The sequence below is a fragment of the Sander vitreus genome, chromosome 15, assembly GCF_031162955.1.
Source record: "Sander vitreus isolate 19-12246 chromosome 15, sanVit1, whole genome shotgun sequence".
Classification (NCBI taxonomy): Eukaryota; Metazoa; Chordata; class Actinopteri; order Perciformes; family Percidae; genus Sander; species Sander vitreus.
This window is the reverse complement of record NC_135869.1, coordinates 18,107,641-18,158,233: the sequence shown is the minus strand read 5'-3', so window position 1 is coordinate 18,158,233 and position 50,593 is coordinate 18,107,641. Positions and strand designations below refer to the sequence as shown.

The 50,593-nt window shown below is 38.9% G+C and overlaps 1 protein-coding gene and 2 long non-coding RNA genes across 3 annotated transcripts; 1 reads left to right on the top strand and 2 right to left on the bottom strand.

Moving 5' to 3' along the window:
• Positions 1-4,715: 4,715 nt before the first annotated feature.
• On the bottom strand, positions 4,716-5,828 carry LOC144530002 (somatostatin receptor type 2-like). The gene has a single exon (XM_078269402.1). The coding sequence runs from the start codon at positions 5,826-5,828 to the stop codon at positions 4,716-4,718; it is 1,113 nt and encodes a 370-aa protein (XP_078125528.1).
• A 14,524-nt stretch (positions 5,829-20,352) lies between these two features.
• Positions 20,353-27,755, bottom strand: LOC144530771 (uncharacterized). Its single transcript, XR_013503148.1, has 4 exons — positions 27,676-27,755; positions 27,358-27,411; positions 20,653-20,712; positions 20,353-20,567 (listed from the first exon to the last, which is right to left on the bottom strand). It is a non-coding gene; the product is annotated as an uncharacterized LOC144530771 (long non-coding RNA).
• LOC144530211 (uncharacterized) lies at positions 24,001-25,179 on the top strand. The gene is made up of 3 exons (XR_013503087.1): positions 24,001-24,093; positions 24,350-24,399; positions 24,830-25,179. It is a non-coding gene; the product is annotated as an uncharacterized LOC144530211 (long non-coding RNA).
• Positions 27,756-50,593: the final 22,838 nt, after the last annotated feature.

The following is a 50,593-nucleotide window of genomic DNA, read 5'->3' as shown; positions in this document are numbered from 1 at the left end:
CCCAGTGCTCTATTCAATCAGTATGCTGTCAAGTCAGACTTTAGATAATACACATACACATCAGGGTGTTGTGGTCTGTTTTGTTTAAATATCACTGATTGTGTATGTATAAAAAAATAAAAATACAGAATAAAAATATTCACTCATGTATAAGATGAGGGCCCTAACCTATCACAGCCACATACAAACCACAACCCCTGGTTGTTTAGCTGCTCTGTAAATTAAAACAAACATGCATATCCTTTTGGTCTGCTGCAGAACCTCAACTAGAGTGCAACGGCGGAATTCCGAACAGTAAAATCAAAGACCTGTGAAATGATCGCACTTTGGTTTTGATGTATCATGGAGCAGTTAAGGCCACCCAAGGACATTCAGGGACGCAGCTGAAACGAGAAGGAAGAGGAGAGCTTCATTATCCGTTTCAGTGATTAAACTCAGAACAAAACTGGAATGTTTATGTTCCGTCTTTTGTCTCATTCATCCATTCACACTTTTCTTCATTAGGACAATATACAGTATGTCCCAGAATTGAAACGCTGTTTATTTCTGTCTGTGTACTCTTATGGTGGAACACAAAAGTACTGTAAACAGTTTGTTTTTATATTTACCAAGAGCTGATAGGCTGAATACAGTCCAACACACTTGCAAACATGCACTCTCACCTTTAGGCTTTATAAACTTAGTGTTGTTTTTCTGCCCTGAGAGTAGTTCTAGTTATGTTTGATTATGGCACCCCTTTGTGGTCAAACCAAGAAGCTCAGAGGAGGTCTGAAAAAATGAAATCAAACCCGCTGAATATAATGCAGATAAACTGAAAAAGGGAATTTATATATCTTCAATGAGAGAGCCTCACATAACAGTTTTCATACTTCACAATAATGCATCATGATAATCCAAACGTTTGATTTAATGTAAACATACAGTACTGAAATATTTGGCATCTTTTAGCATCTTTTCATAAACATTTCACAATATTTCACCAACAAAAATGACTGTCACTTATTACTTTATTGAGTTTCAACATAGCTATACACAATCCATGTTTGCTCCATTAAACTTGCTGTTTCATTATAATTGAACAAAGCAGAAATAGGAAAAACATCCATAATGCCAACTTTCTAGAGAAACGGCTAAACTTTTGACCAATTGTAGGATTTCCCAAAGCTCATGAGACACAGCATTTGAGCAATTCAAATAAGGCTCATCATAAAAATCTAAATACTAAACACCGATGGAGCAAATACTAAGTAGAAAATCTGCAATATAGTCTTAAGAAATGCAGGTATTTAAAAAAAAAGAAGCTGAAAAATAAACAAGCATTGTAAGAAAAGTCTGCCGGAATCATAATTATAAATACAACACAAGATGTTTGGTTTTACATTTTGTCGTGCACACAAACTATACACTTTCATCAGGTTTTATGTAACTGAGGTGTTTGGTTTTGCAGCCTTCACTTTTTTTCTTCAGTCATCTTAGCAATGTCTACATTGATAATTCATGTCCAGATTCATCTCTCTATTATTATTATTATGCTAATTTGTGTAACCATGGGACCAACACTCTTGGTCACTGTTGCTATGGAAATATAAGACACTAGAGGTGTGTCATGTCTTTCAATGGTAATAAGATGTTACAGACGAGGTAACAAGTTTCGCAATACTGCAGAGAGGGAGATTGGATATGGAATTTTATTAGTCATGGCTGGTGGTTCACAAATTGTGTGTGTGTGTGTGTGTGTGTATGTGTGTGTCATGCAAAACTGAAGAAGAAAACAATGCTCAGTGGTGTGTATGTGTTATTTGTATATATATAGTATAATAGTACACATTTTTGCTATAGAATGGCTGGCTTGTATGTTGAGATCAATGCAACACACATTCTTTGCACATTAATCATAATCTGTCGCTGGGTAGGGTAAAGGTTTAACAATTTATATAGTAGATAGTAATCTGATTACAGCAACAAAAAGGGAGTCACAGGATGGCAGGATGAACTGTGGACTCCTGGAGCAGCACAATGATGATTATTATAAAGGAACACCAAAGCCTCTTGAGGATAAGTGTTCTAGCCCTTCACAAATTCACGTCACTCAGACACATGGAGACAGAAACAGAAGATGGTCCAGTGTCATTATACAAAGTGTTTACAAATAGCTTGCAATGGGAGGCAGCATGGGATAAACTAAGCCCCTCATATCCGCAAAGTAATATAGAGAAACAGAGGAATTACCAATAGCACATCAAACAACATTTTCTGTAATACAAAACTGTGAAACAACAATAAACGGAACGTGTTTTAAATGAAATATGTTTAAATCCATCTTAAATCCCAGTTTACTACTTCCCAGATAGTTACCCAGCCGTTTCTTGGGAGCAAAATAATCCTTTACAAAATACAATCTAAACAGATTTTACGATCTCAGATGACAAAAAGTCAAAGCTGAACCACTACTCAGCATTCATACTGAATCATTTAGAATCATGCAGTCTGGCATTTTTGATAAATGCCATTACTGTAATAGTTGCAACCAATGGCAGCAGCATTATTACATGATATACATAAATAATGGTAAATAAGCCATGACAAAGAACAGTTTCCAACAGAAGGCCAGTAGCAACAGGCATACAGTGACATTGCTTGATATAATACTATACAACATCGTAATAGAGTTTCTATACATCTTAGCAGCACTTTGGTTAGAGGCTGGCTTGGTATATCGAGCCAGTACCATTAATGTCATATCAATTATGCATGTAGCTATATTGACGCAGCGAGCGACACAGGACAAAATATTTGCCTGCCGACTGAACACTGTTATTCACATTAACATTTTATACATTTCTTCACAAGTAAAATTGGTCACACATTAAATCATGTTGTACTACAAAACACAAGAATCAATGGCACTGACATTCATTCGTTATTCACAAGTCAGATTTAGAGTTTCAAAACTAAATGACACTGAATATAAAATCCTCTGACATTTCATATTGTCTCTTTGCCCATTTCCTGTACAGTTATTTACAGTCAAAAAGAGAAAATAACTTGCAGACGAGACAGGAACAAAATAGAGGAATGATCATGTTTTAACAACAGTATTTTGTATTACAGCATAGGAACACACTGGTATGTAGTTATTTTTACACAATGCAGGCACAGGCCCTCTGCTGTAAACTATGTATATAATCCCGGGTCTCCAGGGAAAATTTATGTCACCCAGGGGACCATTTGCAAGTGGGCGTTAGTGTTCTTTCTACCTCAATACACTGAGAACACAGTCAAACAGATTCCATTTTCATTCAAAGCATATAGCAAACAGTTGTAGGAACTTCTGATTATGTTATCTTGGATTTGTTTCCAAGACAATGTGTCAAAGGCAGATGTTTATTATTTAATCATGTTTTCTTCCTCTTTGATGTGATCTTAAAATGTTGATAAGAGCTGTTATTTGTTTCAGACAGAGATGCTCACAAGTCTCTGAGCTAGAGTTCCAAGTCAAGTTTCAAGTCTTTTAACTGGAGTCCAAGTCAAGTCTCAAGTCTCTCGTGGTTATAATGAGTGTTGTATCACCTGCTGCATTCCATCCAGGCTGCTCAGAACACTGCATAGCTAAATAGGCTATAAGGAATTCAAACCATGTGAAATGCTATTATGACTCATTTTATCTATTATCATGCAGTATCAGCTTGATTAGTTGTTTGGTATATAATCAGTGTAAACAGGCTATAGCAATATGATAAAAAAAAAAAAAAACAGGAATGCTTTACTTTCAAGTTAAGTTAATTTAAAGTTAATAAAGTTATTTTTCCTTGTAACATGAACATACAGTACAGACCAAATATTGAGGTACTCAGGTTATCAGGAAAATATTGCTAAAATGAATAACTAACCTATTTTTCACTTACAGAGCACAGCCATGTAATGTGCACTGCGTCTACAACTAATGACAGCATATCTGTCCAGGTCTGAGAGGCTGGACACACCCCCTCACACATCCTGACTCTCAAACCCAGTGTAACGTTAACTAAATACAACTGTAACGTTACATGCTCAACCGTTAATAATTAAAGTGGTGGCAGCCAGCAGGATGTAAATGATTACGTAATGTTAAATCCAAACGCTCATTCATCTTTTCATAACATCTAGTGAACGACAGTCAGCGTTAATCTCCGTAGGTCATAGCTAAAGCAAGAAGCCGTTAGATGGCCAATGCTGAGCTAAACATGTTTGCTAAGCTATCAGGGTGCGTGTTCAAGTGCCTGATGAAATGAGATGTGGTTGAGCCAGAATGATTTATCTTGATAGCACATATTTAGCATTCAGCGATTCTTTTGTTGTCTGAAGATTTAAACCAAAGCTTCTGATGAATGGCACAGCAGCTGCCGGTGCGGTCACCGCGTTTGTTGTTGTCCTCTCATGTGTGGCTGTGCGCAGCAGATACGTTACGTATTACGTAGGTAGGTTACGCAGGGAGGGAAATGACATTCAGCTCATCAGACATTTCCTTAAAATAAAGATTGTTCACGAGGCCCGCATCTCGAGTCCTAGCCGAGTCTGAAGTCTTTTGAAGACGAGTCTCAAGTCAAGTCTGAAGTCACTGTGTGTGCGACTTAAGTGCGCCATTGGTCAGAGTCTCAAACTTGAGTCCCCATCTCTGGTTTCAGATATGTATGAGTCTGTGTGAGTGTGTTTATGCGAGTCCTATCACCTTCCTCTCAGATGCTGGTCTGCAGGTCCCCATTCAGCAGAGTACTTTGGGTCTCTGTGGGGTCATTTATCATGCGAGACTTATCCTGCCGGCTGTCGCTGCGATCAGCCTCATCCAGCCCACCCACCTTCTTAAGACACAGAACATTCTGGAAACTCTTCTTGAAGTTCTCCGACAGGAAGGCGTAGAGGATGGGGTTTGCACAGCTGTTGGCGTATCCCAAAACCACCACAAAAGCAAAGGTGCTCCTCAGGATGGGAGTGGTGCTGATGGTTCCTGTCACCGAGGTGACGTTGAAGACGTAGAAAGGCAGCCAGCAGAAGACGAACACTGCCACCACGATGGACACCATCCGAGTCACCCTTCTCTCTGAACGCTTCCTCTTGGAGGAGCCCACACGGATGCCTGAGGACTTCACCTTAAAGATGATGAACAAGTAGCAAAGGCAGATGACCAAAAGGGGCAGGAAGAAGCCCAGGATGAAGGTGTAGAACATGAACACTGTGTAGTAGGCCTCTTGTGGCTCAGGCCACACGATGGTACAGAAGCAGCCGTCGTGCTTTGTGATGACTCCGCTGTAGATAACGATGGGCAGATTAACCATCAGTGACACCCCCCACACTGCTAAGTTAATAGTCTTCGCCATGCGCGGCTTGCGCCACTTTGTGGATTTAATGGGATGCACCACAGCCAGGTAGCGGTCGATGCTCATGACCATCAGGCAGAAGATAGATGTGAACTGGTTCAGGGAGTCGACGGTCATCACCACCCTGCAGAGCACAGGGCCGAACGGCCAGTGGACCAGCGCCAGCTGGATGGCAATGAACGGCAGGCCCAGCATGAAGAGCACGTCGGCCACTGCCAGGTTGAGGATGTAGATGTTGGTAACTGTCTTCATCTTGGCGTAGCGCAGGATGACGTAGATGACGAGGGAGTTTCCGCAGAGCCCCACAGTGCAAACCAGAAAGTACAAGCAGGTGATGACCACCGTGCTGGTTTTGTTGAAGCTGTGGTCTGTGTAGTTCCCGTGGAGGTCGGACTCATTGCTTTGCATAAAGCTGTCATACATGAGGTGCTCCGACAGGTTCGGAGGGGACGATGGGAAGATCCAGGAGTCCATGATACCTCACTTTCTCACACGGATTATGGCATCTCACCTGCACACATAAAAACTTTTGTCAGTAACAGCGTAACTTACTTTAAAATGACCCTTTTACTATACATTATTTTTACAATCCTGGCAGTCTGGTTGATAGAGAATTTGATAATTATTTCACTTGATATGGATTATGATATATGAGATCCATAGTCATCATCTTCATCTGATATTAAATGTGATCTCTCTTCCTTTCTACTTGCTGTCGTATTGTTTGTCTGTTTAACCAATGTAATGAGTAGCTATTGATATAAGTGATCTCTATGACCTCATAAATCCATGTTATCAGTTAGAACGATAGCTTTTAGATGTTACAGTATGTTTACTTGGGTCCTTTAAAGGCCCCTGGTGTTTTCTGTTAACCGGGCTGATTGTACCTCCTCCCAGGACTGTGTGGGTGTTTGTAGACTGATTGAATGATATCTTCCTGAGTCTCTTCTTAGCTTTTTTGCACCTGTTAGGGCAGGACATGGACAGCTTTATCATTCTTATTGGTAGAAAAGATTTGTGACCTAATAAATTCCCACCTAAGCTCCAGCCCACCTTCAACCTGAGCAAAGGTCTAATCAGCCACAATAACTGAAATCACTTGTGTGGGTGTTCAAAGGCATTAAAAAAAAAAGAAAATGTCCTTTTTCTAATCAGCCTTAAGACTCTCTGGAGAACAGAACTGATTGATAGCATATGTAAAGAAGAGAACCTCAGGATGTTTGACTGTGCTTTCTACGTGAGGCCAGACATTCCTTGTGTGTTTTCTTGGCCAGCCACTGCTATCCACTACTCACGCTGCACACCCTACAGTCATAAGCTCTCCCAGGGGAAATGCTTGCCCTTCAAATGTTGCTTAATTATCATCTGCGACGGGTTACACTGAATTCTTTGCTGACACATTTTTTATGTTTATTAGGGGGTGTGCATGGATGTAAATTATTCCCAGCCTAAGTAATTGAATGAGGGGAATCACAGTACTGCCAACAGCTTTGCCACAGTCAGATTGAAGTGCTTGTCACTGCCAATGCACAGGAGGAAAACATGGTCTGACAACTTAGTATATAACATAAGAGATTTTATAATGCCAGTGTATAATTTTCAGCAGGGCACCAGTATAGGGTGGACACTGCTTGGAGTGTTGTTTTTTCGACTACATTTCAGCAAAGAGGATGTTTGAGCTCAGGGAAAACACATTGGTGTCTATAAGTGTGTGTTGTCTGAGTCAGGTGGATGGAAAGATTATTGTTTAACGTAACATTTGGAACGTCATTGGGAGAAACATCTTTTTGTTTGTGTTGCATAAGATAAACAAGTATGATAGGTCGTTATTACTACAGAAACAGAGCACAACAGACCACCTAAAAAAAAACAATACCCTCTTGAAGCACTTAGCTCTGTTGCTGAGGTGAACAATAAATTGAATTTATCACAAGTTGAATCATGGTTGGTATGAGTAATATTTTGTGAAAATGAAATATTATTTTGTGAACTGTCAAATTGCTGTATTTGAGGCATTGTTGATACTGTGCAACAGGTATTCTTTCATAAAACCAGCCCAGGGACAGCACAGTCAAAAGAGAGACAAATTCAGTTTGCCATCAGAACAACTGGTGAAATACTATTTTAAATAAAGTGGCTACTTCGAAAAAATAGTAATAACAAAATAAAATAGTATTTCAGTATTTGAGATTTTTCATATAGTGTTTTTCTTCTTCGCTGTCATGGCCATGGATTCTGCTCTAACCTTTGCTTTTAGCAGCTCAAAAGGTAGAAGATTAGAAGATGAATATTCAGCTGCCTGAATCAATTATTACATGCTCATAGTTAATTGTGCAAATCCACTTTATGCAAAATAAAACATAAATGAGGTCAAGTTAGGTATTCAATTTACAATGTTAGAAAACCCAGCACAGACCCAGCTGAGGGGTTTGCTTCAACACACATGCCAGAACATCATCACGTTACCAGTTAACAGTAAAACTGCATACTGAAACAATGAGACACGGCAGTAAGTCTTGCAGTGAGTGCTTACAATGTCCTACATGCTCAACTTGACAACTTGTTTCAACTTAATTTGAACGGAATAATCACATTTACTTGCTAATGTAGGATACTATCTTCGCACATCTGAGACAATTCACCAACCACTCTACTGTGAGTCAACAAAGTATCGTCTTACCTGCAACTGGATTTAATCTCACTATCTACAAGATGCGCCACTTCTGTGCGGATGAAAGTATTTCAGTGTCTAGGGCAGACTCATCTTCTTTATCTCCAAATATTCCTAGAGTTTTTCTCACTCGCATCGAAGTAGGAAACCTCTCTGCAATGTGATTTTTCCTTTAAATAATCCCATAATCTAGCCTGCATCACACACGACGAGAAAATGACAGGAAAGGTCGGACAAGTAAATAAAATACAAACGTGCTCTGCACAAAGCTCCGATGCGCTCGTGGTGCGATGCGCGCGGTGACTGCCTCCAGCTGGAGAGCGCGGATATGTTAAAGGACGCACACCGTAAGCGCCAAGGAGGTGCTGAAGAGACTCACCTCTGAACGAAAGAGGCTGTCTCCTGTGTTACTCCGTATGTTACAGATATCCAGCCCTGCATACAGGAGGAGCTTCGTGAAATAGAGCTTACATTTTAATGGATCTTGATCACATGCATTGATGCACGGAGTGAAAGCCGTGCTTGTTGAAAATAACATATTGATAAGATGAAAGTGGGCACCAATAGGCCTACTTAAAATTTGTCCATTTTAATTTACAAACGTTAACAATATGAACACATAGTAGGCCTTCTGGGCTTCAGGATCAATGCTCAATAGGCTATAACTTTTCTATTATAGGCTAGTTATAATCCAGCGTGCAAAATTGTACTTATTGCTGTTTGCAAAAGTCTACGACTTGTTTCTCACAAGAGAGTCAGTTGTAGGCTAATGGTTGAATAAATTGCCACTGAACCCAGGAAAAGCTCTCAGAATCCTTTCCCCTAGTCCATGTAGACTTTCAAACTTCAAAAATTATGACCAATTACCCAAACGCACCAAAGTAACAAGCATTTTTACGCACATCTCCGGATCCATTTATCAAAGTTACAGATACAAATCCAATATTGACCCTGTAGTGTTCCCACAGTCGTGAGAGTCTGGACCTTTGGAAAACTATGGGTAAATTCCAAAAGTTAAGGTAGCCCCCGTGACCCAGGACAGTTACACCGCCTCCGCCATCAGGCTGTATTGCAAGTCAACGCTTCAGCCATACAGTCTGGAAATCGGTTTTAATTTAGCTCAAAGCCATTAGAGGCAGCACTGAGCGCAAAGTAGCACTCAAATTACGCGCCATGAAAATCCCACACACTACACCGGATTACGTTTAATCAGAGACGGTTTAGAACCAAGTATCTTTTGTTTAGTATTCATCAATAAGATAAACGTAAAATGTGTGAAGAGATGCCTCGACGTAGTGGTCTCTCCGTGTTGTGGTCGTTGCAGTATGCTCTCTTCACAGTAGTTTCACCCAGGCCTTGGATTTTCCTTATTTTTTTCCAAATTAATTGATTTTAATGGCGAGGGAGAAAAACAAACAAAACCAACACAACTCCAAAACAACCCTTGAGCATTCATGATGTGGGTGATGATACAGAAGCAATGTCTGTAGTGTAGTCCAATCTGCTGTACAGGTAAAGTACATTCATTATAAATGAAACTGATGTTTATGCTACTATCATACTGCAAATGCAATCTAGGTTGCCAGTTTCGAAAGGATAAAGTTAGGACTGTCATGCTAAATTGTATTTGGCATTTGCTGTGATAGCAGCAATTGTCAGAAGGTTATGTGGAGTTTTAATGGCACAATAAACTGTTAAGCATTATGTTTCGGTCAACTGAATTCTTAAACCCTTGGCAGCTGCAAGTGTTTGAAAGAAAAACAAATAATAAATTGCAAGCAAAGGGGACTGCCAGGAAAATGTTTGGGGCGTTGGTAAATATGATGGCATATTATTGAGGTTCTGCTTAAGTTTCTTTAAAGCTGCATAGAGGTGGATGTGTTGCAACAGCTGTGACCACTGAGCCCACAGGTCTGCCCTCACTCTGTTGTCTTCCTAGCTGCTGGTTCTGCATGCACTATTATTATTATGTGGACTAACATGTCAGGTATTATCTTCTGTAACCTAAAATTATGGCTTCAACTTCTGGACTGTTTGGCTTCTATAGTTTCATAAGTAACGTACATATGTGTTTGGTATTGGTTTATTTAATTACCATTTGATATGCTATAACCATAGACTGTTTAAGCCATGACCACAGATTTTCTGTTTTTAATGTGAGAATGACTCACATCATATGTTAGCACCAGTTAGCACAGGTGAGGGGTTATGTAATGTAGATAAGTGAATCCTTTATGTAAATAAGCAGAAAGAAGAGTTCAGTTTTTTTAAGTTCAGTCTTTTGGCAAGCAGCGTCTGTTTTAGCACATCCTTAAGTTAATTCAAGTGATAGAATATGTTAAGAGTAAAATAAACATGTATTATCACGGACGGTATTGCCATGCTGCTGTCACTCTCCAGCCCTGCTGTGACTCCATGTCTATTAAAGGAGATGTGGGAAAAAGGGTCAGATGCATCAAACCAATATTTCTGCTCAGCCAAGGGTTTTTTTTAATTTCATGAATAGCAGTTCAGGGGAATTACAGTACTTGAGTACGGCATTGTCAATATTGGCTTGTTACTTCTCTTTAAAATCCACATGAGCCCACTAAATACTGAGTGATTCCACATTATTCTTGGGCCAAAAAGTAATTAAATGAGAGCTGGAAAATGAGCTCATCTTAACTGGTAAAGAGAGACAGTTGGATGTCGGCAGTAGTTTCTCTAACTCTCTGTGCGAAGGTTTTGTGTTGATATGAACCATGCATGGTGCAGGCCAAAAGGTCAAAGAGGAAATTAAACTGATAAAGAAGGGAAAGCAATTATTTATTAGAAGTTATGTTGCTACCAGGAACAATCACTGATCAATTAACTTGATTTTGTATTAACTACCATATGGGTAATCTAAATTGATATAAAAATTAGGCTGTGACATTTTAACTATGAATTAGTTTTTATCTACCTTCTTGCAGATGAAGATAATTAAAGAGGCTTTAGATATTAGCATTGTTTATCAGTATTCCCCCAGACTGTAACAAGCATGCTGATACATATTGGCATTGAAAGATGTCTTTAGTGAAATCCTGATGGTTCCCATGGGTTGTTTAGTTCTGTGTTACTTTAACTGATAGTGGTGATTTAATGCAGGAGAAAGCTTGAGGCTCAGGTCTATATTTGCTTCCTAATTACTGAGGCGTGACCAAGCACCTTTCTGGCTCCGGCCCTGAATTGAAAGCATTGATCATACCTCCTGCCAGGGTAAATTGACAAACAATTAGCAGCCTGAGGCAGCTGCAAAATATTCAATGGATACCACTGATGATTTTGGCATCTTTGTAATGATTCTGCTATGAGAGAAAAAAACATTAGCCAGGTGTTCTGAAATATATTGCTGCAATAAGTTGGCACAGAACAAAAGTATTACATTTTTTAGTGGCTTCAAGCTAACCTTTTTTCAGATTCATTAAGCTAGGAATAATATTTTGATTTGATGGATCAATGCATCACAGTATCTCTTTCTTGGTGTTGTCTTTTTTACAGTCTTGGATAGGTGTTGTACATTTCATACTGTCTGTTTCATGCCATATGTGGTAGTTGTCCTTTTGCTATACAGTAAGTCCAGGTCTTTCTCAAAGGCCTGTTAGTCAGAGCTCATTCCATCCACTACAAGTGATAATACTGTTGAGTGGGTCACTTGGAATATTTCCTCTCTCTAATTTATTGTAATGACACTTGCCCCTTTGGGGCTTAATTGTCAGCAAAATGTTCAACAACAATGTCATTGTAGTCCCCTCTCATCTTTTCTTATCAGGGTGAAACGCCACTCAGCAACTGACATTGTAAGCCTTTTACAAAAAAGTTTTAAAGCTAATCCGTCGCAGATTAAATGCATTCTTTCCATCCATTACGTTGAATTATTATTATCATGCTTGTAATGTGCTCATAAATAATTGGTCAGTGAAAGTCCCATCAAAATGGAAAATTATGATTAATACCTGTGTAGCTACCTGTAGAATAGAATTGCCAGTCAATTATAGTGTAAAAATGATTGACATGCTGATATATGAATAAAACAGACAAAGCAGTGTAGTGTTTGCTCTAGTAGGGGTTCAACTAATGATTATTTTAATTATTGATTAAGCTGTATTGCCTTGATTAAATAGGTCGTAAAATGTCAGATAATAGTGAAAAAAAATGGTTATTATAATTTCCTGGAGCCAAGTTTAATGTCTTCAAATTGCTTGTTTTGTTTGACCAACAGTCCACACCCAAAACATATTTAGCAAAATATCATATATGCCAAAGAGCTGCAGGAAAACCATATATTTTAGAAGCTGCAACCAGAGAAAATGTTTATTCGATAATCAAAATATTGGCTATTAAATTTCTGGCGACCAATTAATTACTCTGCCAGAGCTGTTTCTGTATACCATGACACCTCAAAGTGTATTATTAGACTTACATGGCCACTTTACATGGTCCGTTCATTCATTTTTAAAAGTATTAAAGCATGAATGCTTATTCTCTAATCCTGCAGTTAAATGTACAGTTTCAACAGTACAACAGTCCTACAATAAATCCTACCTTCAGTCTTTGTTGAAACTTTCAGAGAGTGGTTGATTCAACTTCATGGCCATTTTGGAGGTTGCTGTTGTTTCTGGTGCTGAGACAATGGAAAAAAAAACATGGATTGTCCAATGTTCTGTCCCAGGGTGAAACAATACCCAAGTCCAGTCCAGCCTGGAGTCAGCTCCTTGTTTCCCCTGGCGCCGGCACAGAATGTCTGCTTCAGCAGGGCTTCGAGTAGCCTATTCCAATCCAGAACCAGGAATTCCGTGGAGCCACTCTGCTTCTGTCAGTGGAAAATCAAAGGGCAGCCTGCTCATAGCCCGGCAACTTTAAAGGTCCCATGGCATGAACATTTCACTTTACGAGGTTTTTTAACATTAATATGCATTCCCCCAGCCTGCCTATGGCCCCCCAGTGGCTAGAAATGTCGATAGGTGTAAACCGAGCCCTGGGTATCCTGCTCTGCCTTTGAGAAAATGAAAGCTCAGATGGGCCGATCTGAAATCTTGCTCCTTATGCTAAAAACACACACGCATCAGTGTGGAAGAAAAGGACCACTTCCCTTTAGTCGGAGTTTGTGAGCGTTGACACTGCAGAGTCTGTCGGCTCCACCAGGGCACAGGAGATCCAGTCAGCAGCAACACCGAGGGGAAAGAAGATCAGCAAACCAGTCCGCTGCCGCACACGGCACGTCCATCCGTCCAGAGCGTTGGCTCCCTTCCTCGGTAAGGGATCTAGCCTCCTTTTATTGGGAGTGGTCTGATCAGCTGGCAAATTAGATCGCTGATGTGAACAGGGTTTCTAGTGTTTATTGTTGCAGTTCGTGAAAGAGGGAAAACAGTACTATCAATTGTCCAGCAACATCACAGCAAACAAGGGAAAATCACAGCAAACAATATAAAAGTTAATCCACAGCAAACAATATAATAAATGAATCCACAGCAAACCATGAAGAAAAATCACAGCAAACAAATATAAAGGTTTTAAGGCAACAATTGCTATATCAATCAATAACAATCCCCAAAATAAAGTAAGGTTAACCATCAATCACACTGCTCCACTTGTTTTATATTATATGACATGACCACAGTATAAAAACAACAACAATTTTGCTACTCTTTCATTGTGACACTTATCAATAAAAGCCATCTCGGTCATAAGCCTCAGCCAACGTGTACAGTCTGCTCTGTGTGTACTCTTTACAATGCAATGTGATAAAGCCTGCTGAGGCTAACTCCAGCTGCTAGGAGACATTGTTGTGGCGACCGGGTGATTCTCGAGGATGTTCTGTTCACTGTTGATGTTTTTCCAGATGCTCAGTTGAAAAAGCGAGCTCTAAGATAGGCAGAATTGTGTCTTATTGTAGTCTTATTTTAAATGAATTTGTTCATCATATCTCTGCTTTTGCAACCTGCCCCTGAAACACTGTCCTAAACACACTGCTTCGTTGATCTTAATAAAACATTTGTATAGATTGTTTGCCTTAGATTCTGACTGGTTTTTGTATAAAACTATCATAAATACCAGTTCTGTGAAGCTTGTGACATACAGTTTTTGTCAAGGCTTTATTACACAGTTTTGTTTTTTAAATTTTGTTTTCAATTTTAGGATGGCTTATGGTTATTATTTTTGGCATTGTTTTTTGACTCATAGTGGATATTCTGTATTATTAAAAAAGTATAGCAGTTTCTGCTATAGTATAAATTCTGAGAACATTCTACTTTCCATGTAATAATGTTTTTTGACCTTAGACTATAATCTTAACACATAGTCAACTTAGTAGCTTTTTCTAGAGCTTTCAACCGCATCTCACGGACTTCATCTGCATTCATTCCATTCACATTCGATGTTGAACACAGACAGCAGTTATGATCTCCTGCTGGTAAATTGAACTTGTATTACAATAATTTTGCTTACTTTTGTGGAATGCTCTTAGTTGCCAAAAAGTGTCTTGAAGTATAAATGTAGTGACTTTCCCGCTGTAGTGTAAAGCTGGTTCAAACTTTGCATTACAGTTATGTCTGTACATTACACCAACATGGGGTTTTAGTCACATCTGCAGCTCTGATGTAAAGAACAGATGTTTTGTAATTGAGCAGAAACACTTAATTGTGAGGAGATTTGAATTTTGCAGCATGTCGTGCACACAGCCGCTGTTTTAACTCTTGTCACCTGTTTGTGTATTATAGCTGACAGCTGGTCAGTTCCCGGTCTTTCCGGTGTGTCTGTAACTGTGCCCTCAGAGCCTCAGAGGCTCGCTTTTATTTGTTTATATGGTAAGAACAGCTCCTTTAGGGGTTGTTAAGTGTGACTGATTGTGTTTGCTGCAGATTGTGCCACAAGACTTCTTAAGACTCACAGGTTCAATCCTATACTGTCTTTAATTCCCTTTTATCTTTTAACAATAGCAGGCAGTAAATCTCTTTTTTTCACATTCACTCTCAAAGTGTTAAAGATCAGACAGAATCATGTACTTTATACTACACAAGACATGACTTGAAAGAATGTTTATTGACTGTTTGGTGCCTTGTGGACTCCGCATTTCTATTTTGGGTGGCACTATGTATTTCCCTTTTTGAGTTTAATTTCAAGCTAATTTAATTTTCCTTTTGGTTATGCATACACATGTTTTATTTCCAGTGAAACATACAAATTAAAATGTAAATGAAGCCTTTTAATACAATACTATTTTCAGACTTCAAGATCACCACCATGTCTGAGCTTGGCAGCCAGCTCACAACCTTGAGATGTATATGGGTTGGCATCTCCAAGTCTTACTGTTTGCTGTCTTCAGGGTTAGCAACATTATAGAGTGCTGAATGTTAGCTCAGAAACAGTTTTCTTTTCTTATAGACTTAAAGACCCTTGAAATGGTTTTCATCCATTTTTCATGCCAACCTTCAGGGAGAGTTTTATGATTTTCCTGCTCACAGCTGTGAGATTGTCCACAATTACTAGCTGGATGTAGTTCTGGACTTCTGTGAATCTCACCCTGAAAAAATAACACACCCAAATTAGTGGTAAATTAGAACCAGTGAATCATTAAAATGGCTATATATATATATATATATATATATATATATATATATATATATATATATATATATATATATATATATATATATATATATGTATATATATAAGTGTGTATGTGTGTGTGTGTGTGTGTGTGTGTATATATATATATATATATGTGTGTGTGTGTGTGTGTGTGTGTGTGTATATATGTATATATGTGTATATATATGTATATATGTGTATATATATATATATATATATATATATATATATATATATATGTGTATATATATATATGTATGTATGTATGTATGATATATATATATGTGTGTATGTATGTATGTATGGAGGATATATTTATTTATAATTCAAATTGAAAGTCCAAAGAGAAAACGAAACAAGATCAAATTGAAAATAGTATTATTTTACTACGCTACTCGGAAAAATCATGCCATAATTAAATGTGAAATGTAAAAGCTTAAAAGGAAATACTTAAATTAAAATCTCAAATAGAAAAAAGAAATCATTTTATTTTAGCCTTTTAGCCTAACCTTTTAGCCTTAATTTTCAATTTTCAATTTGACATTTTATCTTTTGAATTTTACATTTTACATTTGGCATTGACATTTTAAGATTCACCTTTTACATTTCGATTTAACATTATGCTTTTCATTTAGAAGTGACAGGTGTCAATTTAAATGAGGAGGCGTGGCCCAACGGCTGGTGGGAGGGTCTGAAACGACTTCCAGCTGACAGGGGGCGCTGTGAGTATTACTGGCTGACCAGTAAGCAAGCGATCCCGGCCACCGCAAGCTGGCTGTCACCTAAGACTGGAGCTTCCAAGTCCGACAACATATCGGAGCAAATGTGCAATTGGCCATCAATTTTTGTAAAACTGCCCATATTCAAACTGTACACCGTTAATTCCTTGCATAAAACAGTCTCAGAAATTAATTTAGTGGTGAAATAGCAGACGAAAAAAGCAATTTTTTTTGCTTTGAAAATTGAAAATTTTCTGAATTTTCAATTCAGAAAATTGGTGTCCTTAAAGGGTGGATTTTTCCCTCATTTTTTTAATTAAGGCATTCATTTCCAAAAGATGATTTTTTTTTAGTCAACTTTAGCATGGGTATGTATGGGTGTGTGCCTATCAGTTTTTTTCAGTTTTTTATTCTATAGGTGATCCCTAGTGTTTTTCTCACGACAACACTACAGCCACACTTAACAAGCACTTTTCAGCTTTACAATAGACCGTGGGAGTACAAGCTCAGTAGTGGAGTTTGGTCATTGTGTGTGGCTTTCTAATCTCATGAAACCAGAATTGGTTTTCACTCTTCTTTTCAGAGCCAGGAGATGATAGATACTATAGCTCATGGGGGGAGGCAGGCGTCAGCTCTGATTTCATAGGTGGGCTCTGCCCGAATGAGCTGTCAGTGGCACTGACCACCTTGCTTGGCCATCTGTTACTCAGTGCAGTGTCTGGCTGCCTCCCCCCTTAGATGTTATAATCTTCGAATCAACACCCATTGCAGATAAACAAAGCCTCTACCGTCATACAGTGGCTCTGTTTTTATTTCACCTGTCATCTTTAGCTCCACTGAGTCCAAACATCACAGTATGTGGTGTGCAGAGCTTCTTTTGAAGAATGGACAATTGCAGCTACCCCTTCATTTCTACACTTACCATTACTCCTAGACCATTAATGCCATTTCTTTCAGTGAATGTTGAAAAGTTACTTACACTCACATCACGTCATTTACTGACAAAGCAGCAGGAAGTCCTCTTTGCAGTGACACAAATTGCTAATTGTCTCACAATTTAAGAACATTTTCCCCCTGATACCTGCTGGGCTTCTTACAAAGTTCAGTGATGTAATGAGTTAGCTTTTACTTTCTAGATGCTAGTCAATGAATTTTGCATATTGTGCCACATTAAAAATGTTTGCCTTTTGCTTGCCTGAAAATGAAGATGTATGATTCTGAGCACATTTTATGTATAAATTGCCTTAGGATTGTAGGAAAATGAATGGAGTGAATAACACAATAATAACTACTGCAGTTTTGTTCCTGATAGATTCAAACTTGGTGCACAAGAGCTACATATTATTAAATTAATGATAAAGTACCAGACTGCTAATTCTGCCCACAGCATGACTTTTTGACCCTAAACTTATGACGTATTTAAGCGATAAATAAACAGATAATAAAACATAGTCAGTTCTGCCTTTCTGCTGTTTTTAGAATACTGCTAAAATACAACAAATTGCTTGTTGAATAAAAAAAACAAAGGAAATTATTTCCACCATTATTTTATTGAACAAACTGAACTAAACACAAAGGGCACCATTGAAAAAATAATGACAGTTACATTTTAAAGTGCAGTTTTCTACTGATACTCTTTCAACTAACTAAAAAATCCCTAAGTGTCTTTTGTGATGTTTATTGCGCTAAGTTGATATCGCTTTAAACAAAATTTGAAATGCTTTACTTGGTACCATGATACTTATTTAACTGCTATTTAAAGCTATAGTTCGTAGTTTCTGTCAGTAATGACAACAACACTGTCGGCGCATCCACGTGACCAAAGCCTTCGGTGATAGCGCACCACCCCCACCTCCACCCCTCCTCCACGCAGTTGCTAGTAGTGTTTATCCCATCAAATCAAGGAGGACACGGGGGTTTAAAAAAACGTGATGGACTCTTCAGAAGAAGTAATTATCTTGTAATTTGTATGTCCTCTTTGTCGCCAAAGCTGAACGCTGCTGTTGTCCTTTCTCAGCGGTGACGTAAAACGCATCACTCGAGCTGCTGTGTGCCAAAGTCGCCGGACTACACCATTTTGTAAACACCGAAATACTGTGCAATACAGAGAGTTTTGTGGAGTGTCTGTGGTAGACTTAATATATTAGCATTCAGACTGGGACAGGGGGAGGCAGATCTGGCTGTGGCACAGTTCTCGAGGAGAGGTGTAAACAGAACAAACAGCCATCTGCACAACACAGACCTCTCATCTACCAACTACAACTAAACACCTGCCACCGTTCACATTGCTTGTAAAAGTAAATTAGAACTTAAAGTAGCCTTAACTCTGTTTTTACAACATGACTCTCCTCCGGGCATTCTATCTTAATTTATTTAACCTGCTTGATGAAGATATGTTTGCAATTAGAACAAGCTATTTGGCAATGGGCTTAAATAAATACCAGCCTCTCTCGTTCTGTCTGTTATCTTGACTTAACATAATATGTTTGTTTGCCACAGGATATCTCTGTCTGCTCTTTTTACTGTACTTATAAGGTTAAAGCATAACTTCTGGGAATGAATTCATTTATTCAGCTTTATCTGCCAATAGCAGTGTGGCACATTTTTCCATGTTTCAGTTATATGCAACGTAAACCTTCCAAGCTTTATATTGTAGTCTCTTTGGACACAGGCACAGCTGACTAAACTATAAAGAAACTTAATATTTTCTTAACAGTGTATTTGAAATCAACATCCATGTTCAGACACTCTATGTACAAAGCAGGTACACAAATGAAAGAGGTGAAACTATTTTCCTAGAAAACAATATAGGAAGGAATCTATGTGGAGGCTTATGCTGCAGGGTTCATGGACCCTAATTGTTGCATTTAAGATGCTTTACATTGACTTTGTTCAGTCTGAAAGTTTGCTGCTATTTATCCCTTCTGCTCCATCTTATACTGTCTGTAACAGCAGCCATTGCAAGCCCTTATGCTTTTTTTATTGCTTCCTGATGTGGTCCTGTGAAATCTGAAGACCATGTTTAGGGACGGTTCAATTTACACACAAGTAGGCCAAGAGTGTTTAAAAACACCTGAGATGATCAGATTCAACTAAATCTTATCTTTCTGTCCTCACCTCTCTTTTGTAAGTCAATACAGAGCCTTTTTGGCTTGTTGTTCAACCTGTATATTGACACTTAAATCATGAAAAACTGTTAACATTAACATTATGTTTCAGTAAGCTGTCCCTGAGCCTGAAAGTGCTATAAATTCGCAACATCAGCATTCTGGCTTTTATTATGGAGTTATATTCCTATCTTTATTCAAGAGCACATTAATTCAATTTGAGAGCATTTCTCACTAATATTACGTTCAGATGTTGTAATAATTTCCCTCAAAACCTTGCTCTCACACTCAAATAGTCACTGCTCGCGCTTGGATTTGCTGTGCTTGTGCTCAAACTTTCTGCTTGGACTCAGATATTTCTCCTCGCACTCAGGCTGATTCTGCGCGCTTGCAAATCTTCTCCTCTCGGATTTTTCCTGCGCTCTCGGATTGTTTGTGTGACAACCCTATCAAAATTCAGCAACCAATAGAATGCCAGCTGTAGTGTTGACCAATGAAATGATCCCTGCCCCGGTAAGGGGGCGTTCGTTTTATGTTAGAACATCCGTTGCGGACGGCTCCTCTGTAACCATGGGTCTGTAACCCAAGTTTATACACCCCCGCCGTCCATCGCATTATTATTAGTATATGTCAATAATGTGCACAGAATGGTCGACGCTAACCCCTAACCCTGTTGACTTGACTCACTGCTATTGATTATACATCACTTTAGCTTGCTACTACCTCATAACTTTACCTTAATTGCTCTTGTATAGTTAATTTATCTTCTACTAGTTGTATATACCTCCTATTTGCCTTGATAAGGGTTTTAATTTGTTGCAAATATGAACATGGCTTTAATAATCTCTTATTGCTCTGAAAAAACTACAATGATTTAAGAAATATCAGTGATACTTATCAACATTTATTGAATTGATTGTATATGTGGACAGACATTACAGGCACCTATTTATGTAAACAGAGAACACAATAGTTTGTTAGTCTCTCTTTTATCACTTGTATTATGCAGGTGATGGTGCAGAAACAGGTGAAGTCCTTGTAGATCTCTGGCACTTTGAGGACAGACAGATCCAGCAACTCTCCACTGTTGTCTTTGTATAGTGTGCTCCTATTTAAGACAAATTCATAGACATCAACACATAAGATATTAGCTGTACATAGCTTTATTTAACATCATTACTATCTTACCTTACCTTCTCTGCTTTGGATTTGTGGACATCAGTAATTTTCTCTCCCGGGCCTTGTTGTGCACCCTGTGAATTTAAGCAAGATAAAGAAATGATAAGTGTATGTAACATGATTTTACAATTAAATTATTACCAGACTTGCCAACGTTCTTGATTTGTGCCACTACTGCCTGCCCTCTGCACACAGGTGAGTACAGGGGGAACCAATGGGATTTTGCATTTGGAGTAATGTACTGACTGGAACAGCACAGTAGTGTGGTTGTACAACACTGGTCCATGCACACAGTGCAGCTGTGATGCAGCTCAACAGGGGTACTTCAGCCCCACCTGGAAGAAGGGAAACTGAAACACAATGCTTGTTTTTTTCTGTTCTGTTCAGTTTGCTTTGTATTGATTTCATTAGGGTAAAACTAAATAACAGCTATTTTAAATAGTGTTTTATTATAGGAGTGAAATTGTACTTAGAACTTTCTATACAGATATATATGAATGTTATTATTGTTAAAATAATGTTATAAGAACTTAGAACAATATCTGAAAAACATACAACAGTGATGTAAAAACTGATACAAATATCCAGTTTCTTTTGTTTTTCAGTTATATTACAGTTTAGGTTTTACTATTACCTCTAGCATGTCTGAAATTAGCCAAATCCCCAGGAACATGGTTAACCAAACGAGGAAAAAATACAAAGTGGGGTCATTAAATACCAGTTGTAAATACACACATACTGTCCTTCATATGTCATTCCATCTTGTCACACAAACAATCCGAGAGCGCAGGAAAAATCCGAGAGGAGAAGATTTGCAAGCGCGCAGAATCAGCCTGAGTGCGAGGAGAAATATCTGAGTCCAAGCAGAAAGTTTGAGCACAAGCACAGCAAATCCAAGCGCGAGCAGTGACTATTTGAGTGTGACAGCAAGGTTTTGAGGGAAATTATTACAACATCTGAACGTAATATTAGTGAGAAATGCTCTCAAATTGAACTAATGCGCTCTTGAATAAAGATAGGAATATAACTCCATATTTTATCAGCCATGTATGACTTAGCAACGGAAAAGCATAAACGGGTGCAAGAATCTATCTACAATGAAGTTTTGTTCACAGTTGCAGAAACACACAAGTTTAGACAAAGCCCATGGACAATCATTGAATACAGAACACAGTTACAAGATGTAAAAAGCACATTTTCTAACATCTTGCATGTATTTTGAAAGTGTCTTTTCCCCCAACTAAATGATTTTTCTTTTTTACCTAGTTGCTTCTTACCTTTTTGTTTTCCCTGCAAATATAAAGAGACCTTTATGTAGGCTAACAGATGATTCAGTCCATTTTCTAAAGCCTTTTATGTGCATTCTTTGGTTTGAACTCATCAGGCATTCGTCACATTGCTTCATTATAAAAGGACAACGCTCTATTTAACCCTTCAAACCTAATTGGAAGTTATCAGGATGAAATGTTACCTTTGTCAGTGTCAAAGCCTTGTCTGTATGTTTTATTATGGTCTGTTGAAAATTGTTTGGTGTCGTGTGTTGTAGCATATAACACATTACAGATGTTACAGATTCACATAATGATTTGTTTCATATACACATACACAGCATAGGAGCAAGAGTTGATCAGCACAAAACAGGCTGTCCAGTTTAATCGGCTACAATTGGATGTAAGTGAGGGTCAGTCCACCTGTCTGTCTGTGTGTCTAGAATGAGTTGTTTTCAGCTCTGGCTTTATTCATGCTTACAATGGCCCTGCAGGGATTATCTCCGGTGCCGTGGATGTGCATATTTATCCTGCTTAAATGCCACTGCCTTGAATCTCTCTCACACACACACACACACACACACACACACACACACACACACACACACACACACACACACACACACACACACACACACACACACACACACACACACACACACACACACACACACACGCAAACCCCAGATTATAAGTAGCCTTAGATGTTATCTTTGGAGATAAGGCTGACTTCATCACATGTTGCTTCTCCATCAAACAATCCTCATTGCTGAGGGCACATGTCTCAACTTACATACTCTGCTTAATAAATGTATTTTTAAGGTGACAGTATCACCTATGCTATACGTTATGACTTGGACGTGAATATTAATATATATGTGGTGGTCTGAATATGATGATTCAAACATTTTAAGAATCCTGCTGTCTCATGTGTGTTATTAAGAAACTAATTGTGAATTCCGCAGTACACAAACAAAACTCAGTAGCTACTTTCCATAATCATGAACTAATGAGAGACTACTTGATAACAGATGTACCACTTTACTATAGGAGGCACAAAAAGGCTAATTCATGATTAAGTAATTAGTAATGAATAAGTTGTTGCTAGTGTTGTGTCGCTCAGTGGCTAATTCATAGTTAATTGGGAACGATTCATGAAGACAGTGGTTGTTTTACAGATTAACTAATCATCACATATTGATTCTTTAATATAGTGTCTCCCAGTCTGTTTTCTAATAACTTATCTTTGTGTACTATATAGTCCTCAAATCCAAGTGAGGAACTACCCATTAATGATTTATTATGCAGCCGTTCCTTAGTGACTACTCTGTCCATGACATAGCTGCCACTTTCCCCTTTGACAAGTGACATTGGTGTTATTTTTTCTAAAAGTCACAAAACAATATTAAGAGTTGCATGTTTTGCTTTTGTTAAAAATGTCCTTATTTTATTCAAACTTGTCAGAATTCAGCGCCTTACTGCACAAAAACACATGACTAAAGGTATTTTCCCATTCTTTACATGTTTCTAACATCACTTGTCTGTTTTGGGATTTCTGTGTGCATGTTAAGCAGCCAAATTGGTGTAATTTTTTATTACGGTCTGGTGGACATACACACTGGCTGTCAACTGCCCTGTAGAGGTGTCCTTATTTCCTTGTGCATTTATTTTATTGGCTGCAGCTAAGTCAAAATGTCACATTAATCAGTAAGCAGGAATTTTATGGGATTATTTTTGTGCCTTTAATTCCAAGCAAAACTTCTGAAGTATCAAACAAAAAACACTAACTCAAGCAAAGAAATTGTCACCTCAAAGGTAAAACTTAAAACTTGCAAACAAAAAATGTGTGTAGTTGTAAACTATTGGTATTTTATTTGTTTGATATTATATCCTTTTGTTTACAGTTCCCTCTGCTTCTTTCTCAATGATTAGTCATTTGCTCTCTCCAGCACGTTTGCAGTTTTGCTCCCAGCTTCCGCGTTTGCGCTTCCAAAGTTTGCGATTCTGACACAAATCTCTCGCGTGGGCGGGTCTTACAGGGGTGCGTCCCCATTGGCTAATGAGTGTTAGGGAATGTTTGAGTGACAGCTCACCCTCAGTGCAGGTAAACTAACGTTAGAGACTCTGAGTCTGGTCTGGAGGACACACAAACCACTCTACAGCGGATTCCTACATGATTAAGAAAGTGTAAGTATTGATCATACATATTGTCTATAATCTACGTAGCAGGCATGGTTACTAGACGTTTGTTGTTTCCTTGTGTTAAGTTACTAGCTAGCTAGTAAAGCTGTTTAAGTTAGCATTTAACGTTAGCTAACTGCTAATGTTATCTAAAACTTGTAGCCAGCGGCTACGTTACTGAGCTAATTTGCCGTAGGAATCATGTATTCTTAGTGAGGCCTCACTCAATGGAGCTATATTAACTATTGTCTACTCTCTGTAGAGACCTGCAGGACCCGAGCAGAGCTACGATGCTCTACCAGGTAACGTTAGGTCAGTAATGTAACTATATGTTCTTTGAGGAAATATTATTATCCAGCTAACTACAATGCTAGGGTATTGGTTAAGTTGTACAATGTAGAAGCTGTGAACGTAAAATATTAATTAATTTTAGCTACATTTACAGCCAAGAGGATAACATTACAAGACCAGACAAGAATGAAGATTGTTCATCTGTACTTTCCTAGTTATGACAAAGACTGGCTATCCTAACTCTAATTACATGTCTTCTGTTGCATTTGTAAGCAGGTCAACATAAGGAAAGTGTTCATAGTGTTTTTAAAGCCTACACATTTGCTAATGGCTACTTAAAAGCAAGTTATTTTAATTGTAAATCCCCCAAGCTTAGAAGCCGCAGTTATCAATAAGAACTTTGTTACCATTTGATTTGTGTAAGGAACTTTGTTATCATTTTCTATCACAGCTCACATCAAGCAGCAGGCAGTCCAACCAGGAGGACGTGGTAGCAGCAGAGGAAAAGGAGCCTTCAGTGTCTCTGTGGAGGAAACACTATGTGTGCTAAGGCTTCTAACAGCCAGGGTATAGACCAATAGAGTATGTATTGATCATACTTTGCTGAGATACTCAATGAACACTTACAATAACCTTTTTCTTAGTTTATTTTTTATTATTATTATTTTCGTTTGTGTACTTGTAGTTTCTAAGTCCATTGTATGTCAATATATCCTACTACAGTATACTGTCCTGTAATTTAATTTACTATAATTATATTTTAAAATGCACATAATATATTAAAACACTTTTTTACATTCACCCTTGTCTGTTTGGTCCATTATATAATACAGGACATAAGTTTGAGACTATTATAATGCTTTATTTTTAGTCCAATATAAAACTTCACATACATAATGGATATCTGAATGTATTTGGCTGGGGCCCCGATGGTAGAAGAAGCTGAAACTCCGTGTCAGTCATTCTTTGCAGTACATCACAGGTCAGGATCTGTTTTTCACCACCAACAATACACAAACATACTGAGTAGTTGGGTTATGTATATATTTCCCATATTCAGTTTCAACTAAGGCAAGCTGTATTTCTCTGCTGACTTGTGTCTGCAACAACACTTCTGAGGGTGGGAATATCACACACAACTCCAGGACGCCTGGGATCATCTGGTCTCCTGAGCTCACTGCTCCAGTCTGGACCACAGCCTTTTCTGCAGGACAGCTCTTTGGAGGGCTGGGATGTGGCTGTAGTCCTTCACTTCCTTGACTTCTTATTGTAAAGCTTGAAGTACCTTATTATTGATTTTTTATTTAGTTTGAATTTAGCTCAATAATGAATAATAGTAATAAAGTCTGCACTCTAGAAACATTTTTCTAGCTTTCATGATCACTACTGGAACACTTTTTTTCTGGAATATATTGATCACACTTTCTAAATCCCTACCTCCACGTTGATTACATGTGTAAAGTACAATATGGCTTCATGTTGAATTTAGCCAGCCACTAGGACCCATGCACGTCACATCAAACCATAATGATCACTAAGCAAAGTATTTGTCAAGGGCCTCGTGTGTTAGTTAAATTACATAGTTTGGACAGTAGTAACAATATGCATTCATTCTAAATATTGTTGAATTTACAGCGTTAAAGGGGTGATAGAATGATTATATAGGGTATTTTACACTGTTCCTTAAGGTCTCCTAATAGGGGATATAACATTGGTTGGGCTGAAAATTGCCCGAATGCTATTTTATTAGGCCCTTAACTACCCTGTGAATATGGCCCTATTTGGAACAAGAGCTTTTCTCCAAATATGGTATGTTCATGAATATTTAGATGAGCTACGCGCTGATTGGTTTGAGCGAACCACATAGAAACACATTGGAGAAGAGACAGCAAGTCTCATATTTCAGACACTGCAAAGGTATACATTGTCGCTCTATTTCGTTATTAAATTCACTTCTAAGACTTTTTTAAGCGAGAAATCAACTATATAAAGCTCAAATATGGGCCGTTTTACAAAAATTGATGGCTAATTGCAAATTTAGTAAGACGTGTCGGACTTTAGGAGCTCCACACAGTCTGACGAGAAAGCAGCAACCTCCATACCCAGTGAAAGTCACCGTTTCTTGGTTACTGGACGACCGGGGCTTGGGGCTACGCGGAGCTCCTGAGCTGCAAGCTAGGCTATGTGTCCCATTTATTCTTATGGCAAAAGATCGTTTCTACACTTTCGGCATAACTTTTGTATATTTACAGTTTGAATTTCGTCACGCCACTAACATAACATGTACCCCAAGGTCTCATAAAGCTAACAATGGTGTCCGATTTCAATTTAATGCATTTTTGTGAACATTAGGGATTTCGTTAGCTGCTACTGTCCCTTCAATCCTATGAATCACGGCCAGCTGCAGGCCTTGGAGCTCCATCAGGGCCTCGGCATTTTGTAGTCCAGTAATAGCAATAGCGGACCTCTGGAGATCTGCATGACCTAGCTAGATTCAGAAGACTAAGCTGACCTCAGGTCAGTGGTGTAGCCTATGCAAATGTTGGGGCATGACAAAGACTAGGAGTTGGGATGCTTACGTCAGCTTCCAGCTTTGTTGAGATTCGCCCGTTTTCAGCGGCAGTTTCAAAATGTGAGATTTGCAGAGGATAGGGGTATCAATGGGATTTTGAGCTTCTATGTATGTCCTATTTACCCAGCGAACTGTCGTTATTCAACTATGACAAGGTAAAATCGGTTTTGCATTCTATCACCCCTTTAAAATATACAAAAAATATGTCCGTTATCTGCCATCTGTGTGTGTGTACAGATGGAACATTATCTAATGTATGTCTCAATCTTAGATAGAATACATTATATTCACAGCTTCTACATTGTACAACTTAGCTAACCAATACCCTAAGCAACCACAACAATTTGTAGTTAGGTGGATAATAATTTTTCCTCGTAGAACATAGCTACGTTACTGATGTTACTCACGTTACTGACGTTACCTGGTAGAGCATCGTAGCTCTGCTCGGGTCCTGCAGGTCTCTACAGAGAGTAGACAATAGTTAATATAGCTCCATTGAGTAAGGCCTCATTAAGAATACATGATTCCTACGGCAAATTAGCTCAGTAACGTAGCTAGCCACTGGCTACAAGTTTTAGCTAGATAACATTAGCAGTTAGCTAACTTTAAATGCTAACTTAAACAGCTTTACTAGATAGCTAATAACTTAACACAAGGAAACAACAAACGTCTAGTAACCATGCTTGCGACGTAGATCACAGACAATATGTACGATCAATACTTACACTTTATTAATCATGTAGGAATCCGCTGTGGAGTGGTTTGTGTGTCCTCCAGACCAGACTCTGGAGGACAGACTCTGGAGTTAGAGTCTCTAACTTTAGTTTACCTGCACTGAGGCTGAGCTGTCACTCAAACTTTCCCCTAACACTCATTAGCCAATGGGGACGCACCCCTGTAAGACCCGCCCACGCGAGAGATTTGTGTCAGAATCGCAAACAAAGACTTTGGAAGCGCAAACGAGAAAGCTGGGAGCAAAACTGCAAACGTGCTGGAGAGAGCAAAAGACTGATCATTGAGAAAGAAGCAGAGGGAACTGTAAACAAAAGGATATAATATCAAACAAATAAAATACCAAGAGTTTACAACTACACAAATGTTTTGTTTGCAAGTTTTAAGTTTTACCTTTGAGGTGACAATTTTTTTGCTTGAGTTAGTGTTTTTTGTTTGATACTTGAGAAGTTTTGCTTGGAATTAAAGGCACAAAAATAATCCCACAGAATTTCATGAGTCCGAAAAAGATTGATTGCATGTACTTGTTTATTTGTTGTGTTTTGTGTTCCCTTAGAAGAGGAAGTAGTTGTATTTGCATAATGCCCAGTGAGTAACAGCTAAGGATTTGGGCTTTGAAAGCTGTATCTATGAGGCCTGTGTAATGTTTGCTTGGCAACACTGATCACAAAACACAAGGCCAGGGACAGATGGCTGTGTAAGGAGATGCATAAAAGTGGCAAACAGAGAGAGGGAGCATTAGAAAGTGAGACGGTTGCTTTCCTGTAGCAGCTGAGGTGTGTTGTTATACACAACCAGAGACGCGGTTACAGAGATGGAGAGCTCGGCTGCCTCCGGCTGCAGCAACAAACCCTGTTTCAATAAAATATCGCTCTCCTCTAAATGACTCTTTAATATTGTACAATGCAAGAGCATTGCTGCAATTGGAACCTTCGGGCTGTGTAATTGAGGAGGAGATTTGAAAATGGTGCGGTAATTAAATATAAATATAAATAACCTAGACAGTGAGCTGTCAGCCATTGTAGCTAATAGTGTTTAGCGCTTTCACAAGTTATGACTATACTGAAAATACAGTATAGTGCATTGCATTAGTTTGGTTGCAATAGTTTGGTTGCAGTATGTGACAAACAATGTTGTATGAATGTGAGCAAATGGTGACAAATCAACACAGGAAACTGAGATGTATAATGGAGTGGTGAGTGCTCTCTCGCTTACACTGTCTAAAAACAATCCTTCAGAGAATAGTCTGCCCACTTTTTTTCCACACCAAATGTTACCCAATAAGCATCCATTCAAATCACAGTCACATTGCAGAAGAATAAACAGCTCGTTGCTTGTGTTCACATACCTTTCGGTGACAGTGTTGAGCTCGGACCCTAGCTGCTACCTGCCTCTGTTGAGGTGAACTGATGTGGATGGATGGGCCTTAAGGAGAGCAAACTAAGAAAAGAAAATAACAGACGTGAGGTTTGTAAGTCTGCCGAGGTGCAGAAGACCTTTGTGTCTCCAGAGTAAACAGTGTTCATTAGTCTTGGTCAGGAGTGTCCATTTACACACGTGGATATTTAGCTCGAGAAAGAGATGTCATACTCTTTGTCAGGGATGTCACTAGGATTGAAAGACAGGGGGGCTTAGCCTCGAGGCTATGCAAAACTTTCCCTTGCAAAATCTTACTTACAAACTCTAATGTTAGCCTTTAGATACATCAAAGCAGCATGGGGGGGGGGTGTTACTTAGGTCAGACTGTGCTCCTGCTGAGTTATTCTTTAGGCTAAGACTTAACCGCTATCTATCTGCCTGTGTAAATGTGTGGTAAAGTAATACCATACCTAATTCCTCTCTCTATTAGATAAGTTGCAGGTCAAAATAAGACTATTTAATTACTAGGGGTGTAACGATACACGTATTCGTATTGAACCGTTCGGTACGAGGCTTTCGGTTAGGTGCGCATTACAAACCGAACGATTCGTTGGACTAATCCTATTTCATTTTTTAAAAAAGAATCATGCTGTAATCAAGGTTAGAAACTATTATCTTTATATGCCAAGAAAATCCAAACAGGTCACGATACAAGCTTGATAATGTCCTGCATTTCATCCGGATTACAGTCTGGGTCACTTGAATATAGACCTGTGTCATCTCCATCCTCTGCGTTTAATCTTCTGTATGATTGCGCCACTGTAATTGTGTATGGATTGCATCCAACCTGAACAAAACAAAAAAGCAGCTCTAGTGGGTTGTTTTTAGATTCTACTATAATGAATAGATGGGGGATTTCATGCAACTACATCTTTTCATTTTGCATTTGATTATTTTAAAAATCACAGCTGTCCACTGCTTCTTCAACCAGTCCCCATGAAAATATTATACAAATATATGATTTAAAAGAGGGTTCATGTGGGAAATATGACTGGGATGAAGAACTGGAACGTTTAACCCTCATTGTAGGCCTGACATTAGTGCAGATAACTACTGTGCTGTGACATAGCTAATCACAGCTGGTGTCAAGAGTCATTTAGGACTGTACCATGCACGCACACACATCCCAACCCATCCTTGTCATTTTCGCAAGCACCCTGACTGCAGCTCTGAAGCCACGGGGTAGAGGGGGAATATTATTTCAATGAGACACATGAAGCTGTGACATGGAGATGAGTGACTGCAGCCATCATGAAGCCTATGGCTGTGTAAAAAAGACTCAAATCACTGGGATTTGTATCCCTGCAACTGTGTACAGAACCGATAAATCTGATGAAGAGAGAACACTGGTATTGTGATGGGTTGTTGATGACAACAAATGCTCATAAAACAAAATCTGTTCTTTGTATCTCAGAGGGTATTCCACAAACTAAATGGGAACTCCTGATGGCAATGGCCAGATCATGTATTATTGTGGCAAATAATAAAGGTGGAAGGGGACATCCTTGGCAAGTTACTTTTAAAAAAGGACTTTTAAACACAGAGATTTGTTAATTCATCATCCCTAGGATCACCTTGCAGTTTTCTTTTCTCTGACTCTTTTTTGGGATCATTTCTACCATTTTATGGCTCATTACAGCCCAATACAGTTGGCAGAAATGTTAGCATGTTGCCTGTTACGCCATGGCTCATGTGGTGCATAGTGGTCAAACACTACACGTGTGTGTGTGTGTGTGTGTGTGTGTGTGTGTGTGTGTGTGTGTGTGTGTGTGTGTGTGTGTGTGTGTGTGTGTGTGTGTGTGTGTGTGTGTGTATATATTTTGATCTTTTGATCAGGAGTTAACCCTATTCAAGATTTAAGGATTAAGGAGTCTTTGTTTTTATTGAGTAACATTTTGCAGTGGACTGAAGTGCAAGCAGCGAATCAAAGATATAATTGTTATTGATCACCCTCTTATCTCAAAATAGAAAAGTAGAACAATATACTTATTTGTCAGCATACAACATTTTAATACAACTGTGACAGCTCAATGATGACTCTACAGTCGAATAATGCATAAGGCAATAAAGATTTGTTTTTTTGGGAAACTAATATGTGAAACTTTTAAATGTGCAGTGTTGAGCTGCTGCAATATTAAACTCACTCAAATTAAACCCAGTTCCTGTCACAAATGTGTTGTCTTCTCCAAAGTCCATTATAACTATCTTTACCATCTTTCTAATGGCCTGATAAATTATATATTTTATGCATATATTTTTATGTAGAGCTCTGTGTGACCAAAACACAATCTGGATGCCCCAGGCATAATTTAGTTGAAAATGAGAGTTATCCAGAACATAACTGTTTAGAGAGATAATAAAGAAATAAATTAGATCCAAAAAGGGACATTTGTGAAGTTTTCAGGGGTTTTGTTGCTAACTTGCCCATTGATATGTCAGGTGGCAACCCTAGAGAGTGAAAACCTTTACAATTGCTGGCCTTGTGTTTACAGGGTAGATTTTGCAATTACTATTCCATTTTGTCTTGTCCTCTTGGTTTACATATTCAAACAAACCAATAATCCATTGCCATGGTATATGATTTACTTGACAAATGGAGGAAATTAATTGATTACAATACTAACAACATGCTTGTTTCAATTCACAGACCCCAGAGAAGTCAGCATTAGGTTAAAAAAGAACTTAACTTTAGCGGAAATAACATTGCTCACCACACTTTGAGAGAAAAGGATGCTGCTCAATATGTCAGTCTGATAAGTTGGGGAGAGCAAAATGAGTTTTCTTTGGTCTTCTTAATGGTTTTGTGGTGCTTTTCAGTTTATGCAGCTTTGGGGGATTAGCAATAATACTTTCACATTGAGCTGAGATATAAAAGCAAAGCTTCTTAATAGGTATGTGCTTCATGCTGGCAGTTTGTGCCTCTCTTAACCTCTAACCCTTTTATGTGATTCCATGAGCAACATCAAAGTTTGTCTTTGTTTTTGTTTTTCGCTTTAAATGCATTGAAGTCTTCATACATCGTTTTTTAGTCTCAGTTTGGCATATTCACCCAGCACATACTGGAATGTATTAAGACTAAATTAAATCATCAAATATTATTCATACCTTCTCCTAGAAGTTCTAATTTCCTCTTCCTATTTTTCCTTCCTTATGATTCTAATTCAGTTTGTTACAGACATCTGTACCATGTAGTCTAAACTTATATTACTATTAGTAATATGTAGCAAGCAACATTAAATTCCTATATTGTTGATTTATCTTTGGTGATACGTGGATATCAGCAGAAACACGTTGTCTCTGGTTGCTCTCCTGTTGGCTTCATACTTGTCAGTTGTCAGTGATTGCCATCTGTGTTTGGCCCTGCTACAACAACACCAGAGCACTTGAAAGCACAGACACCTGATATGTTATCACACATCAAAGATCATAAAACATAAGGAAAGGATATTGCCCCAACCTAACCAGCAGTCACCCTCTGTCTAACACGAATGCTGAATGGAAAAGATTGATCGACAAAGACAGGGCATTGTTCGCAAGAGAAACAACCACAGTTTCCTTTTTCTTCTCTCTGAAAGGTTACGGGTTAACAGTTTCTTTCTTTCAGAGCAGATAGAAGGCTTAAATAAGAATGCCTTTTATTATATCCTCCAGTCAGCTGTGTCCCCCACAATTGGTATATGAGCAGCTGATCTGAGAAATGCACAATCATGTTCATGGCCCATAAGATAATGGGCTTTGATTTGCAGGCTTCGAAAGATAAGGGATTCTGGTGTGTCAGCAGCATAGCAAAGAGGTTGTGTCAGGTGCAATAGAAGGAGTACTTTTATTGCTACTTTCAAATAACTTGCTCGATGTTTTTAAGTTTAGAATATGTATATAAATAAATGTTTATCTTGCTTTTGTCTGTATTAATAATATAGATGTAGTTGTTATAGGCAGATTATAAGTGGGCAGGTTGTCCACTCATTGGAGGTATTCAGTTCACTATACACTATATCCACAGAATCATGACTACCTAGTCTCAGGCAAAAGATGCACGCATGTCCAAGGATCTAACACTTAATGAATATACTAATTGGTTGGCAACTGCAACCCAAAACAATGTTATGGAGCCACTGATTTACAGACTCTAACTTAGAACAGTCTTTAACTACCAGCACAACCACTGTTGAATAATTCTTTTAAATATAAGAACTCAATTATTTCCTTTCATGCGGTTCTAAGTGTACTTACTTGAGCACAAGGTGATTAATGTTTAAATCCATGCACCCATTATTTAATTTTCCTATAATTGCACCAATTACAACATAGAGATAGAACCACTGTGGATATAAAAAAAACACTTATTAAGAGCATGTGCATGATGTACTCTCTCAGCTCAGCCTATTTGCTGCTGGAGGCAGGATGAGTCCTAGTCTGACACAGTAAACAGCTGGTGATAATAACCACTATGTAGAAACAGACAAGATGAACTCTTCAGTGCCCAACCTACTGTTTGTTGCCTAGTAACAGGAATAATCAGCTTGAGATCATATTGATTACAAACTGTCTTGTAGGTGCCAAATGATTGTACTGCTGTAAGTTGATAGGCAGTCACAGCTGAAGTGACACTCAAGCCTTCAGTCATAGAACACTACTTTCTTACATTACTCTCTTTCACAGTAAATACACATTTTGAAAGACAACTTAGTGCTGTGGGATTTCAATCAGGGATATAATGGATTTGTTGTGGCAACATATGTAAGCTCATAGACCAACCACTCTGGTTCCAGATGCTGGTCCTTGATTCTCGTGGCGGGACAGATGTTGGTTGGATGTTGGAACCTGAAGCAGCAGGCTACAGGTGCAGCCAGCTGGACTGATAACGAGGAATTTGATTCAGAATTGGCTTCTGTGTAGGTAAGCCAGTAGAGTGCTAGGCATACATAGTTTGATGAAGTACAACAGGAAGAAGTTGAATGATGGTATGGGAAGTAAGGAAATAAATGAATAGATTAGAGCCAAGTGGCATGATGAGGGGGAGTAATAAATCAGTAGAAGGGGGATTCGATTTGCTTAGCAGAATTTGAGCCTTGGCTTTCAGCGCTGTGGGACAGAAACTGACTACACAAACTACATGAAGTAAACTGGCTTTGAGGACATCAAACATAGTTCTTTATCTGAAGATATCATCATTTTAGCAGCTGGTTATCAAGAGATTGATGTTCATAGGTCTCAGATCTTATTTGCACATTAGGTGTGACATTAAAAGCCAGAACCTGGTGAGAAACACCATTTAAGCCAAATATGATATTCAAGAAAACAATATTATTTAGTCATTTTGTACATGAACACACAGACATGCACTAGCACACACATTGTGAAGTATGCACCGTTTTGAATGTCTCTGTCCTCTAAGTAGATGTTGGACCTTTGACACTTACTGCTAAATCATAGCTTTGGGCATCTCCTCTTCAGTGAAACTACTCTATCTCGCTTCTCTGAATGCATTTTTCACATTCGATTCTCACAAATACATTTTAACAGTTTGAAAAATTAGTCAATCCTAATACCAGTTGCCCCATAGAGACAAAGATCGCACAATGCATGCACCTCAGTTGTGTTTCGAATCAGCTAAATGAACAATTAAAGACTGCATACAGAGAAAGTCAGAGGGAGGCTTAATATTAGTCTGCAATTTCCTGGTAATATCATGTGATATCAGCTTTGCACTCAGGCAGATTGATATGATATATGAACGGTACCATGCAAGTGATCTACCTCACCCATAGTTACTCATGGTGCAACCCCATCTACTTTTCATAACCAGTCCCAGTGACCCATCTGTCAGTCTCCCTTTGTGGCCAATTAATCCTCAGCCACCAATTCTCACGAAGCATTTTTCAGCAGTCACCCTGAGTGAAAGACAGCTTGACAGCAAGGGAGCCATCCCATCAGAGAGCAGAGAAAAATCAATATTTTCAAAGAGTGAGTCACATTTAGAGTCATGTCAGCTTCATAATCAAACAGTTTCTGTTTGCACAGAAGGTCAAGGGACACAAATTCTGACACAATATGCGGCACTGGGATTGCATCATAATAGTAAATTTTTTTGGGTGGCTTTGATGTAAAGTACAAGAGAGACCGCATAAAACAGAGAGCAGACAATGTCATGAAAAACATAATTGAACTTGGCTATTAGAGTGTGTGTCTTAACTAACTAAGCCACCAGGATGCACCATTGTGTTCCCCAACTCTCACTATTAGCCTTCACACAGTGTAACTGCAGATCTCGGTAGTGATCCAATGTGTGCCAAGTCCCCAAGAGACTGGGGACTTGACATCGCTGGATCATCACCATGGTTACTCCATGTCATTCATGACCCTCAGGAACTCAATCTTACTTGGATTCTTATACAAGGAAATCAGGCCAGTTGGTGAACAACAGAAACTTCTCACCTCCCTCTCTCGCTGTCAAGCCAGCTGCCTCTCGGGGTATGCATACTGACTGTACTCTGTTGCCCATCAGTCATAGAGCAACAGGGCTGCACAAGCTGCCACAGTATAGCATGAAGTGTGTGTATGTGTAAGTACTGTGTACTAAGTATTTACTCTAAATCTGTTCTGAAAGCCATTCCTTCACACTAATAACTCGGAAAAACAACACAAACTGGATTTTAATCACATCTATGAATGTATTGCTGAATGTGTATGAGTGAGTCATTTTCCAATTAACTGATGTGAATGTGGATGGTCTGCACTACAAATAATAGAATAACAGCAGTATTTCATTGTGCTGCGTCTCCATGTTCATTAATAAGGCTGTGTTCATGTTTTTTTCTTTTTCAAAAGAAAACAACAAACGGAACAATCAAAAGATGTTTTGTGATTATCGGTGTCCTGTCTGCTTGCTCCAGCTTGTCTCTACTTTCTGTTAGACACTGGCTGACTTTTTCTTATTGTAAACAATGACTCACTTTTCAGCACAGACACGCTTTCTGCTTCGACTGACTGCCACATTGGAAGCAGCTATATTAATGACCGGGTGTTGCTTTATGCATGTTTAGCTCTGCTTGGCACCATCCTCACACACTCGCCTCACTTTCCCATCAGGCCTCCCCTACCAGTGTTTGAGTAATTTGCTTTATGTTTTACCGAGCCCTAAGCAGTCATACAATTCTGATGTCCAAGCAGAAAAAAAGAAATACTTGATGGAAATAACATAACATTTGCCAGAAGAAGGTTCTGCATGAATGCTTGTCTGGCTGCCAGTGGTAATGCATGGTGAACAGTCTTATCTCACTCCTTCTTGACATCTCTTGACATATTGTTTTATCTTGAAACATTGCTAGTACATTAGTGCACATTATATTAATATGTTGCATTTACAAGCATCCTCACATTCCAACTTTTTTTAGCCATGCTAAAAGTATTGGCTCTCAGTATGGCAATGTTGGACTGTCTGTCATTCAGTCCACCACTTTGTTCCAGACTGAAATACCTCAACAACTACTGGATGATCACCATTACATTTTTGACAGACATTTGTGGTTTCCAGAGGATTAATTGTAATGCTATTACTCAACCACCATTGGATGGATTTCCACAGACGTTCATGTCCCTCTTAAGATGAATGTTGGTGATCCCCTATGTTTCATCTAGTGCCACCATCAGGTTAAAATTGTTGGTTTTGGTGAAATATCTCAATAACTATTGGGTGGATTACCTGCCATAAAATCTGGTACAGAAATCCATTCCCCCATTGGATGAATTTTAATAACTGTGGTGATCTCCAGGTTTTTCATGTAACGCCATCATCAGGTCAACATTTTTGTTTTGTCCCAAACTGAAGTATTGGACACATACCTGCACCCTAACATGCTAAACTAAGGTGACCATGACTCAGGAGGAAGGACAGGTTGTTCAATAATTGCAGGGTTCATCCCCCAACTCCTCCTGTCCACTAGCCTGACAAGCCAGACCCATATCAAGATGTTGGGTCTGGGAACTCACCATTAGCAGGGCTCAATCCGAGGGGCGGGATAAATGGTTGTCTTTCAAATACCCTCTGCACGCAATAGGATAGCGCTACAACAAACCAGAGCAACAAAGAAGGTAGCGAAGCTAGTTGATAGATTAAACTTTTTCCGTATCCGGTCGGCAAAACTCCGAGCACATCTTCCTTTTTTACGAATGACTTCAGTGCTGTTCTTTTTTCTTTTCTCAAAAGAAAAGCTTAACTCCAAGTCTTCCAGAGTCGCGGCTAAAGCCAATTCGAAAGACCGCTGTTCGCCAGCAGCAGCAGGTAGCAGCCATCTTCTTTGTTTTCAAGTAGCAGGGAATTCACGCAGAACTGTCGTAACTCTGCCGTCATTATGTTAAGCCCGCCCATCGACTCTATACACGATGTGATTGGCCCGGCTAGAGTTTGGCTTTTCCAGCTCACAAGCCAACGGAGAGTTTCTAGACCCCCTGGCTGCAAATTACATTTGCTGCCGCTAGGGTGCGTCTAGATTTGTAGGTCAGCTAACAATTAACCATTTTACCATGGTATGTTCTGTTAGCACTGTGAACGTTTAGCATGATGTTTGCCTTTAGCTCAGAGCACTACTTTGCATAGGTGCAGTCTCACAGAGTGGAAAGCATGGCTGTCTAGACTAGTTCTGTGAGTCTTGTTTTTACTTATTCACTTTAATAGGCCATACCAGATAGCCATCACATAGGGCTGGGCGGTATGGCAAAACATTTTATCACAATATATTTTCCTATTTTGATCAATATCGATATCACAATATAATTTTATTGCTGATACCGCCCATTCGAAGTGCATACTGACTGAAGACTGAAGAAACCAGAGGTTTAATAACACTTTAGAATATAGTTTATTAACATATAAAATAAAAAAAAACATGCCTTAAAATATTCGGCACAGTGTTTTTGTTGCGATTTGACATTACAAATTCACATTATGAGATGCCCCACTGGTCAACAGAGCAGTAGTGCCCTCTACTGGCCAAAGAAAACTAAGAGTAGCCCTGTTTTCCTCATACAGTCATCTTACAATTACATTTTTCCTTTTTGGTGTCTGCAATCGTGCAAACTAAGTGAGTAGTCAGTTTTGATTTTGTAAACAACCTAAAACTACTTAAAAGCAACATATTAAATGTAAACTCCTGCCAAGAAAGCATCTTAAATGTTTGTAGAGGAGCACAGAACCAAACAAAGTAAACAAGTGTCTTTCGCTATTCATTACTACTACTACTACTTTGGAACAAACTTGCCGGCTGTGTGTGTGGACTTAAGCCAGCATTTTCATACTCTTTGTGTGGTCGCTGAATGGTACCTGTTCAGGTGATGGAAAAGATTTGTTGTATTTCCCTTCCTAGTTGGCACTAACCACCAACGTATTTTGCAGACAGGCTTAATCTGCTCCTCTACGCTTTTGTTAAATCTGAACCGCTTCCACACAACTGAAGTTGTGTAACCCTTTTTTTTATCAACAATGTCTTCAGCTTGAGATTATAACGCAAGTTCACATTTATGTCCACCATCAATTTCGTTGTCCTCGGCTCCACTTTCGCCGTCGAAGACTTTCACCGTCGCTATGTGTTTCCCCCAAATGCTACCCAAACCTGAACCAAACCTTATCTCTAACCGTAACAATGGATGGGGGCGCGACACATTTTAACAGGAGGGAAACACTAAACACAGGAGGGGAACACACTTTAACACAACAGACAAATGCTCACAATACGAAGTGGGCGTGTCTGGCATCAAAGCCGACATGGCAGACTCTCGCAGTTGTGTTATCGGGTAAATATGTCCAAAGCTTATCATCGATATTGACCTGAATTTTTTCGCGATCCTGTTTAAAGATTGTTTTATTGCCAAGCCCTACCATCACATGTCAGTGATATTATGATGTTACACAAAACCATAGCGTTTGAAACCTTTTTATATACAAATAGAAAATGGGATCAAATGTAGGTGCAGGCTGCTGTTTTGTTCCATTTATTTTCTTTAATTCTTTTCATCCTTTCACAGAAGATAACCAGCCTGTTTGTTAAATGGTCTGCAGGCGGATGGCAGGCTCAAATATGAGATTATTACAATCAGCAGAGGAGCATCCGAACAGACAAACACTTCCGCAACCTTAATGCATCTTGGTTGAATTGTATTGCCTGGAGTAGAGTCAAAATGATCAGCAGAGAGGTGACACTGTATTGGCAAACATCAGCTAAAGGAATACGGGAGGAAAATCTAATCAACCTGATGAATTCATCATATTTGACAGCCACAATGCACAAAGTGCTACTCGAGGCACAGCTTTGAATATGACAAATGTTGTGTGCCTTTAATTTACTGAATTTGGAACTCTTCGCTGCATATTGCAGATAAAATTGCCTTTAGAAAAAACCTTCTAGGTTGTTTTCTCATGTGAGCAGGTAAATGCCAAGGTACTGTACACCATGACTGACTTCCCCGGTTTGTCATCATTAGAGTCACAGCAGCTCCTCTACGTTTTACTTCCTCCAGCTCAGAGGCAGGTTCACAATGGTTGTTTATTTGATCAGAATCTTCTCTCATTTGTTGTATCAATGTGTAGTTATATATCAATAGCAGACAATATTTTGTATCTCACTGAAATAATTTTCTGCTCTCTAGTTATGGATTGTACACCATTGCAAACAGGTCGACGTTAAACCAGAAGTCACCTTGCAAAATGCAGAAGTTTAGATAATCCTCATCACATCTTCATCTGGCCAATGGATCTCCATAGCAGCCAGCCAATGATATCCTCACTTTCTCATGGTGTAATGTTTGCCACCTTTCCTGATAATTACTTGCTGATGAATCATGTAGGCCGGAGATGGAGGAGATGAAGTGGAGCTGAGATTGTTTCCTGTGATGCATTTGTGGGTGTTAATGTCATTCGTTGCAAATATTCTGCACCCTGTTTATATGTTTAAAAGTAATCAGTTACAAGCAAACACTATGTAAAACACAAAGTTTAATTTAATCTGTGTTACTGTAGAGTTACACTTGTTGCCCGCCTATGCTATGCTTGTGACAATTGCAAGGGGCACACACCATAATTATAATTTATCAGAGCATTTTGCTCAACTTTTATGTGATAACAAAAATCACAATTAGGAATAACAGAACAGCTCTAAGGTTTTTACCTCTAAGGTTAATGAACTTTAATTAGAAAATTCTACAAATGCTGCATATTTCTGCCATACCTAAAATGTATTCATGTACCTGTGAGGATTCAATTTCCGCTGCATTATCTACCACTGACCTCGGAAACAATTAAGCATTTTCTCTCTGTACTGAGTTACTCAAAGAAGTACTTAATAACTAAATTAAAGAAAAACACAAAACATCTTTCAAATAGACACTAGACACTGTCCTTTCCATATTCTTTGCGGATAATGACTCTTTTTAATGAGACTCTTTTAAATATGCTGTCGCTGACGTCAAGCCGTTAAAGCACTAAAAAGAGGGGAGAGGGTTCTATGCTGAGCTGCAGTTAAATATCAATGTGTGTCATGGGCAACATGTTCCTTATGGCAAGGGGTTTAAGTGTTTTAAAGACAAAGAACAGAAGGAAAGAACACATTGTATAAACATTGTTTTGGGAATCATGATTATCACATTTAGTTTTACTGTGTGTCGCTCAGCTATGATATAAACAAATGAATGTCCTTCAGACATATTACTGTGGGACTCACCCTTTATGCTCATACAGATGGTTTGTAATACATTGTGAGTATTCCATTATAAAAGACAAAAGGAAAGACTGTGACTACCAGCTATTCTTATGACAGTGTGTGCTGTGGGTATATGACAGCTTTGTAATTACCTAGCTGACTATAAACTCAAATGCCAGGCCAGAAGTGAGGCTATATAAAGGCAGGTCATTAAAGCGAAACACAGCTTATTAGCCTCTGTTGAATACCACAGGTCTGACCTGTTGCTCTTTATTCTTCTTGCGGATGATAACAAGACTAAGATTCTACAGCCATGCGGTTCTGTGAGGCTGTACTGAGGCACAGCAGTGCTTTGAGCTAAATGCTAACATCAGCATGATACAATACTTTGTCTAATGGGTCCATCCATGATTCATTATGTCTGCCTCTAGGTCTCAGATTTCTGTCCATCCACAAGAAAGGGACTTGCTTCTCTTTTACCATGACCCCTGGGAGAAAAGTGTTGAGGGGGAGGTGGGGAGAGGGGGGCGCACACACACTCTAGTCTTCTGTGAAAGAAAGCATCAATAGGCTGCAGTTATAAGCAACACTAATGGTGCATTCCTTATGTGTGTGCATGGGTGTATTGGCATGTCAGTGTGTATCTGTATTTTGCTTGTGTGTGGCTCCGCAGCGTATTGTATTTATTAAAGTCAGTAAGAAAGGAGCCTCCTGCAGTGAAATTACCTACCTTCCTCACTGACTGCAGTCCTTAGCTTTTGAGTTGCATTGAAGCCTGTGATTGAAGGACTGAAAAATGAAGACTGCAGAATGAACAGAGAACTGTGGAGTAATTTGAAATTGACTGCTAGAAAGTCAGCAGCTCACTCTGTTCCAGGCTTTATTGTTAAAATCAATGAAACAAATAAGTGACAGGGATTGGGGATTGGAAGGGGGAAGGCAGATGGAGGTTGTATGCCTGCAGGATAGTTACTTTGATCAACCCTTAGAGGACCACAAAGGCTGTAATGGTGCAAGCCTGCATTAATAACAGCTTGTTGAAATGTGCTCCTTCTGAAATTGTTTCCTTTTTTCCATTCTGTGAATTCAGTGTGGATCGTAAATGAGCATGACTATTGCTTAACAAACAGCTTTCTCTCACATAGATTGCCATGTGCAATCAGGTGTTAATGTCAGACGAGGACTCCCTGCAGCCCTCCTTATATCTAAGACGTGCTCATCATTTTTGTTTTACAGAGATTTCACATTTTTGTTAGGGAGTGCGCTTTTGGTGGCCCTCAATGTGGTTTGACTGCACATGCAGAGATGTGTGATTAGCGCCCACACAACAACAACACCACTTCCATCAAGAATGCTGCCATCTGCATTTACTCACGTCCGAGTCACGTCCGATGATAAACCAGCAAATATATGGTTATAGCACAACAAACGTTCCTGAGATACTGCCTCTATCAGCTGGAGTAACTCATGATAAGCAGATAAATAACCCCTTGTCATCTCTAGATATGGCAATATTGATTTCAGGAATAAAAGGAACACTTTTCAGTTCATTTCAGCAGTGTTATTTTTCTTCTAGCACCTCTGAGACCTCTATAGATCTATCTAAGAGATTTGTTCAATCTAGGGGCACGGAGCTCACAGTCCCAAAAGATTTATGAGATTATCAACAAACTGGTCCCCCTCTTTCTTTACTCCATCCACGGAGAGTGGGATGTTTTGGCAAGGCTAGATGGATGCATGTGATCTGGTGAAGCCCTATCAACATGGGATGATCTCTCACACATCAACCGCAGTCTGCAGCCTGCAGGGGATCTCAGTCTAAACCCTGTTTTTACATTTGTTCTGAAGTCACATTCTATCTCTGAGCAGGGACTGGACAAATATGCAGTGAGAAAGTTTGGTGATTTGTTGACAGAAAATTCTGAAGCAGAAAAGCACAGATGGCCCCTGGTGGTGGTGGTGGTGCAGTTTTTTACCAGTCAGTGCAGAGGTGGAGTGTCAGTGCAGAACAAGGTGAGGTTATGAGGGAATGAATAACTGACCATGGCTGGTCGACAAGTTGACGTTGGAGGCTTTTCTTGAGATATTTGATATGAATTAATGTATTTATTAATTCTGGTTGATGTAAAATTGGTATTCACATACAGTACAATGGTGATAGTAATAGTGACAGAAGTGAAAACAAGTGTGCACTGTTGTAGCAATAAATGCATTTTTAATATAAGATTACAGCAGGGGGCACTATAGTCAGTGCTGTATGTACACCGTGTTGAGATCTGCTTTAGAAATGTAATAGTAATGTCCAAATATAATGTCTTTCTTTCTGATTCCTCTCCTAGCTACCTATATAAGCAGTGGTGTTTCTCATAAACAGTTACTGTGTCGGTTTGGGTAACCGAGGCTGTGTTATGAGAAACATTCTGGAAGCTCTAATTGCTCATGAATGAAGCAGGATGCTATCAGGGGGTTTCAGGGCTCACACAGCCAGGAGGTGATTTATCCGAGTACAATGGCACAGTGACTCTGATGGCACAGAACTGAAGAAATCATCAGAGCACCATTCAATGGAGAGATGGAAGTTCTATGATGGAAGAGGCATGGATCAATATACATGAAAGATTCAGTGCAAACACAGTAATAGGCCACAGTATTAGTGATATTTGCTCTCCTGGCAGCTAAAATATCTGATGGCGGACATAATAACCTTGCACAATGATATGAATTACTAGTAATGTATGGCCCTGATTTAGTTCATTCCTGCTCCATACAACAAATAAAAATGGTCAAGTCTTAATGTATTCCCAGATCAAAAAACTTCAACTATTACTGAATGTAACAAACAGGGAATTTTTTAAATGCAACACTTAAGATGCATCTTTTCTATATGACTACTCATTTGAAAAATCCTTCTTTCTCTGTGGGAGTGTTTAAACAGGTGTAAGCCCCTCTCTGTTGTGTGGTGATGCCACCTACTGGTCAAACCTTGGTTGTACATACAGAATATGAAACTCCATGTTGCACGTGTCTCTTATCAATAAGACTCGTATGACTCATGCACATCTTGGTTGTTAAGCCTCAGAGGGCCACAGTGTATTTGCTCAAGATGGGTTGTCTCTTATGCACTGAACAAAGCCTTCCTTTGTTGGAGTAATTTGCAGCACTTTCCCTTCTGTAGCTGCCTCTGTGCACTCATGATAAAGACACAATAACCTGCAGAAAACATGCCCTTAAAAATGTGATTTTGATGAGATATTTGACTAAACAGGTGCTAGGTATCAGTCTCGAAGCTGTACACCTGTCTTTGACTCAAATTCCTAATTAATCCCACCCCATGAAGTTTACCAGCGCCAGTGTGCGTTCTTGGCTATCCCGTGTTTTTAAGAAGGAAAACCAAACATGGGGAACAAAGAGCCCACTGTGTCTGCTGGAGATATTCGTCACCTGTGGTAACACTATGATGTAGTGGAGCTGGGATTACACGGGTTTAGGAATGTGAAGGGTGACAGTTTAGACAAGATGGCTATTGTTAAGTGTACACGTGAACTGGTAGCAGAGGTAGAAGTAGATGGGGAAATGGCTCATCACTGGCCAAGGAACAATTCTGGCAAAAATCCATAAGCATTTCATCTTACTGTCTGGAATGAGCAGCAGAAGAAAAAATGTCCAGAGCTGATGATGCCACGGTAACATTTTTAGGCACATTAATGCCAAAAAGCCACAAAAGAATCAATTATACAGGTGTTTCTTCATATGTGTACTACATTTTAATATTAAGGTCTGAGTTTTAACTTGTGTTCACAGGAATACACTTCTTATCTCTAACAAGTAAGTATTTTAAACTTTTCAATAACAAAATCATGTTTGTTTGAAACCTCCTTTGTAATACTATCTGAGGCAAACACAGTAACAGTTTCATCTTATTTTCTTGCTTTTTTAATTTTTCAAGTTGCAGTGTTTTCCTGGGGAAAACTTATGAAGACTCAAAGACTACTGCTTTCAGAAGTACTGTGGCTATAAACCTTCACAAACTTAGAACAACACTGTCATGGAGTTTCAACATGTTCAGATCTGAAAGCTCCTCTGAACAGAGCACTGCTTTCAAGATCACTGCATAGTCATATTTTTCAAATAAGAAACTTTAAACATTTTAAAGCCCTGAGGCTCTCACAGCTGTTCCACTAGAATCAGCTGTAACAGATCAGGTAGGAACTTTATGAAGAGTGAATAGCATTACTTTATTTCCAGTCCAGATGGGATACATTAGGGAGTAGGTATGGTCAAGTATAACCTTATTATTAGCTTCCTTATAGCAGGTCTGTGCCCTGTGCATTAGGTGGCCAGCTGCTGAGAGTTTTATATCTTTTATGGCAAAACATTGAATAACATTTGGAGCGATTGAGAGGCATGGGACCCTGTGGAATGCATTGGAAACCTCTGTCCAGATGTGGAGTGACAGGACAGGTATATATAGGATAGTGGTGTGAGTGTGGTACTGGTGGTGGTGAGGGGTAGGGGTGGGGAATTTGGTGTACAATGTAGAAATTGTATGGTTATATGTGTACAACAAAGACCTGGATGAATATTTGACATACAGTATACAGTACAGTCCACACACTGAGTTAGTTAAAATGCCTTTATTGTCTTTCTTTGAATAACATAATGTCGTCAAGTAATCGGGTGGCTCCACTGTCCAGCGTATGAGAACGATCATGTCCATTGTGTTTCATTATTGTTGGCTGTCAGGCCTGTTGTCCATCCGTGATTCATTATGTCTGCCTCTAGGTCTCAGATTTCTGTCCATCCACAAGAAAGGAACTTGCTTCTCTTTTACCATGACCCTGGCAGAAAAGTGTTGAGGGAGAGCTGGGGAGGGGGGGCACACACACACACACACACACACACACACACACACACACACACACACACACACACACACACACGCTGAAATAAAGCATCAATAGGCTGCAGTTATAAGCTGTGATGACTTTTTCTGTTTTATGTGGATTGTTTCTCACTATATACACTACACTGTACACTGCACAGAGAAGGTCTTAAGAGGGAATGCCTCTTTCAGAAATATATGAAACCATCTTATGTTTCGAATTTATATCCTAAAAATATTGTCTGCTTTCCACATAGAAAAGGTGAGAGGGTACTTTTATCGAACACTAATGGTGCGTTCCTTATGTTTGTGCATGGGTGTATTGGCATGTCGGTGTGTATCCGTATTTTCGATATATATATATATATATATATATATATATATATATATATATATATATATATATATATATATATTTGAAGTGGTTGCTTGTGTGTGGCTCTCCAGCGTATTGTAGTTATTAAAGTCAGTAAGAAAGGAGTCTTTGTCATGGCCATCATCTAAACCCAGTCACACGGGCCATCTTGTGCCAGAGAGCCCAACTCATTTTTACCACCGCATTCCTAGGCTGTTTGGTAAGCCCATAGGGGTCCTTTCTCTTCTCTCCTCCTCTCTCCCTCCCTCCCTTTACCTCCTCTCATCTGGATTCCTCATTCCAATCTTCATTTGGGACCTAATGGGAAAATTGGACACACACGCACACACACACACAAACACACACGCACACACACACACGCACACACACACACATACACACACACACACTTTCACTCTTTCCTACATTCATGCTTAAAGTCTACTTTTACGATGTCTGTAATGTTCTTTTTTCGACACTGTCATGGAGGTGGAAATTAAATCATATGTTAGCATTGATGTCATAGGTAGTGACGGTATTGCACTGGACTGCATTATATTAAGATTGTTCTAATCTTCTGCCCCCTCATGTAAGGGGAGGACAAACAATTACAACAACTCTCAATATAATGTAGTACAGTACAACACTGTCTTTAACTATGACCTCAATAATAAACTAAATATAACAACAATTTTGGCAATGAGCTTTGTAAAGATAGATGTTTTGGCAGGGCTGTTATTGTATAGGATTGCATTAGATTGCACATGTGTACCCTAATGGCCACTGAGAGTATATATATTAGTTTTATCTGTCAACAAAATAATCAAAATACAATTGATAACATAATATGTTTACCATATACCTGAAATTATCAAAACATGATTTGTATTTAAACTCCACTTTCAAAAAAGAAAGAAATTAAGCCAAAGGAGTCTACAAGTTACAAGTAAGTTACAAGTTAGAATGGCATTGCGCAATATTGTATGATTTATCTTCCAAACTGGAGGTTGTGTAATATGATGGAAAGGCCAGTTGAAACTTAAGTTGGTCTGAGATGACTATATATAATAATATAAATCCCTTTTAAATATATCCCTGTCCTTACTCTCATGGTCCAAAACTAAATAAATTATAGGCAGCTACTTTCCCGAGCAGTCGTGATTACATCACTGAGCCGTGGGCCTTGCTGCCAGCCCTGGTCAGTGGGTTTTGGAAACAGGAGGTGACAGAGAGCTTCCTCTCATTTTCTGCAGCCAGATTCTTCACTCTCCTACCTTCTTTCCTCTTCTAATTTCTCTCCCTTTGTTTCAATAAAAGAGATACTTTACGGTACAGTACATTAAGTGACACATTCAATATCAATATGACCACTTAGGTTGTCATAAGTTGTATTGCATAGTGTGCTATAATCCAAGAGGGAGCAGTTACACTGATACACTGTTTTGCAGTATTCAGTTGCTCTTTTCTCGTCAACATTAAGCTCTGGGATTTACTGTCTCTGTAATAGGCTCGTGTGTTGCTCCCCACATTGTTTCAGTGGCTGACAAACAAACAATCCATTCATTGGATAACCAGACTCCCCAAGAAACTCAACTGTATGTTTATACATTCTTTCAGTGAAAGAGCCTATTTGCGGTTGAGCTATTCTAGTTTCCCATATTTCACTCTCTCCTGTTGTCTCTCTCAAACATTTTCCAGACTTTCTTCCGTCTCTCGTTGTCTTCCCTCACTTGTGTTTGCCTTCTTTTCTCTTTCCACAACTCCTCTATTCTCAATGATATACAGTAAGATAGTATGGGTACATGTTCCTAAACATTTGTTCAATTAAAAACATATAATTTGTCTTGGATTGGAATGTGTGCAACCTATGTAGCACAGTTTATGTACGGTTGACAAAATAGGGGTATTGACCCCTCAGGGCCCCAAGGTGACGGGCCCCTGAATTGTCTTACTTAAATACAATATACTTACATAAATAGCATACTTAAAATGAATAAAAGATACATACTTTAGAATTTGGGATGGGTCAAAAGCTCAAAGTAAAGAAATATTCAACACTTGCACAAAAGTATGAATAAACTATTCTAATTCCATGCACATTTGCTGCTTAAATAATTCTTGCTTTAGAGTTTTCTCTTTCTGATTGCAGTATCAGTCATTGTTGGTGTAAAACTGGGTGTGCACAACTGTTATTTAATTCTCATGTTTGTTGAGTCATATACTGTATACACAGTCAACTATGATACCATGGTTACCATGCTATCTTTGTTTGATGGGTTGGATGTTTTACTTTCGTGCAGGCAAATATACGCGTATTATGTATACACGTGTTGGGACCGGGTCGGACGGTGTCTTAAACCATGAAGCTTGATTTGTTGGCTAATGCCAGTGATGATAATTGTTGATGATCACCTCTATATAATTCCACAGGTAGAAAATAACCACTTTATCGGTACATTTACTGAAGTTGTTTCAGGTCCCAGTTCTTTACTTATATTATATTATATATTATAGATATTATACATTTTCCTCCATTTTCTCAATTTACCTGACAGCCTAATTATTACTTACTTTACAGAATAGAAAAATGTATGTAAATCTGACTAAATGTATCAAATGGAATGTTTTTTGTTAGATCGAGCTACCCAACAAAATATAAAGTAGATATAACTGGCACCACCTAAGAGTAACTCTCAGACACTAAACATTTATGCAGAACTATGAAAGAAGCAATACTTATGAGTACTTTTATTTTCTATACTTAATTGTATTGCTAACACTGCTACTTTGAAAAACTTGAATAATGATCTGAACACTTCTCTGTCTAATCCCCTGAAATTTGACCAGACAATGACTCAGCAAATAGGCTTGTTTGAGTGTTATTCACTCACACACATCCTGCAAATAGTCTTTTATGAAGGTCCAAGTCCTCTCTAAAGCAGGTCCACTCATAGAAATATTAATGAACTCTGGAATGGCAATACCATGCTGCCCACATGCATGATGGGATTGTGGAAGGGTTACTAGGGGTTACATGGTTATTTGTCCTAAATAGAATATAGTGTTTGTAATAATTTGTATCTGCGGACAAATTTGAGTTTACCTTTATATCCCACTTTCTGGAATTCTGTCTGACAGTCTTGATCACTTTTGTCTCCTTTACAGCTATACCTAATCACTGGATTTAACTTAATCTGTGGGGTTTAACTCCTGCCTCAGCATGCTAATGTTTTGGTCAGGTCTGGGCATATATGGCAGGCAGCTTGCAACTTCCCGACTCTCCCCTGTGTTTGTCTTGGCAGAGTATCCCTTTCTGTTTTGCCATCCTGCCCTTCCCTATTACACCACGTCAGCCAATTTATATCCCACATTGGCCATAAAGGCTAAACAAAAAATATTAATCAGATGTCTTACGAGATATAGACCAGGGAATGGGCTTGTGTTTCCATAGATGACCAGTCCTACTTTTCTGTATGATGGCCATTTGCTTCTCTAACTACATGACCTCTCTGTTGAGTGTGTAATTCTGCCATTACAATTAAGTGGTCTGACTGCATACATAATAATATTGCTTTAGAGCATAATGAATATATTTGACCTGAGCTATTACCTCCTTTAGTTGGTTCCCTTTTCCTTCTTTAAAGCTTTTCTCAACTTGAGTGGTTGGAGTGCGTTGCACTGGTGGTCAGAAGGGTTCAAACTCTGATACTGGCTTTTGATTAATAACTGAATACAGTGATTCTGGGTGTTTAGGAGATTATTGGCATTAAAACAATCAAAATGATGAAATGTAGACTTCGAACAGCTGAAAATGAGAATTAAGAGCAACCATATCCTACTTTATACTTTATATTTTTATTTATTAATAGCCTATCTATATTCATCAAATTTGAGTAATAACCGCTCCTTCATTTGGAGTGCCTCTGCTGGAATATTTATACATAATGCTATGCATAATATATTGTCTTTCATTGTGTGCGGACAATATTATTTTTTTTGTCACAGGTATAACATTCCTTGCCAAGGATGGGTGAGTCAAATTTGTATACTTTAAAGTAGTTCCAGAAATATGACAGAGCTGACCTTTTTAGCTGAAAAAAGAGAAGTTCCTTCCTTCCTTTCCCTTCCAGCTGACAAGCTTGTTCACAGAAACCACAGAGAAACCCTTTCCTCCCTGGATACCGTTAGTATATTACTTCCTTAATTTTTCTGTGGAAACATCTCCTGACTCCAAAACTGCCAAGGCACATTCTGTACTACAACAAGTAATGCGTTGTGCCCTGTTTAACTTCGGAGCCGTGGAAACACAGAGTGGCTCAGTTCCCTCCACTCTGCAGGTGCTGGGAGCACATTTCATAAACACCTGCTGGGAGTTTAGAGTGTATGGAACTCCTGGTGAATCCTGGCTGATCGACACTGGACTGTGATTCTCTGGGTTACAGTTAGTGATAGACAGTCTAGACTGTCATCCGTTAGTCAGTTGAGTCACCACAAGGTTAAGACTTTGATGTTGTATTTGAGAGCATTTGGCATGGCCAGTGCGATGGAAATCATCACAATTC

Bases quoted from the DNA above. Each gene is read 5' to 3' on its own strand.
- LOC144530002 (XM_078269402.1), bottom strand. From the start codon at position 5,828: ATGGACTCCTGGATCTTCCCATCGTCCCCTCCGAACCTGTCGGAGCAC.